The sequence below is a fragment of the Sminthopsis crassicaudata genome, chromosome 2, assembly GCF_048593235.1.
Source record: "Sminthopsis crassicaudata isolate SCR6 chromosome 2, ASM4859323v1, whole genome shotgun sequence".
Classification (NCBI taxonomy): Eukaryota; Metazoa; Chordata; class Mammalia; order Dasyuromorphia; family Dasyuridae; genus Sminthopsis; species Sminthopsis crassicaudata.
In genome coordinates, this window is record NC_133618.1 from 230,693,744 (window position 1) to 230,763,036 (window position 69,293).

Below are 69,293 nucleotides of genomic sequence, written 5' to 3' on the forward strand. Positions count from 1 at the left end.
CAACATGTAACCTAGGGTCCCGAGCAAAGTAGGAACTTAATACAGTTTAATTGAGTTTAATTGGGAAGGCGTAAGACCTGACTGGGAGACATGATGGATTGAACCCAGAAAAGTGTAAGATGGAAGCTATAAGAATACAAATAGACAGGCAGTAGTGGTGCTTCCTCATAAATATAACCTCACACAATTCTGGTCTCCTTTCCACACCATTTCACCCCCTCCTCATTCTACAGAGAAAACAAGATCTGTGAACACTCATTCCTTGAAGGATCCTTTGGCCTGGAAGCTGATTCTCAATGAGACAGAGTCCTAGGAGAGGCCAGACGCCAACAGGAATGCTAGCAAATGTTCAGTGTCCCCTCTGAGGTAAGAGAGAGCATTCCTCTCATTTCATCTGGGCCATTTTCCATCTATCTCTTTTCTATGACCCTAGTTAGGCCCTATTATTTGAGAGGCATACAGAAGGGGGAGGGAGGGAGAGAGAGGGAGACAGAAGAGGAGAGAGAGGGGGAGGAGGGAGAGAGGGAGGGAAAGAGGAGGAAGAGGGGGAGGGGGGAAAGGGAGGGAGGGAGACAGGGAGAGAGAGAGGCAGGGAGGAAGAAAGGAGGGAGGGAGGGAGGGAGAGAGGCAGGGAGGAAGAGGGAAGGAAGGAGGGAGAGAGAGAGGCAGGGAGGAAGAGGGAAGGAAGGAGGGGAGAGTGAGGGGGGAGGAAGGGAAGGAGGAGGAAGAGGGAGAGGGAGAAAAAGAGAGAGAAAGAAAAGAGGGAGAGGGAGGGAGGGAAAGAGAGAGAAAGAAAGGGAGGGAGAGAGAGGCAGGGAGGAAGAGGGAAGGAAGGAGAGAGAGAGAGAGAGAGAGAGAGAGAGAGAGAGAGAGAGAGAGAGAGAGAGAGAGAGAGAGAGAGAGAGAACTTAGATGTAGATAAAGCAGTGAAGAGGAAAGCCAATGACCAGAACTAGGCCCTCAGGGCTTGGAATGGACAAGCAAAGTTAACTTGCAGTTAAGTCTTAGGTGGAAAAAGCTCTGAAGTTAAAATCAGAAGACTTTGCTTGATTCACAATCCAGTTGTTGCCACTTATTTGATAAAATAAGTTATTTCTCCTCTTTGTGTTCAGTTTCCTTATTTGTAAAAATAGGGGTTTGGAATAGATCGTATTCCTGGTATCCTATTATTCTGTTCTGGGTTTCAAGAACAACTTTCCAGAGTCCAAATCCTCAGAAACATTTTTGATCTCAGAGAGAAGAAAGGGAAAACAGAATGACATAGTGCATCTGAGGGCTGGAGGAGGGAAAGGGCTCGGAAAGGAGGAAAGATCGTAGTTGTTCTCTCTTTACTGCTGAGGTCCAAAGCCGAATCCGAGGCTCCATCGGGGACTGCCCTTAAAAGGAGACTTTCTCCAAGCTATAGATTGGAGGGGAGGCAAGAGGAGACATGACTTCCAGGACTGAAGGTATTTGGAAGGAAAGTGCCCACTCCCTTGTTGAGTTCTAATGAAAGTCTTCCACCTCCCACTACCCACTTCATCCAAGTCAACTTCCCCAAGTGACTGTGTCTTCATCTTGGACTAAATTGGGCTTCCCTGTTTTCCATAACAATAAAGTTACAAAGATGCCCAGCCTTAGTCCAGTAAAAGGAAAGAAGCTAGGAGAAAAAGAAGAAAGCATATTGAAAAAGTGTAAGGGGTCTGGAAACTCCCCCCCTCAAACACACACACACACACACACACACACACACACACACCACCAACCCACTCATACAGAAGCCATGGTATTTGACCCTTATAGGAAACTTGGTGTTCACTTAGTGTAGTCCCTTCATTTTAAGGAGATTTTAGATTCAGACTGGAAATGACTGCTAAGTGATAGAGATGGCATTCAAACCCCGTTTTCAGACTCTGCGTTAAACCAGTGTGCACAGTTTGACACTCGGTCAACGCCCCCCTCCCCCCGCACTCCTGCTCCGGCGGTTTTCGCCGGGCTCCTGAGGGTGGGGAGAGGGACCAGGCCTCCCAGCAGGGACTGCGGGGCCGCGCTCACCGATGGTGGTAATGACTGTGATGGCGAAGTAGAAGGACCCGGCGAACTTCCACTGGCGGCCGGCCCGGTGCGGCTCCGCCTGCAGCACCAGGCGCTCCAGCTCGCGGTAGTCCTCGGCTGAGAAGCGATATTTCCTGCGAAACTCGCTTCGCTTCTGCTCCAGGAGCCGCTTCCGGGCGCTCTCCGTCTCCGACTCGAGCGCGTCGAACACCGCGGCGCCCACCAGCAGGTAGGAGAAGGTGCAGAGGATGAGCGACGCGGTGCGCACGTTCTGCCGCTTCATGGCGAGCTAAGCCTGGGCCCCAGACCACAAGGAAGGACCCTCTCACTGGGACAGTCTCATGGCCGGGGGGCGGGGTCTCTGCGCCCCTCACAATCACACTGCCGCCCCTAGCCACCCCTCCGCTTTGTTGGAATAGTCAGGCTACGGGGATGGGTCCCCGCTTCTAGCCTGCCGCCCAGTGAGCGGTCCGTAGCTCTCTGCTCCCGCCGGCCGAGCCTCTGCTCGGCGGCCGTCCACAGTCCGAACCCCGACGGCAGCGCCGAAGCGCAGAAGCTAGCACCGCGTCCTCCCGGAGCCGAATCCGCAGGAGCGTCTCCCGCGACCGCCGCAGCTATCTCCGAGGCGGGGCTGTTCCCGGGTCTGCGTTCTACTGGCTATTCCCCCAGCTGCTCGCTCCTCCCCTCTCCAGCTGCTCCCAGACCCAGTTAGCTGGAGATTGTATGAAGTAGAAAAACTGGAAGGGACTTCAGAGCCCAATCCCCTATTTCTACAGAGAAGGAGAGAGCCCCAGAAGAGGAGTGGGTGGGAAGGGACTTGTCCAATGTCACCTGAAAGGTTAGGTCTGGGCTAGAACTCAGGTCTCCTGACCCCCTTGCAGGCACGGGGGCGGGGACAGTTAAACGGAGAGTCCGGAGATGGGAACGAAGTCCGGCGGCTCAGCACCTTTCACGGCTCACCAGACTGAGCTGTAGGCGAGGGCGGCTCTAGGTGGGAAGGCTGAGCTGATACCTTCCCGGCTGGCAGAATGGGGGAGAGAGGTAGTTTCTTTTGATTCAGTCATCATTGTCATCTCCTCACAAGTCAGTTTTCAGCTCCTTAAGGTCATCACCTCGGAACTAATTCTTCCTCAAACTGAGACATCTGGCAAGTTCGTATTCATTCTCCCATCTGCTAAGTCCCTCCAACTTTCTCCTGGGCTGGACCATATGGTCCCTATGCCAGCTTCAGCGGGTGGGGAAGGAAAAAGAGCAATTCAAGGCAACCGTTCTACTTCTGCGATTTATCCCATTCTCTCTCCTTCCTCTCGTAACTTACCCAGCTCCTCCGCCCCCACCCCATCCCCTTCCCAATAATTTTCAATCTCTCCTTATCTACGGGTTCCTTCTGCTGCCTACAAACATGGCCAAATCGCCAACGTCCTCAAAAAACTTCGTCTGATCTTTAAGTCACTATTTAAGTTATTGCTTATTATTTATTCCATTATCTGGCACAACCAAAATTATAGAAAAAAGGCTAGCTACATTCCTTGCCTCCTCTTTCTCTCCTTTCTCTTATTAGAACCCTTTGCAATCTGGCACCACATTTCACCAGTCATCGGAAGTTTTTCTCTCTAAAGTTACCAGTGATCTTTTGGTTGCCAAATTCAAATAGCAGTCTTCTCAGTCTTCAGCCTTCTTAACTTCTCTGCGCAATATGACACTGCTGACCACCCCTACAGGATTACCTTTTCTCTGGGTCTTCCTGACACACTGCTCTCTCTTGTTTCTCCAGCCTTCCTGGCCATTCTAGTCTTCTTTGTTGATTCATCACCCATATTCCACCCCCCTTTGTATAGATCTACTTCAGGACTTTGTCCTAGGTCTTATTTTGGCTGTGGAGCCTTTCTCTCACAAGCAGACATGTCTTTTAAGCCCTTTTCCCTGCTATCCTATATGGGTTGTCTTCCTCATTAAAATGTAAGTTTCATGAGATTCTTGTTTTGATTTTGCATCCCCAATATTAGCGCAATGCCTGACACATAATAAATGACTGATCTTTCTAGCTATAGCTATCTATCTCTTAGTGATTACAAAAGCTTCCAAAAACCCAGGTATCATCTCTAAGCATGATAATTCCCAGAAAAAAATGAGATAATGAATGTAAAAACATGTGCAAGCCTTAAAAAATTATATACATACTAGCGATTGTTTTATGTAGTTACATATGTAAATAAATTTATATTCATATAAATGTATACATATATGTATCGATCGATAAATATCCAGCCCTAGTTTCCCTCCTAACCTCGAATTCAAATCACCTATTAGATTTTTCTAACAGGTTATCAGTCAGCAAAAAAAAAAATAAAAAAAAAATTTAAGTGCTTACTAGATATTGTTCTTTAAACATCATATCCAAAACAGTATTTATTATTTTCCCTCAAAAACTTTCCCCTGTTCCTAACTTTTCTATTTTTGTTGAGAGCACCACCATTCTCCCATTCATCCAACCTTCATTTTCCCTCAATCAGTTGTCTTAACAACTCTACTAATACCATATGTCTTTTTATACTATTATTTTCAATGAAGATCTGCCTTCTCTTCCTTTCACTATACCCAAACTGAGAAAGAAAGAAAAGTAAAACCTTTATTGCAAACATTGATAGTCAAACAAAACAAATTTCTATGTTGGCCTTGTACAATTGTGTTTGTGTGTGTGTGTGTGTGTGTGTATGTGTGTGTGTGCACGTGCATACATGTGCACCTCAATCTGTACTTTATCAGGAGATGGGTAGCATGCTTCTGGCATCATGATTGACCAGTGTGTTGATCAGAATTCCTAAATTGTCGATAATATTTTAGTTGTATAAGTATCCTTCTAGTTCTGCTCACTTTTCTCTACATCTCTTCATTCTAGTTTTCCTATGTTTCTCCGAAACCATTATCTTCATCTTTTCTTACAGTACAATAATGTTCCATTACATTCTAATACCATACTTTGTTCAGTCAATTCTCCATCAGTTGGGAAATGGCCAAACAAATTCTGGTTTCCAATTCTTTTCTACCAGAAAAAGAGCTGCTATTAAATATGTAATACACATTTGATCTCTTCTGGGGGCACAAAACCAGTAGTGGTATTGCCAGGTCAAAGGGCATGCCCAGTTTAATTGATTTTTTGGACACAATTCCAAGTTGCTTTCCAAATTGGCTGGACCAATTCACAGCTCTAGAAATTATGCATCAATATACTTGGTTCTGTCTTTCATCCATCTCTTCTCTGTTTTCACACCACAGTGATCCTTGTTTATGTTCTTATTTCTTCTTACTTAAATGACTGGTCTCCCTGCTTTAAGATCCTCCTGTTTCCAAACTATCAAACTTCTAAAATGATATTGCCATAGCAGAGGTCTAATAATGTCAGTCCCCTGCTCAAGAAGTTCCAGTGACTCCCAATTATCCTTTTAAAAAATGTTTTTCATTTTTTTCCAATTATACATCAAAACAATTTTTAACATTAAAAAAAAAATTTTGAGTTCCAAATTCCATCCCTCCCTCCTTCTCTTCCCTCTCCCCTCCCTGAAACTGAATGCAGCAATTATCTTTTGAATAAAATACAAACCCCTTTATCTGACATTCAAAACTCTTATGATCTGCCTTCGACCTACTTTGTGTTATTCTAGATTCCAGTCAGGTTGGCCTACCTGCCCTTCCTCAGATGGGCCACTCTATCTCTCATTCCTGTGCTTTTTTGCGCAGGCTGTCTCCTGATCCCTGTAATGCCTTTCCTTAAATTGCTTACCTTCTCAAGGAGGGGGGAGAGGAAAGAGGGAAAAAGAGAATTTAGAATTCAAAATTTGAAAAAAAAAGTTAAATTTTTGGTTTATCATAATAGAGAAAAAAATAAATGTAAAAAAAGAAAGGAAGGAAAAAAGATACTTCCTTGACACCTCTGCTTAGTGAAATGCTTAAGCCCTTTCAAAGCTTAGTTCAAGTGCCAGAAGAGGCCTATTGTGATCCCTACATTTGTTGTTGGTTCTTCCTTCCTTTCTTCTTTCTTTCCTTCCCTCCTTCCTTCCTTTCCTCCCTCCATCCCTTCTTTTTTCTTTCTTTTTTCCTTTCTTTCTTTCAGACAGAGTTTAATGACTTGCCCAATCACAAGCTAATAAAGTATCTGACGCTGAATTTGAACTCACATCCTCTCTATGCACTGTGCCACCTAGCTGTCCTTCCCTCCCCTATTCCTATGAATTTATTTTCTATATATTTTATATTTATCTATGTGTGTTCATGCTACTTCCCCTTTCCCAATAACATGTAAGCTCCTTAAGAGCAGACACTGTCTATTTATATCCCTAGTGCCTAGCACAGTGGCTAAGACAATGTACATTTAATAATTACTTCCTAAATGAATGATGCCAAAATCATTAGATCTCTTCTGGTTTAAGTCTGGAAAGTGTCTTAGAAATTAAGTCATTCCATCTTCTCCTTTACAAATGAGCAACTGAGTCTCAAAGAGGGTAATTGACTTGTCCAAAGAGCCATGTTTAGAACCCAGGACTTCGGCATCCCAGAATGCCTAGACCTCTCTGATCCTGAACATAAACTCTATTTACAACATCTTAATAAGTGGCCATCTGCCCTTTCTTTGAAGGCCTCTAGGAACTCTCTGCCTCCCTTAGAGCTTCCTTAAGGGAAATGTAATTGTTCTGTAGCTGTAAAGTGTATTACCCAGTCCTCCCTTCAGAGAATCCCAGCCAGATTCACAGTGTATCCTTTGCCAGGCTGGAAAAGTGGCTGAGCCCTGGCTCAGATCCTGAAGCCCTGGTTAGGAAACATTCAGAGCTTAAAAAATTAGGGGGATCCCCACTGATATTTACTGATGGAAATGAGAAAAGGAAGCTCCCATTTAAGAAGAAGGGGTATTTGGTCAGGATGTACACCTTACCAATGTAAAATAGATGTCATATGGTATAGGGGAAAGAAGGGTCTCTAATAGAGCCAAAGGGTTCAGTGTGACTATGAATTAAATTCAACTGTAAGAGCAAGTTATATGTTCAGGGATTCTGCTGTTCAGTCGTTTTCAGTCATATGCAACTTTTTGTGAACCCTGTTTGGGGTTTTCTCAGTAAAGATACTAAAGCAGTTTGCCATTTCCTTCTCTAGCTCATTTTACAGATCAGAAAACTGAGGCAAATAGAGTTAAGTGATTTGCCCAAGATCATACAGCTAGTCTGACTCCAGGCCCAGAGTTCTGCCCACTATGGTACCAACTAGCTGCTCTCTGGGATTATAATCAGGACTAAATAGATGTACCCATGATTTAGAAGGGGGATATGGAAGAACAGGAATTAAATGAAGGAACATGGCCTCCCTGGCTACTAAAAACAAAACAAAACAAAATAAAAAACAAACAACAAAAAACAAACAACAACAACAACAACAAAAACAAAACAAAACAAAAACAAAACAAAAAAAAACAGGATTAGATTTTTAAGTCAAAGAACTGGGTCTGTATCACTTTCTGCCACATACTTTTAGTTGTCACATAAACGCTTTGGGCCTCAGTTTCCCTATCTGTAAAATGAAGAAGTCAGACTTAAATAGCTTCTAAGGTCTCTGCCAACTATAAAACTCAAGATGTTTTACTTTCCAATATCTTCTGCAAAAACTCCTTCCTTCCCTACATTTCTTTTCTTTTCCCTGTGCCTCTACCAACAGCCACTTATGGGGATGAGTTATTGGACCCCATCTCCTGGCCCTGTGCACAGCCTGGAGCTAAAAGGGATTTAGCATGGAGGCAGTCAGGTCGGGTCAGGCTGCTTGCTGACTTTGCTTTACATTTGGCATTTTCTGCTCAGCAACTCTATTTTAAGCCTGAGAAGTGTGGGGTGTTTTTTTTTTTTCTCAGCTTGGAAAAATTTCAGCTGAGCAGCCGCCAGGCCCCAAGCTCCTAGCAGTACTCAGAGTCCCCCCTCCTCTTCCCTCCTCCAACTTCCTCAGTCTTCTCCCACTACTTCTTCCCTCTCACAGGGACTCTGAGACAAAACCAGAGAGACAGGGAGAATGGAAAGCTCCACCATCCCTCGGACCCTGGATCCTCAGTCCTGTGAGGTAGACTGGGAACTCAAATCTACCTTTTCCTGAGCCACAAATCTATATTGCTCATGTATATAACCATCCCTCACCCACATGCAGTAAGTGCCTTCTCCTTTCCAAAGCTGCTTCAACTCCATTATCTCATCTGAGAAGCAGCTTGGGATAGTGGATAAAGCATTGGACTAGAATGAGGTCCTAAATTTGGATCTCACCTAAGACACTTAATAACTGTGTGACTCTGAAAAAAGTTACTTAACTTCTCTGAATCTGTTATCTCATCCTTAAAATGAAGGTCCTATAAGATCCCTTCCAGGGGGAATCTATTATCCAATGATCATGTGATTCTCATGGCCACCTTAGGAGGGAAAGAGTGGGGCAAGTTGTGTAATCTCCATTTTGCAGATGGGGAAAATAAAGTCCAGAGAAGTAGTGATGTGTCTAAAGTAATTTAGTGGTATAAGGGCCTCATTTCAATTAGATGTTGATGATGGTGATGATTTCTCATAGGTCCTGACTTCTTGCTCCTTGGGCATTAAGACAGCTAGGTGGTATAGTGACTAGGACTAGTGTAGTGATATCAGAAGGACAAATTTTAAACCTGCCGCAGACATTTACCAGATATATAATTTTGGGCAACTTTTAATATCTGAACCTCAGTGTCTTTATTCCATAAAAATGGGGATAACCACAGAACCTACCAGGCCAGATTGTGAGGATAGAATGAGATGATATATGTAAATTGTTTAGAAACAAAAAAAAAAAAAACAACATAATATAAATATAAATTACAGGCGATTATTATCTCATTTGCCTAGAGACCTCTAAACTGGAGAGCTATAAGACTTGAATTCAAGTTTGAGCTTCAAATTCTTTAAGTTGGCATCCTTTCTTTCTTTCTTTCTTTCTTTTCTTTTTTCTTTTTTCTTTTTTTTTTTTTTGCCTCAGCAATTGGGATTAAGTGACTTGCCCTGGGTCACATAGCTAGGAAATGTTAACTGTCTGAGGCCAGATTTGAACTCAGATCCTCCTGACTTTAGGAGTACTCTATCCATTGTGCCACCTATTTTTTTCTTTTTAAAAAAATAATCATAACTTTTTATTTTTCAAAATACATGCAAAGATAGTTTTCAATACTCACTTTTGCAAAATCTTGGTTTCCAAATTTTTCTCCTTCCCCTTTCACCTATAGCAAATCCCCTTTTCCCCAGACAGCAAATAACCCAATATAGGTTAAATGTGTGCAATTCTTCTAAACTTATTTCCACATTTGTTATTGAGCTTCAAGTTGTACTAAGCTATGTGACCTTGGATATATCATTTCACTTCTCTACCTAAATCTTCATCTTAACAATGTCAGTGGTGATATAAGAAGAGCTTACATTAAGAAATGTGAGCCTCTATTATCTTCAAGACTTCAAAAATCAGAGTGTGTATCAATGACTATAGCAGATTGCAGCTCCTCCCTAACTTAACAGATGATTCTGTAAGTTTCTGTGACCATCCATCAGCTCTGGGCTTTCATAGCTTGTTATAGTAAGACTTGTGCTTAGGTGATTGTCCCCTAAAGTTTTATTGTCCCTATGGCAGGAAATTTAAATATGTTCCTGGTTTGGAGAAAGGGGACAGATACTGACAAGCTCCAGGAAAGACTAGAAGCTATTTGAGGGGAAGGAATTAGCCTCTGCTTACTCTGGCATACCCTGGTAAGAGGTCTGACTAAAAGCTTCAACAGCTCAGCTCAGTTCCCATCAGCCCTGAAGCTTATTCAAAATAACTCAAACTGAACTCTCCAGAGAGCTGCCTATCCCAAGTGGATAAGGAGTGATAAGGCGCTAATGAGACACAGAACTAGGGCCACTGTAGGGTTATTTCTCCTTAGTTATGCATTTATTTTGGCTTCAGACTGAAATGTCCCAGTTCAGAGTTTTCCTCCCCAGGCAAATCCTTTGGAGGAAGGGCATGTGACTGGTGCTAAGTAAGACAATTGGGACTGAGGTGATTAGGGTGACTCCTAACGGATCAATCCTAAGAACCGCACTTTAAAACTGGAAGGGACCTCAAAGGTCTAGTCCAAATCCTTCACTTTAGAGGAAATTGAGATAGAAGAAAGCTAGTTAAGTGACTTGGCCAAGGTCATAAAAGTAGCAAAACTGAATTTAAGCTGTTCTTTATAAAGAATAAAAGTAGCTCCCTTAAAGTTTTTCCATTTACTTTGACTCTTCACAATGAAGTGATTCAAGGCAATTCCAAAAAAGCTGTGATGAAAAGAGCCATCTCCATGTAGAGAGAGGACTGTGGAGACTGAATATGGATCAAAGCATAGTATTTTCATCTTTTTTGTTTTTATTGTTTGTTTATTTTTTCCTTTCCTGAGCTTTTCCTTCCCTTTTGATCTGACTTTCCTTGTACAATATGACAAATATGGAAATATGTTTAGAATTGTACATGTTTAATCTATATTGGATTGCTTGCTGTCTTTGGGAAGGGGGAGGAGGAAGGAAGAAAAATTTAGAACACAAGGTTTTACAAAGGGCAACGTTAAAAACTATCTTTGCATGTATTTGGAAAAATAAAATACTATTAAAAATCTTTTAAAAAGAAATGAGATAAAAGCAAAAATAAAACGTATTAATATCATTAAAAAATTTTCTGTTTAATATTGCATATTCTGATAGAAAGTATTGTTATTTTTTGTCTTTCAGTTTTGAAGAGGACCATGACATCAGGGAAATAATGCTATGACATACATGTGAATTGCATAGAGATAGAAAATGAAAATTTTACAATCAGAAGGAACCTCTGAACACAGAATGTCAGAGTTGGAAAGGACTAGAAAGGTCGTCCCATTTTAAAGCTGAGGATCGGAGGGCAGAGAAAAAAAGTGACTTATTTGTTCAAGATCATGCAATGAATCAGCAGTAGAGCTTGGGAAAGGACTTAGGTTTTCAGATTCTAAGACTAGTGCTTATTTGTAAAATGGAGATGATACACACTTGCATTCTCTACCTTCTGGGATCTATTATCTCCTTTTTGAGATTACTTTATATCAATTTATGGGTCACAACCCCATATGGGATGAGTAACCGAATATGGAGGAGATTGAAAAAATTTTGTTAAATTTTGGTAAAAGGTTTCTGAATGCTCTGTGTACTGCGGTATCAAATATTCCACCAAGATTTAATTCTTTATATAAAAATTCATCTCATTACTATGCAATTTTTTTCATTTTTAATAAATTGTAAAATTATGTGTATGTCAAAGAATTGTTTTAAAATAAATTTCTTTGTGATTTATTATCAGTAAATGTTGAGTTTGTATATCTATTTTATATACTTATATATCCGGGGTTGTCTAATAATTTCTCAGGCCAAAAAGGATTTGAGAGTGGAAAAAGTTTAAACCCTTTTTAACTTTATTTATCCATATACAAATTGTAGCTTTTCAATAGAATGTAAGCTTCTTAAGGGACCATTTCATTTTGTCTTTCTTTATCTTTAATTAAGCACAATAGCTCAGCTCAATATCTTAACACGTAGTAGGTACTTAATAAATGTTAAATTATATTGAGTTGAAAGTAATGAAAGAAGGAAAGAAACATTTCATTTTTCTCTGGACCTTGAGCTCAGCACAATAGCTCAGTTCTATTTCATGGCACATAGTAGATGCTTAATCAGTGTTGAATTGCACTGAATCGAATTGAAAATAGGGAAAGAAGGAAAGAAACATTTATTAAGAAAAAAATTTTATTAAGCATTTACTATAGTGCTGGGTCCTAAGTGCTCAACAAATAACTAATTTGGTCCTTGGTTCTAGAAGTTCCATTTTACAGTTGAAGAAACAGAGGCAGAAAAAGATTAAATGCTTTGCCCAGGATCACACAGCTAGCAAGTGTCTTAGTCTGGATTTAAATCCAAGTCTTCCTGACTCCAGGCCACAACTCCATCCATTATGTCACCTAAATGTTATAAAAACCCTAGGGAAATGTCAGCTGCTGTAATGTAACATGAATGTTACAGTTTTCATTAAAACAACAATGATAATGAAGAAAAAAGACTCAAAGCATGTTGAAAAAGCCTGAGAGCATGTGGAACACAGAGAGTCTCACTCTGACTTGGTTGGGTCTTTCTGACTCTGAGGCATCAATATGGGTTTATTCATTCTGTTTATCCTAGAGAATCAATAATGTATTGAAAGGCTGTGTGATGGTGTGGAAAGCTCTCAGGACCCAGAGTTGAGAAATCTAGGTTTGAGTAGCATTTCTACCATCCACCCCAACCTCCATTCTGAAGCTCTAGACTCTATGAACTTATGTTATATTGGGTCTGCAAAGAGCTTAAAAAACTTCAGTTCCTGCTCAGTCTCATTGTTCTCATAAAACCATGCCTATGAAAAAAAAGAGTGACTGAAGATATGTGAAAGAAAATATGGAAATCTTCTTCCAATTAAGAGAAGGGGAATGAAGACTACCAAGATACCTCCTCTTATGTATATAAGCTGTGAGCCCACCATCATTAGGGATCTTTGATCTGAGAGAGATGGCCAAATGACCATCCTTTTATTAATAACCCGCTGGTCTTAATAAAATAACCTACCAAGAGCCATATGTCTAGACAAAAAAAAATGTCTTCCATGATAGCCTTCAAGGCTAATTCTGATATTTTTTACAGTGCTTTAATGTTTCAAGTCTGAAAGAGATAGTTTTCAGAACAAAAGTCAGTCTTATTTCATGTATCACAGAATAGAGCCATGAACCTATCTCTGTGTACTTTCCCTATAAAAAAGGCAAAGACTTGAAATATATAGTTAGTGGTTTCAAGAAGAATTGGATAAACTGTGTAACCTTATAGAAAATATTTCTATTCTTTGACCCTCGCCTCATTTTCTTATTCAAAGCAATGGTAGAAAGAGAAAGTATTTTACACATACTATATCTTATCCTCACCACAACCTCAGGAGGTAGGTGGCATTGTTATTGTAGTTACAAATTATCTTATAGGTATATAGGCAGTATAGTGGATAGAGCACCAACCCTAAAGGCAGGAAGACCTGAGGTCAAATTTGGCCTCAGACACTTCCGAGATGTACAGTTCCAGGCAAATCATTTAACCCCAATTGTACCCAAACCCACATTAATTATCTCATTTGATCCTCAAATACTCTGAAAGAAAATTTAGTCCAAGTATTATACTTCTATCCCCATTTTACAGATGGACATATCTATATAGTTAGAGGGCTGGAAAGTCATCTTGGCCAGCCTCCCTCATTTTGCAGGCAAAGAAACTGAGGCTGAAGGGTAAGAGGTAGGATTTGAACTCCAGGTCTCTTTCTACCATTGCTTTGAATACAGAAATGAGGTGAGGATCAAAGAGTAGAAATGTTTTCTATAAGGTTACACAGTTTATCCAATTCTTCTTGAAACCATTAAATTATATATTTCAAGTCTTTGTCCTTTTTTTGTGGGGGAAGGACACAGAAATCAGTTCATGGGTCTACTCTATGATACATGAAATTGAACTGACTTTTGTTTTGAAAACTATCTCTTTCAGACTTGAAATGTCTCTAACAGTAGCCTCTAAGTGAACAAACCAACTCTCATAGCCCAGTGAATCCAGGGTCTCAAAACTAGATTTCTTGATTTCAAATGCAATATTTTCTACCTCTTCAACTAACCCAGTAAAATAAAAAAAAATCCACAGGATTGTTCTTCCTCTCTGCTCTTTTTGATTATATATCCTTTAATCTTATTACCTCTTGTCCTCTGTGTTTCTAGATTACAGAGGCCTAATTCATCTTCATCAGAAACAATGCTTAATTGACTTTTACAAAGTGGACAATAATCCATCTGACTGCCCCTAGTTGGGGCCTGCTCTGAGTGTATTTGTTATTATGTTATCGTAGAGAGGCTTGGGAGTTTCCTGGGTACCTATCTCTAGCTTTATGTTTACCATCCATAAAATAGACACTGCAAGACACCCCCATATTCCATCCTGGGATCAGTCTGAGGCAGACACAGCATAGAGAGAGGTCCATGCAGGAACCACAAGGCTGCATTATACTTGCATGGATTTGCAGTCTTACCAGGAGGTCAATCTAGATCACAACTTCTCCATGCTTTCTCATCCTCCATGACTCTCCTCCATGTTTTCCCATATATCCACATAAGGAATATATTGCTAGAGGCCTCAAACTATTCCTACATCCCCATGTTATTGATAACATTGTTTTCTTTCATTATATAATGTGCTATGAGAATAATGTCAGACACCTCTGAGGTACCACTTCATATTTCTCAGACTGAGTGAGATGACAGGAAAAATGATGATGAACACTGAAGGGGATGTTGGAAAACTGGGATACTATTGCATTATTGGTGGAGTTCTGAACAGATCCAACCATTATGGAGAGAATTTGGAACTATGCCCCAAAAGCTATCAAACTGTGCATGCCCTTTGATTCAGCAGTTACTACTGGGATTACATCCCAAAGAGATCATAAGAGAAGAAAAAGGACCCACATGTGCAAAAATGTTTGTGGCAGCCCTTTTCTTAGTGGCAAGAAACTGGAAATTGAATGGATGCCCATCAGTTGGGAATGGATGAATAAGTTATGGATATGAATGTAATGGAATATTATTGTTCTATAAGAAATGATGAACAGACTGATTTCAGAAAGACTTGGAAAGGCTTACAGGAACTAATACTGAGTGAAATGAGCAGAACCAAGAAAACTGTTCACAGCAACTTATGTGATGATAAACTTTGGTGTACTTGGCTCTTTTCAATAATGTGGTGATTAAAGGCAATTCTAATAGACTTGGGATGGAAATTGCTATCTGCCTCCAGAGAGAGAACTGAGTATGAATCAAAGCATAATATTTTTACTTTGATATTGTTGTTGTTGTTTGTTTGCTTGTGTTTTTTCTGTCTTGTGTTTTTTCCCTTTTGATCTGATTTTTCTTACCCATGATGATTATGGAAATATGTTTAAAAGAACTGCCCATGTTGAACTTACATTGGATTGCTTGCTGTCTTGAGAATGGGAGGGAAGGAGGGAGAATAATTTGGAACACAAGGTTTTGCAAAGATGAATGTTGAAAACTATCTTTGCATGTATTTTTTTTAAGAGAGAATGGTGTCAGAGCTAGAGGAGGTTTTGGATTGTAGAATATGCCATGTCAAAACTAGGAGAGACCTTTGGATAGAGACTGCTCAAGAATTTCAGGACATTGAATTTGGAGCCAGAGAATCTGGGTGCATATCCTAGTTCTGGTTACTATCTATGAAGCATTAATCAAGTAATTTAGCTACTCAAGGTCCTAATTTCCTCATCTATAAAAATGAGGGGTTCTAAACTAGACTAGGTTCTAAAATACCTTCCAGTTCCAAATCTATGACCTTCTATGATTCTGTGACCTTCAAGTTCCTCTCACTAATCTAAGTTTCCTTTTAGAAGAGGATACTAAGGCTAAGAAAAGGAAAGTGATAGCACATGATTCTTGGCAAATCTGTGACTTAAATCCAAGACTCCTGACTCCTGAGGGCTCTTCCCACAAATAGTATACCTGCTTCTCTTATGAAATTCTCCTCAACCTTAGTCAGACCATGGCTGGTACATGCAATATAATTCATTATGCATACTTTCATGTGTGTATAATGGATTCTGATGGATTTATGATTTCATCTGTGGGATGAACTCCATTGCTGAAATCCAATCCTTCCATTGCTAAAGATCAGAGTGCTGCTATACCTGCTCATCCTGTCTAACCCTGCTCTAATTTCCTGTAAATATGGCAGATAATCTGGTATGCAAGCTTTCAAGCCAGGATAACCTGTGTTCAAATCCTTCCTTTGAAATAGCATTGACTTGGTGACCCTGAATACCTAACCACTTAGTGATTTAGGCAGCTTTCCTAAACTATCAGTGGCCAAGCAGATGTTCTCCCTGTGTCCTCTTACACATCATCTCCTTATTGTTCAGTCATGTCCAGCTCACTTTACAGATGGGAAAACTGAGGCAAATAGAATGGAGGGACTTGCCCAGGGTCACATAGCTTAATAAGTGTCTGAGGCCAATTTGAATTCAGGTCTTCCTGACTACAGGTCCTATAGTTTATCTACAAGAACTCTTCATTGTGTGCAATAGATATACATCTTAAGGTCAGTATTTTAGGAGACAGAAGGAAAAGTCTCAAAATCTATTTGAGAATTCAAAATCTGACATAACTATTCCCAAATATAATGAAATTGTCTACTATGAATATTAGGACGTAATAAGGATGAAGATAGGTCAGAGAATGTTACAAACATTCATTAAGTACTTTCTATGTGCCCAGACACTGTGCTAATCAAGAAAGATAAAAAGAAACAGTTGTTGATCTCAAGTAGTTCAAAGTAAGGAAGCAATATGCAAATAATTTTGTATAAATAAAATGTGTACAGGATAAATTGGAGGTGACCTCCAATTGTTATTTATTATGTCCATAATTATGTTCAAAGGAAAGCAGGCACCAAAATATGGGCCTTGAGCTTCTGTTATATGAGGACTGTCTGAAGGAAGCTAAACCAAAAAAGGGAAAAATCATGGGAAATAAGTTCTTGGAGGGAGCTGTTACATTTTGTTTGTTTTGCTTTACCCCAGAGGGCAGAACCTGAAAAAACGGATAACTGGAAGTTGTTGCAAAGAGACAAATGTGGGTTTGATGTAAGGAAAAACATTCCAACAATTAGAGCTGTTCAAAAATGGTCTGGGTTGTCTTGGGAGGTTAATGAAGCCTTTAAACAGAGGCTAGAAGACAACTTGTTCATAGGAGTCAGCTGGGGCAGAGTTAGGAATTAGGAGTAGAAAAACACTAAGATTCCCTCCAGCTCTAAAATGATTCTGTGCTTCCATCCCAAACCTGGCAGGAGCTTTGAGATTCATCATTCAATCCCCTTCCCAACAGCTGAAGTAGGAAACTCCTCTCCAGCATATGAGACAAATGGTCATCCATGCTTTTGCTCATACTCCCTCCCTCCCACTATCTATCCAGGCTTCTTAGACCTTATACTATATAATGTAATAGGCAGTTCAGTAAACTGGCCTCCTCTCTGTTTCTCACATAAGACTCCATTTCTGAACTCTTAGTGTTTTCTCTGGCTAGGAATTCTCCAGGAATTCTCTCTCTCCTCATCTCCTGACTTCCTTGGCTTCCTTCTAGTCCCATCTACTATTCTGTCTTCTATAGGAAACATTTCCTGACCTTCTCAATGCTACTCTACCTTCCCTCTATTGATTATTTTCCATTTATTCTGCATTTATCTTGTCTGTATGTAACTATTTAAATGTTGTCTCCCCAGTTAGTCCCTATCTCCTTGTCAAGAAGGATTGTCTTTTACCTTTCTTTGTATTCCCCAGTACTTAGCACAATGCTTAGAACATGGTAGGAGTTTAATAAATGTTAAATGACTGACTGACTGATAGGGAAATCGTTACCTATCAAATAATCCCATTCTATTGTTGGACAGCTCTGAAGAACAAGAAGTTTCCTTTTCATTGTGCCCTAATATATTGAGCCTCACACTAGAAATTAGAATAATGACAAATACAGAGTATAGAAGCATCTCTCTCAGGGCCATGTGATAAGTCTGTGACCAGCACCCAGATGAGCCTCCTGCTTAGCTATGACCTCTGGAAGGACAACATGCACGAGTTGCTATAGCAAATCTAGAATCTCCAATGCTCCAAGAGTTCCTTTCATGCCCTGGTCATGGGCAGTTAGCTTTAATGGATGTTTTATTGACTTGCTCCTCAATCACCTGGCAGCTGAGGGAGGAGAAGTAATCACAAGTTCACATAGCTATACCATTTTCTGCACAACAACTGTTGGCAGTATGTTACTCTTAAAAGGGAAGAAACTGAGGCCCTGAGAAGTGATTAAATACTAGGTTCAAGAAACTGAGGTCTCAATTCTAAGCCTGATGCTCTTTTCATTCCAGAATTCTATCTCTTTACTAGCATAATAGATATACAATCATACAGATGGGAGACATCAGTTTTAGTCTAGGTTATTGATATATACTGGTTATATCACTTTGGGTAAAATATTTAATCATATAGGGTTCTTAGGTCCTTCGATTTTAAAATGGGGCATGAACGCCTTACCTGCAAACCCAGGTAGGACAGAGAAAAGACATATATGGATGAGAGGTAGGAATATACAGTGAACACTGATTCCGGAGTCAGATGATTTGAGTTCCAGTTCTTTCTTTGGTATTTACTAGCTGTGTGACCTAAAGTCCTTTCCAGGTCTGACATTCTGGGATTCAGTGAAGTCACTTTAGGCTCTGAGTCTCACATTTCCTCATTTGTCAAGTGGGGATAATAATATCTTATTCTATTTATCTCACAAGGTTGTCACGAGGAACAAATAAAATAAAGCAGGTAATATATTTTGTTAATCCTGAAGGATTATACAAAGTGTTCCAAAAGTCTTGGTACAATTTTAAGCTTTAATAGATTAAAACTGCATCAAGAGTTTTTAAATGCCCTGTATAAATGTTTGTTTTTATTATTTATATCCTTACCTTCTCTTAGTCCTTGAGTGATATGCTAGCTCTGTTCAGGACTGGAAACAAAAAGAGCCAAGTAAATAGGAGGCCCTGAGTGGGAACTATTTAAAAATCGAGGCTTCAAGATCAGGAGTAGGATTGATCAGTTGGGACAAATCAGAGAAGATACCTGGAGGGATACTCCCTATTCCCCAGGATGTTTGCCTTTCTGATCCATGTCTCTTCATTTCAGGGGGATTTATGGGTCTATGTAAAGTCACCAAAGGCAGAGTTCCTTACTTGGTCAGAATTTAAGGTCTTGGACCCTCAGGTGGGGAGTATTGGCATCCCAGGACTTTTCCCTCCTAGAGAGTAGCAGCAAAAAAAAAACAGTCCCTGGAGCTCAGATGTAGGCTGTCCAATTCCTGGCTGCGGGCTCAAGCTAGATGAGGGATCTTCTCTATATCTAATGACGCCTTGACCCTTCCAGCTTCCTCTCTCTCTATCCTGCTGCCTGTCAGGAGAGTGGGGCAATGCCAGTGACTATAACCCCAATTGCAAACCATCTCTCTAGGAAGGCTGGATAGCAAGAGGAAGTGGCCAAGGCCTCCTGAACAGTCATCCGGGCTCAGACAGAAGAGTCAACTACCCCCACCTGGAACCTTCTCCCCCTCCTCGGGAGAGCACTGCCAGGGCCTTAGATTCACTGACAGAGAAGATATGGGAAATTGTACTTTATTCTGGTGTCCATGGGGAGGCAGTAGGGTGTAGCAGGAACAGTCCCAGATTGAGGAGCTCTAGGCTCAAATCCCAGCTCAGTCACTACAAACTCCTTGTGTGATCTTGGGCAAATTATGATCCCAATCTGGACCTCGATTTCCTCATCTGCAAAAGAAGGGGGCTGAATTAGATAATCTTTGAAATTTTTTTTCAGCTCTAAATCCTAAAATCTTTTAGTGCTAATGTTAATTACATACCATAATCTATAATTTCAGCTCTCATTATTGCTAGTTTGGCTTTTCACTGCAAATGCAAAGCAAGACCACTAAGGGGAGGCCTCATTTCATATTTGCTTTTTGATTAAGATGAATTAAATATATATTTTTTTTGGATATCCCCTTTGTAGTATCCATCAGCTAAGCAAAACAGCAAAAGTGGAGGGAAAGGAAAATGTTCGTTTGTTTCCATAAAAGAAAAAAAATGCCAATGGTTGGATAAAGTTGTCCCTTTGGTCCATGAAGGTAATGAAATATTACTGCACCCAAAGAGACAATGACTATGAAGAATTAAGAGGAGCATGGAAAGAATTATGTGAATGATAAATTGAAATAAATAGAACAAGGAAAACAATATAATCAATGCTGATAGCACAATGGCTAGAATATGGGACTTGAAATCAGGAAGTCTCATTTTACTAAGTTCAAATCTGGCCTCAGACACTTGGCTACTGCTGTGTGACTCTGGGCAAGTCACTTAACCTTGCTTGCCCCAGTTTCCTCATCTGTAAAATGATCTGAAGAAGGAAATGACAACCACTCCAGTATCTTTGCCAAGAAAACCACAAATGGGGTCACAAAGAGTAGGACACAACTGAAAACCCATTATACAAGCAATAATATAAATGAGCAATAAAACAATCAAAGCTCAGTACTGTGAAATTATGCAGACTATACTTGATTTCCAAAGAAGAGAGATGAGAAGACACAATCAGATTTTTAAATGTGGGTTAGTTTTGCTTTTTCCTCATCTTTTTTTTTTTTTTATTCTTTGTTATAAAGAATATCTCTGAGAGAGGAAAAAGGACTATATGGGGAATATTAATGGTGTAAGAACAAGACAATAAAAATTAAAATTCATCAGATTAACTGAGAATGATCCAGTAAATTTTGTAGATTGGAAGCAAGGATATGCTTGAACCTGAGCTGATTGTTAAATTTCCAGTATGAGCATTTACACCTCAAAGTTTGATTTGTCTTGTTGTTAATAAAGCTATGAAGAAAATGTTAATAATGCAGGTTTCATTTTAAAGTGTGTTGGGAATATTCCCTTCCCTTCCCCTACCTCAAGTGGTTTGTTAAATATTTTCCAGCATGCCAATGGTGAAAGGGTTCATAATTTAGCAGGTTCTATGTAGGAAGAGCAGGTCCAGGGATATGAAAATTGGGAGGGGAGAGTCCCTGAATATCAGTGGACAGCACTGCACTGAAGATTGGGGTTACAAAGACAATCTAAGGATGCCTACCATTCCAGAAACACATGGAGAAAGAGATGCATTGCAATACTGTTTACAACTATTTCTTGGATTATTTTGTCACTTACTCTCTATAATATTATGGCATTTATGAAGAGGAGTGAAAACTACCTGTAATTTTAATTTCTTATATTTATTTATGTCTTATTTCTCTCCTTGAGAGAATACAAATATAATCAAAAAGACAGTCCCTGCCCTCAGAGAGGATATATTCAAATGAAGGAAACAATATTTGAAAAGAAGCTGGGGTAGAAATGCAGGTATCTAGCAAGGGGGTATGATTTTTAAGTCTAGAAAATCAGAAATAGGGTAGAGGGGGAAAGAATGAAAGCAGGAAAATCTGGCCCCTCCACAAAATATAAGTACTCAGAGAAATTCACCAATGGGAGAAAAGGGAGGATTTTTGCCAAGAAATATTCTGGGATAAGCAGGCCACTAGAATGATAAAATACGTCAGAGGGAGGACATCCCACGTCCTAAGGCAGTTTTGAGGATGAGAATAATAGAAGTATGATTTTGAAGTCCAGATAATCAGGAAAGGAATTAGGAGAATGAATGTAGGACAGCCCGGATTCTTCACAAATGGAGCCTCTAGGAGGAATTTATCCATTGGAGAAAGGGGAGAGGAGATGAAGACCTTTCCTCGAGAAAATGTCTGAATAAGAGTTCATGTTTACTTCTCCATCGATTTGAGTAAAAAGGTGTGATAAAAACATTTCAAGTAGTAAAATCAATAAAGGAGACAGCTATTCCCCTCTTGGACAGCCATCATTTGCCTCCCAGTCCTATTCCTAGTTTTCTGGGTTTCAAAATCACGCTCCCTTCCCCAACTAGTACCTTCATCCTCCCTCTGACATTTTTTCAACCCCCTTTTATTTTTGTTGTTATTCAATCATTTCTGATTATTCATGAACCCATTTGAGATTTTCTTGGCAAACATAATGGAATCATATACCATTTCCTTTTCTACTCATTTTACAGATGGGGAAACTGTAGCCAACAGGGTTAAGTGATTTGTCCAGAGTCATACACATAGCATTGTCTGAGGACAGATTTAAATTTAGGAAGACTCATTTTCCTGACTCCAGGCCCAGGTCTCTATTCACTGAATCACCTGACTGCCATTTTGTATCTTCCCTATTTGAATGTAAACTCCTTGAGGACAAGGACTGCCTTTCTTTTTGCTTGATTTTATATTGTCAGGGCTTAGCACAGGTACTGGCACATAAAAAGAACTTTCTCATCTTCCTTTATTCAATTTTGCTGAAAAAATGCAAAAAGCACATAAAAGTTTTGAAAGGAGAAGGAGATGTTTACCTATAAACAATCAGTAGAATTCCTTTCTCTTTCGTCATGAGTTCTACTCTTCCCCAGGGTCCTAAAGTTCTCTATGCTCATAGCAGACTCTTCTTATAGAGAAATAATTTTGAAGTTGTTATCAAAGTAAACCTTCCATCACTCCCATTCTGATGATTGCCACTTTTATCCAAAGACTCATCCAGTTATCCATACTTATCTTATTAATGAGATTGATGTAGACATTCCAAAGGAAGAGCTTAAGTAGCAATTTACATGTGAAGAATTCACAAAGGCTCTTTTCTTGAGAAAAAGTACATTTATTTATGAGAAGAGGTTATAGACAAAATAAAGAGGTAAAATAGGCACCAGGAGTGATAGATATGAAATAGATTCGGGAGAGCATTTAGTTAGCAAGGAAAGAAGTTTTTAACAATTAACAATGGAAAAGAAAAGTTCCCTAATGGAAATCACAATTAACCCGGCGAAAGGGAATGACACAAGGTAAGACTATGCTATTAATTGGGAGGCTAACTCCACAAACGAGTTTAGCACTTGAAAAGAGTTAGTTAGCAATAATAAGAAGAAAGACACCATGAGGCGTGGAGGAGGGATGAAGTAAAGAGAAAGACACCACTAGGCAGAACACCAAGACTGGATAACCCTAAAGGGATTCAGCAAAGATGGGTTAGGCCATGGGCAGATTTATAGGGAAAATTTAATCTTTAACTTGGTTTTCTATTGAATACAGTAAAATGGGGTTATCTAAGACCTCCACAGGAGTAGAACTGTAAGGCCAAGCTGATCCTCACAGTGCTTTTCCCTGCTTGCCTCAAGGAGTGATCTTAGCAGTATTTCAGGCTTTCTCTGACAACCCACCTAATTAACCAAGGCCACATCATTATTACTCTGGAATTATGTACTCCAGAAAAGAAACAATTTTTAGGTTGTTACAGATAAAACTTCCTTCTAATGGGGCCCATATTAGTCACAAAGCCCAGGTTCAATAGTCTCTCTCATTGCATTGTAATAACCCTCTTGGAACTCATTAACTTCTTCTGATGAGAATGATGTTTCCTGGTACTGACTAGGATCTATTCTCTGATAGGCTACTCTAGAATTTTTGCATTTGAGACATCTAACAAGGCAACTCCTGAGACTATTACTGATCCAGGAAATGTCCCTTTTCCTGTCTAGAAGGCTTGATTCTAGAATTACACTTCATAAGAAATTACCCTTTCTTTCTTTCTTTCTTTCTTTCTTTCTTTCTTTCTTTCTTTCTTTCTTTCTTTCTTTCTTTCTTTCTTTCTTTCTTTCTTTCTTTCTTTCTTTCTTTCTTTCTTTCTCTCTTTCTTTCTCTCTTTCTTTCTCTCTTTCTTTCTCTCTTTCTTTCTTTCTTTCTTTCTTTCTTTCTTTCTTTCTTTCTTTCTTTCTTTCTTTCTTTCTTTCTTTCTTTCTTTCTTTCTTTCTTTCTTTCTTTCTTTCTTTCTTTCTTTCTTTCTTTCATAGTTTTTATTTACCAGGTATATGCATGGGTAATTTTACAACATTGACAATTGCCAAACCTTTTGTTCCAATTTTTCCCCTCCTTCCGCCCCCCCCAGATGGCAGGTCGACCAATACATGTTAAATATGTTAGAGTATAAATTAAATACAATATAAGTATACATAACCAAACAGTTGTTTTACTGTACAAAAAGAATCGGACTTTGAAACAGTGTACAATTAGCCTGTGAAGGAATGCATTTTTGGTGGAGTTGTGAAATGGTCTGTATCCCAAGGAAATCATAAAAGAGGGTAAAGGATCCACATGTGCAAAAATGTTTGTAACAGCTCTTTTTGTGGAAGCACTTTTGTGGTATTTTGTGGAAATGAGTAGATGTCCATCAATTGGAGAATGGCTGAATAAGTTGTGGTATATGAAGATAATGGAATGTTATTATTCTTTTTAAAATGCTGAACAAGCTGATTTCAGAAAGGCCTAGAAATATTTACATGGACTGATGCCAAGTGCAACAAGTAGAACTAAAAATACATCGTATACAGTAACAGCAAGATTGTGTGATGATCAACAATGAAATTCTTGGTTCTTCTCAGTGATTCAATGATCCAAGGCAATCCCAATAAACTTTGGATAGAAAATACCATCTGCATCCAGAAAGAGAATTATGGAGATTGAATATAAATCAATAAATGTTTTATACACTTTTCCCCCTGTTTTTCTTTTCTTTTCAATTGTTTTTCCCTTTTGTTTTGATTTTTCTATCCCAACATTATTCAGAAATGTGTATTTAGGGGCAGCTAGGTGGTACAGTGAATAGAACACCAGCCCTGAATCTGGCCTCAGACACTTAACACTTCCTAGCTGTGTGACCCTAGGCAAGTCATTTAACCCCAATTGCCTCAGGGGAAAATGTGTATTTAAAAAGTTAATATACATGTATAACCAGAAAAATAAAACAATTATAATAAACCTTGCCCCTGGATTTGGAGATGGGTCCAAGCCTGCAAAGTCTTTAGAGACCCTTCATAATACCAGTCTGAAATCCCAACATTTTTGAGGTCTCCTTTGAACTCCATCAGTTAGTGGTCCATATGGGAAGAACCTGGTCTCCTCTGACTTCACTCCCTCCTTATCAAGGTAAGTCCTTTTTCCTTTTCTCCCTCTATCCTATATCTGGGACATCCCAAGCATCTAAGAAGACTTATCTGAGGGGCAACTAGGTGGCATAGTGGATAGAGCACCAGCCTTGAAGTCAGGAGGACCCGAGTTCAAAAATCTGGTCTCAGACACTTAACACTTCCTAGCTGTGTGACCGTGGGCAAGTCACTTAACCCCAGCCTCAGGGGGGGGAAAAAAAAAGACTTATCTGATCATCTGGAGCTTAGCAAACTTTCCTTGATTGGAATGCTTAGTTTTGGGAATTCTTGCTATTTTTTGGCATAGTTCCCTTCTAACTAGGAAATCTTTGCCACCTTTTCATTCTCCTGGGATCCCAGAGGAAATGTGGTATGTTAGGAATAGCAATGTTATGGCTTTCGGCAAAAATGGAACAGTCTTCTTCCATATCATTTTTATTTGTAGCTGTTTCTCCATGAAGAATGTTTGTGTCATGTTTATTGTGAGCTCGATTTTGTTACCTGGAAAGATTTAAAATGCAACCAATAAGAAAAAACTCCTACACTATAGTTTAAATATTGGGAAAGATTTCTTAGCATCCTTGACTTCAGCCTTAAAAAAGGAAAAACATGATTTTTTTTCTTGTGGACCCCAGTTCAGACCAAGATGGGGGCTGCAAAAATAAAGTTGGCTAATTAAAACTGCTAAAATAACATCTTAGCAGATTTTCAAGGCTTTGAGAGTAGTGATCGAGGAGTTTGGTAATTAGTCATTTTAAGATTGCAAGAAAAGAATTCCTGAGACATAGGGGATAATTCAAAGAATTTACCCTATTCTAAAAGAAGAGAATGGAAAAAAAAAAAAACTAGCAACTTTTTGTTAACTCTTCTTTGACTACTATCTTGTCTGGAGTTCCTTTCTGCTCCATTAGGAAAGAAAAATATGGTTCATGTTACATAAAGGCTAAGGAAGATGCTGAAAAGTGAAAACACCCCGGAAGGTATTAAGGGATTCTCTCTACAACCCTGATCACTCAGCATGCTCCACTCCCTGTAGTCCTGAGTGTATCTCAGTTGTAGGAATTGCTAACAAGATCAATATAGCCCATATCTCTTTGTCAAACCCTCTCATCTCAGATCAGATTATGCTGAAGAACTGTAGGGAAACTCAAATTCTGCCTCACCTGTAGAAATGGGAAAGCAGCAACAACTCAACATCTTTCCAACCTAGCTAAGGGGGAAGGTAGAGTGGGGATCAGGTCCCATGGTCAGCATTCCCTGAATCTGGCACCTCAAATTACCATCAAAGGGAGCTTCTGGCACCAGCCACCCTAGCCTTTAGCAGGTTATGTCCAGCAACTGCCTGGGAAGAATCTGGGTGCCCCTGGCAGCACCAAGCATGGCAGTGTGAGATAGGAAAGCCAATCAGTCTCTGCATTTGATAAGCCCACCATTCTCTGTTTCAGTTGCAGATATCTATCTATCTATCTAGATAGATAGATATGCTGTGTAATTTATGGCAAATTATTTTTTATCTCTGCCCAGTTTTCTGATTTGTAAAGAGAAATAATAGTGGTTGTTGGGAAGATCAGATGATTGCAAAAGTGCTTAGCATAAAGCAAATGCTCTATGAATGTTAACTTTTGTTGGATATAATTGCTTCATATTTGATAACTTTATATGGGTTTTTAGATGTGACTAACATATAACACCAATGTTGGGATAAATGGTGTGTGTGTGTGTGTGTGTGTGTGTGTGTGTGTGTGTGTGTGTGTGTAAAGTAATTTGGAAGCAAATTCCACTAAATTAAGGTTACCACACTTGGGTTCTCCAGGACTAGGAAGATAATGAAGGATGTATAGTTTCCAAACAAGGAATGTCTTCACTAAGAAACTATATGTGTGTGTGTGTGTGTGTGTGTGTGTGTGTGTGTGTGTATGTATATATATATGAATTATATAGAAATTATTTCTAATGATTCATCCTTGCATCAAGGTGAGTTTAAACCAAAGAAGAAAAGAAAAACATGTTAAAGATATTAAACAAAATCTCCTACGAATGTGAGTCTTGGTAAACCTTTATTTCTTATTGCAACTTCATGAGAAAAAAAAAATGTATCTAGCCTTAAGCTATGATTAATAGATTTTCTATTAGAGATAAAATCTCTTGGGACGATAACTGATATTCTTTTGAACTCTGAATTTGGGAATGGTCTGATGGATCAAGTCAATAATCCACCATTTGAGAAAAATGCTGTAGGTTAATCAGAGGGATGCCATCCTGACGTCTATCTGTGAAAGATCTGGAAAGACAACTCTGGCTTCTGCTCAAAGTTAGATCTTTCTGACTCAGTTTCCCAGTTCCATTTCTTTTTTTCCTACCTGATTATTCCTGAGTCTGGCTATGAGGTGTAATTTTTACTTCATCATTGGTTGTCACCTGCGACCATTATCTAAAGTCAAACAGAACTAAGGATGCTTTATCCTATCATGTATGTATTCTCAGGCTGAAGCTTAAAGGACCCCTTCTGATGCTATAATCATGTCCCTGCTTTTTCCTATAGGAAATTTCTATAATCAGCAAATCGTTAGTAGAAGCCATACATACAAGTATGTAAGATCTTGCTATTTTCAATCTAAAAATATGTAATCATTATATTCTAGTTAAGTATTGGATAAATAGTATTTGGCCTAGTCATCTGCCTGTTACTAGTTATATGCCTGGAGGAAATTAGATCCCTAAATTGGGAAGGGCTGGAAGGGGAATGGGGGATGGCATGACATTTTGTCTTTTAGTCCTTTTCAATCATGTTCAACTCATCATGACCTCATTTGGAGTTTTCTTGATAAAAGTTCTGGAGTAGTTTTGCCATTCTTTCTCCAGATCATTGTACAGATGATAAAACTGAGGCAAACAGGGTTAAGTGACTTGCCCAGGGTCACACAACTAGTAGATAGCTGAAATCAGATTTAAATATAATAAGAGAATTCCTGACTTCAGGCCCAGCACTCAATATACTTTGACATTTAGTTGCCCCAGGGAATGATGTGAATTAGGCCAAATAACAGAATGGAGGCCTGATAAAGGGAAGGCAAGAGTTCACTTTAGGGAAGGAGTTCAAATTACTGATAGGGAGGACATAAAGACATTGGAATAGAGAAAGCATGGTGTGGAATTAGCTAGAATCAAGAACTCTCAACACTTCCAGAAAGCTAGAGTTCAGGGACACCCAACTCAAACTAAATAGTTTCCCTTTTTATGCATTTCCCTTCCCATACTTTCCAAGGCTGGAGAACCGTCCTAGAAGAGCCAAATGCATTAAATTTCCACCTGCCTTTAAGACAGCCATTAAGAATGCTTAAAGTGGTTCTTAAGGGTTATTGCTTCTCACCTCATCTTTGAATCCAGATCTGAATTTACTTTACTCTCAAGCAAGTTGAAGTAGAGACAGAGCAAAAGGTCTGCAGGTAGATGTCTTCTATCCCAGCACTGAAGGAGTGACTCCTAATATAATCTGTTCCGCCAACAGTGGAAACCTATCAATTCTTTCTCCTGTCATAGTTTCATCCTGAAATTACCTCCCATATGTTCTAAATCAGAATTGATCAGAGAAATGTAAATTAAGATACTCTGAGATACCACTACACACCTGTCAGATTGGCTAAGATGACAGGAAAAGATAATGACAAATGTTGGAAGGGATGTGGGAAAACTGGGGCACTGATACGTTATTGGTGGAGTTGTGAACAGATCCAATTATTCTGGAGAGCAGTTTGTAACTATGCTCAAAAAGTTATCAAACTGCATAACCTTTGACCCAGCAGTGAATGTTATGGAATATTATTGTCCTATAAGAAGCGACCAGCAGGATGAATTCAGAGAGGCCTGGAGAGACTTACATGAACTCATGCAAAATGAAATGAGCAGAACCAGGAGATCATTATACATAGCAACAGCAAGATTATGTGATTATCAATTCTGATGGAGGTGGATCTTTTCAATGAGATGATTCAGACCAGTTCCATTAATCTTGTGGTGAAGAGAGTGATCTGCACCCAAAAAGGACTGAGTGTGGACCACAACATAGTATTTTCATTCTTTTTGTTCTTTGCTTGTATTTTGTTTTCTTTCTCAGTTTTTTCCTTTTTCATCTGATTTTTCCTGTGAAGCATGATAATTGTGGAAATATGTATAGAAGAGTTGCACATGTTTTAACATATTGTGGGTTACTTACCATCTAGAAGAGGGGGTGAAGGGAAGGAAGGAAAAAAATTTTGAACATAAGGTTTTTCAATGGTCAATGTTGAAAATTATCTATCTATCTATCTATCTATATACATATATATATATATATATAAAATAAAAAGTTTTAATAACAAAAAATAATTAAAAATAAGAAATTACTTGCCATAGTAAATGTCATACTCGGGAGAAAGTCTGGGACACATTTACATTCTACATAAAAAGATGCTCTTAGAAGTCCTTAACAAAGATTCAATCAACCTCTTATGCTTGTATCTCTAATGCTTTTTGGAACCTCTGGATTTTTCTCTTACTTTCTGTAGCCTACTACCCACCAGACAACATGCTCTTTTCCCATCCTATTCTGCCAATGGGCAACATGAAGAAAGGCCATTAGCACAAAAAGGTATCCAGGAATTTCTTTCTTTTCCAGCCAATTCATTGCTCTGCTGCTTAATTTCTACCAGACACAGGACAATCCTTACCAGCTGGATGCCCATTCCCATTGTTATGTCTCAGTTTCCCTGCATTAGTTTCCCTGAATTGTTCTACCTCATTTTCCCCAGTGGCAAACCCCACTTCCTGGCCATTAGGACTAAGATAATTAGGGCTGGGAACCCTAACCACTAGCATTCCAAGGAATCATGAACCGCAGATATGGCTTATCTCAGATACTTAGATGGGATTCTCTGAACCAGACTTAGTAGCTCCTAGCTTCTTCCCAACTTATCAGAATGTATGATCCTTCTCCATCCATAACCTGTCAGAACTGAATTTATGGTCTGTTCCTGGAAGTTCCCACTCACCAGTGCTCTACTCCCCTCTGCCTTTGTTTCCCTGATCGTTGGAGCTCTATAAGAATCCCTGGAATCCCTCACTCCTTGCTGGATACTTTGAAATAAGAGTCAGATCCAGCTGACTAGTCTCCATTAATAAAGGTCTTCATTAATAAAATATTAAAAACCTCTAATTTCTATCTTGCCTCAGTTTCTCTGGCATTACACCACTTCCCTAGTTCTGTTAGAGATATCTCAGAGGTTGCTGTTTATCCTTCATTCTCACAGAGGACTATGACATCAGAAAGGTGATGCCATGGCATGCAAGTGAATTGGATTTAAGTGAGGGAGGCCAGTGCAAGGTCATTTACCTCACTTTCCCCTCCAGAGCCATCTGGGTCCAGTGGCCAGATAAAGATTAGAACGACTGAAGATGACCCTGGATGCAATGGGAGATCTTGGCCTTTTTAAGCTTCAGCAGGTCTCAACTCGATTGATTCAGTGATTAAGGCTAGGCAGCAATTGAGGCAAAGAACTTCCTTTTCACCCTGCCAAAAAACATCTAAATAAATAAATTTAGGAGGGGAAGACCCTCAAGGTTTCTGGCCAAAGCAGAAATGATTGCTATTTACATTCAATTCGAGTCAATCAGAACCCAAACAATGACCAAAAGGGGCTCAGCCTGGGACCCATTGGTGCCCCATCAATGATAATCAGAGTGGTTTTGGTGTACGGTGTGATCTTTAAGAAAGGGAGAGAGGGAAGAAAGAAAAAAAATGGAGGGAGAAAATAAGGGAAAAAAGAAGAGAAAAAGGGAAAGAGGAAGGAAAGGAGGTAAGAAGGAAGGGAGGGAGAGAGAAAGAAAGGAAGGGAGTGAAGGAGGAAGGAAGGGAGGAAAGAAGGGAGAAAGGAAGGAAAGGAAGGAGGAAGGAAGCAAAAGAGGGAGTGAAGGAGGAAGGAAGGGAGGAAAGAAGGGAGAGAAGGAGGAAGGAAGGGAGGGAGGGAAGAAAGGAGAGAGGAAGGGAAGAAAAGAGGGAGGGAGGGAAGAAAGGAAAAAGGAAAGGAGAGAGGGAGGAATGGAAGGAGGGAGGAAGGACTTTCTTGCACAACATGACAAATATGGAAATATGCTTAAAAGAATTGCACATATTTAACTTATATCAGATTGTTTTCTATTTTGAGGAAGGAGAAGGCAAGGGAGAAAGAAAAAATTTGGAACACAACGTCTTACAAAAATGAATGTTGTATTTAACATGTATTGGACTACCTGCCATCTAGGGGAGGAGTGGGGGGAAGGAGGGGAAAAGTTGGAACAGAAGATTTTGCAAGGGTCAGTGTTGAAAAATTACCCATAAATAGGTTTTTTTAATAAAAAGCTATAATAATTTTTAAAATGAATGTTGAAAGCTGTCTTTACATGTATTTTAAAAAATAAAATACTATTGGGGGGAAAAACAAGTGTCTCTATTTTATAGAAGAGACTAAAATTCTAACAGGTTTAGTGACTTATTCAATGGACTTGGAATCAGAGATCCAGACTCCAAACCCAATATCACCTCAAAGGGCAGAGCTAGGAGGGACATTACAAGAAAAGCAGACTTAAACTTGATATTAGATTTATTTTTTTTAATTGCCAGCAATTACAACTATCCCAAGGTGGAATGAGCTCCTTTTGATGGTAATGGGCTCCTTTCTGCTTGAGGTCTTCGAGCCAAGGCTGGGTAACTGGTGTGTTGTAAATAGTATTCCTTTACAGGTACCACTTGGATCATATATCCTCCGAGTTCCCTTCTAACTCTGAAATCCCATCTACCATCTATGTGATCTTGGGCAAGTATCCTCACTGGCCTGAAACTTAAATCCTTCTCTAGAAAATGATATTTTCTGACCTGATTTTAGTTCTGTAGTCTCTTTCCACTTGGGACCCTCTAATCCTCTGGCTGAGCCAAGGTCATTGGGCAAGCTGTAACTGTGCCATGCCTTAAATCCAAGTTTCCTGATTTGCAAGCCAGCAATCTTACTAATTACAGGGGACTGCCTCTTGGTAAGGATTACCATCCTTGATTTTGTAATCCTTAACTCTTATTTCAACTGGATGCTCTCCTTCTGAAGCCATATGGACACTGGGGTAACTAGTCCACTTCAAGAGTAAGGATTGGCTTTTTTCACTGAGATGTAATCTAGTAATAAGAAGCCAGCCCAGAAATACTTTTTCTTTCTTCAATACTTCCCTCCAAAAGAGGATACTATTCAGCTAGTCTTCTACTGAATTACCATTTGATTCAATGACCTTTTTTTGTATATCTCTAAGGTATGTGTTACATTCTCTTCTGTATTTAAATGCTGTAATAAAGCAGCATAGCAGAGTGGCTGGAGGGTTGATCTTGAAGCCAAGAATATGTGGGTTCAAGTCCTGCCTCTAAAATATACTGGCTGCATAGTCCAAGCCACTATCTCATAATGCTCTAGTCTTCATCTATGACTATAAATTTTAGAGAAGGTATTGACCTGTCTTAGTAGAGGGAGTTTCCTCTTCTGGGATGTACCAGTAAAATCACTGTGCAGTCATATCTTTGTGTTTCTGTTAGATTGCAAGTTTGTTGAGGTAAGGGACTGGACCTTATTTATCTTTGAATTTCCTTTATTGCTTAACAAAGGCCATTGATGAAACTCTATGATATAGTGAGTGCAATCACAGAATCTGGAATCTAGAGACTTGGATTGAAAAATCAGATACTGAGCTAGGAGAGACCTTAGAAGTCATTGAGTCTAACCACTTAATTTTTTCTCAGTTCAGTCATTTTCCAGTTTTGTCTGACTTTTTTGTAACCCCATGTGGGGTTTTCTTGGCAAAGATATTAGGATGGTTTGCCATTTCCTTCTCCAGCCCATTTTAGATGAGGAAAATGAGGTAAACAGGGAAAAGTGACTTGCCCAAGGTTATACAGCTAGTGTCTTCAGGCCAGATTTGAATTCAGGAAGATGAATCTTTCTGATTCCAGTCCTGGAACTCTATCCAATGTGCACCTCACTGTCCAGCCTCCTCATTTTACAGCTGAGGAAACTGAAGTCCAGGGAACTTAAGTGACTGGGATAAGATAGTAAGTGGCAGAGCCACATTCAAACCCAGGTTGCCTGTCTCCAAAACTTGCATTCTTTCTACCATGCCATACTACCTCTACATTCAATCCTGGCTCTGTCAGTTACTGACTGTGGGACCTTCTCCTTTCAAAAGTCCATTTCCTGTTCCATAAAATGAAGATAATAATTCCCATAAAACCTTTCACCAAGTGTTGTTACAAGAAAAGTGCTTTGAAAATCTTGAAATATCAGAGCAGCAATTCTCAAAGTGGGATCCCCAAAACTTTTTCAGGAAATTCTCAAGATCAAAATAATTTTCATCTTCATCATAATATGAAGATATTTTAATTTCTACTGTGGTAAATATTGATAAATATAAACCACATAAACAAGAGCTCTTTAAAAGAGCTTTGAGAGCAAAAAATTTGAGAAATAAAAGCTATTCAAATCCAATAAACTTGGGATGGAAAATGCTATCCACATCCAGAGAGAGAACTATAGAGAATGAATACAGATTAAAGAGTAGTGTTTTCAGCTTTTGTTTGTTTGTTTGTTTCTTTCTCATGGTCTGTTTTTTTTTTTTTGTTTTTTTTTTTTTTTTTTTTTTTGTACAACATGACAAATATGGAAATACACTTAAAAGCATTGCACATGTTTAACCTATATCAGATTGCTTGCTGTCTAGGGGAGGGGGAGACAAGGGAAAGAGGGAGAAAAATTTGGAACACGTCTTACAAAAAAATGAAAGTTGAAAGCTATCCTTGCATATATTTGGAAAAATAAAATGCTACTGAAATTAAAAAAAAAAAAAGAAAGAAAGAAAGAAAAGAGGAGAGAAACAGAAGCCATCATTATGTGAGTTCTTTTAGCTCAGGGCAAGTGATCAAAGAACTTGGAAGAGGACATCTTGGAATCATGGGCCTTTAAACTGTTAGACTTAGGCACAAAGAATGGCATGTGATAGACTTGGTATAAGAAAGACCTGAGATTTTCAGTATTTCCCCTTAAAAAAATTCCACAGTTTTCACCAAAATTTAATCAGAAATATCTTTATTCAAATTCTCTAAGGCCTTATTTGTGACTTTCTTCATGCATAGTCCAATTTCTGAGAATGTGGAGTCTTCTATATTAGCTTTAAGCATATCCCCACCCTTGTGTCCTCTTCCTTCTGGGGATTCAAAGGCAAGGGTTGCCATAGGACCTCAGGAGTTTCCACAAAAATGCTTTAATAGACTCAGAAGTACATTGAACAAACATATCTTTAGGGGATAAAAAGCCAGGAACACTACTGGCACTGCTTTCCACATGCATTGTACTTGACTCCCAGTGGAGCTATGGATCCCAGAGGTCACTTCCATGGCAGCCTTGGGAGCCCAGCATAATGTATGGGCTTTTCGCACTGAACCCTGGACCTCTGAAGGGCCTTCTCTTGAGGCTGCCAACCATGTCTCCACCTACATTAAAAATAGATTACTGGAGATAGAAAGGGACTTAAAGATAGATTATTGATCTTGATTCCTCATTTTACATAGGGAAAAACTAAGGCCCCATAAGCAAAGGAGCTGTTCCAAAAACATAAAGAGCCAAAAATCCTTAGAAATGGATACTTGGTTCAATTCCACAGTGTTCTTGTCCTATTTAAAGTGCTAGCCCTCTCAGAGAACCTTGAGATTCATTCTTGTTCTGCATTGTCTTCTAGAGAATGTTCAGTAGAGAATATATGAAGATTCTTCTATTGTGGGGATTCTGTGACTTTGTTCACATGTTCAGTCTTGGGTAAATAGGAAAGTTAAGTTCTTGTGGGGTTTTTTTCCTTAAGAACAGTCTGTTCAGTTCCAAAAGACTCATGATGAAAAATGCGATTCACGGTCAGAGAAAGAACTGATAGATTCTGAATGCAGATCAAAGCATACTGTTTTTCACTTTTCCCCCCATGTTCTTAGTCTGTGTCTTCTTTCACAATATGACTAATGCAGAAATATGTTTTGCATGGTTGCACATATATAACCTATATTAAATGGTTTATAGTCTTGAGGAGAGGGGAGAAGTGAGAGAAAGAAAAGACTTTGACCCTCAAAAAAATTAATGAATGTTAAAATTTTTCTTTATGAGTAATTAGGAAATGTAAAATGTTATTTTAAAAAATAAAAAAGAAACATAAAAAATAAAGTGAAATATAAATGTAAAAGAAAAGAGAACGGTCTTATCAATTAAATAGTTCTTTGCTAGGTCTCGGTTTCTTCTGAAGAATGAAGGGTTGCACTAGATTGGAAGTTCTTAATTTTTTGTGTCACAGACACCTTTGGCAGTCTGATAAAGCTTGTAAACCATTTCTCTGAATAATGTTCTTTTAAATACCTACTAGAGGCAAATTTTAAAGGTTAGTGAAATTAAATAAGTAATTTTCCCATTTACATTCACAGACCCTTTGATGTCTATCCCATGGATCCTAGATGATCTTGAAGGTTTTTTTCCCCCATATTCTGTGCTGCTAAGATGACTTAAGTCTATATATGCTCATTGAGTCTTGGCTGGTTAGAGTGTCTTGGAAAAGCTCAACATTTAATCATGAGTTCTAGAGGCTGGAAGGTAGATAGGAGCCTTATCGGTACCTCCATTTGAGAGGATGAGTTTCTTTCAAAGGAAGGTATTGAAGCAAAAGGTCAGAGCAGCCTGAAGGAAGCCTCAGAGGGAGATGAGGTTGGCAGGCAGTCTCCAAGTTTGACAAGTTGGAGGCTTTCTTGTCCCAGAAGCTTCTATCCACAAGCATGGACAGGAACACCTCCCCTTAAGGGGTATTGGAGACACTGCGGTAGGGAGCTCTTAAAGGAGGACAGTCCCTCAGGAGGCACAGACGATGCTGGATCTCCAGCCGGCAGTATGGATTCTGATTGGTCACCCGGGTGGCCACACCCAGCCCACAGGTAGCTGAACAAGGGCCCCACAATGTGCTCCAGTCCTGGCAGACAAATTGAGGGGACAATGGTACTGGAGGTCCCAGGAACCGGGCTACTGACCAGGAAGGAAGCATGAGACATTGCATCAGCAATTTCTTAGAAACTCAACTTTTGACAGCAAGAGCCAGAATGAGATATAGGCAGCCAGCTAGGAGTAGGTGTCCCCCACAGCACAATGAGGGATGCATTAATATCTCTCTACAACACCACAAAAATCTCCATTTCCATGGGCTTGTAGGGACTGATTTTGGAACAAGTCAAATTACTTGTGTTGTCCCATGCTATGTCAAAAGCTCAAAGCCTCCAGTGACCAGTATCACACATGGGAACATTTTTATATGTGATCAAGCTCTATGACCAGACTTTCCCTGTCCCTCTCTGTTCAGGGATGTAGCAGGGATTTTAGAAGAGTTTAAGATTGCAGGAGTTAATGAACATAGAGAGTTACACTAGTTCATCCAGGCTCTGCTTTCTTGCCTCTTGCCTCTCCTTTATCTCCATGGAATTGTCCTTTGCTTGAACTGTTAAAATGGTTTCAGACTAAGATTCTCTACCTCTAGTCATCCCCCCTCCAATCTTTCATATAGGGCTAAATATCTTCCTTATGCATAGCTATTCTGTCTATTGCTCCTCTGCTCAGAAACTTTTACTGGCTTCCTATTGCCCACTAAATAAAATTTAAGCTTCTTGTTGTTGTTTGTCCTTCCTCCTCAAAGAGAGCCATGATATCAGGAAGGTGATGCTGTAACATATTAGTAAATTGGATTTAGGTGAGAGAGGCTGTGCAAGGATATCAGCCTCATTTTGTTCTCCAGAGTCATCTGGGTTTAGTGGCAAGATATAGATCAGGATAATGGGAGATAGTCCTGGATGCAGTGGGAGACCTTGACCTTTTTAAGTTAAGATCTTTCTCAGGTCTCAGTTTGACTTAATCCAACATTCAAGGTCTTTCCCAATCAGCCTCCATCCTGCCTTTTTAATCTTATATTTTACATCCTTCTATGGAATCTGTGCTCCAGTCATATTAGATTATTTGCTATCTCCTCCATACATAACTCACTCTTTCCCAATTCTACACTCATATAGTGGATAGACTTGTAGTCTGGTCAACTTTGAATTCAAATCTCACTTCAGATATTTATTAATTATGTGAACCTGTACAAGACACATAGCCTTTCTTGCCTTACTTTTCTCATCTGTAAAATGAGGGATTTGAACTTGACCTCTAAAGTTTCTTCCAATATAAATCTATGGTCTTTACTTATCTTCCCTGTGCCTGAAGTGTCCACCTTGCCCTTCTATTTATTGAAATATTGAAGATCCAACCTAAATGCCACCTCCTCCTGAAAACTTTCTCTGAACCTTCTCTTTTTCTTTCTTTTCCTTTCCCTTACTCCTCCATCCTATAGGTAACAGGTTTTTTTTTTTTTTTTAAACTTTTCAATATCTACCTAGCACATTAACTGGCACATACTAGGCAATGTAATAATGTTTAGGGCTGGATTGAATGGAATAGAACTGAATGATTTCTAATTCCTTTTCTAAATCCTACAATTATATAAATCACTTAACCATTCTTGGTCTTGGTATCATGGAGGCAATTGGTAAACTGGAGGAAATTACACTTATATTCTCAACTTCATATCACAGACTGCTGTGAGGGAAGTACTTTGTAAACCCTGCTGTGCTGAGAATTCTTACTATTGTTATTAGCATCATCATCATCATCATCATTTAAACTTTTTATCTTACCCAGCAACTAAACTTTATACACTCTACGTCAGGGGTTCTCAAACTATGGCCAGCGGTCCAGATGCAGCCCTCTAAGGACCTTTATGCGGCCCGCTGGGTTATGGCAAATGGGCTGAGGGGTGGAGATAGAGTGTGAGGTTTTGTTTTTACTATAGTCTGGAACTGCAATAGTCTGAGGGACAGTGAACTGGCCCCCTATTTAAAAAGTTTGTGGACCATTGCTCTAGGTGTTTAACAAAATCACAGTGGAAGCTCTAATAAAACAAAAGAAAGGAAGCATTGCAGTTACTGCTCCACACCTTCCTGTATGAGCTAAGACAATGGGAAAGTTTGGGGACAGCAGAGAGTGGAGGGGAAGGAATGTGGACTAGGAGGTACTGAGTCAGACTTGACTGACCCTGGGTTTGGTACATTACCTGCTGCTGGGATGGGTTGGACTCCCTGGTCACATATCCATTCTTGGCAGCATTTTCCAGGGACATCAACTCTTTTAGGGTAGGGACAGTCCCAGCTGGGCAGCCGCACATCCTCATTACAGAGGGGGATGCAGGTGAAGCCCCCATCTGAGCAGTGGCATTGGAATTTGCAACTCGGCTGAAAGGTCTCCCCATCTTGGTAGACCCTCCCATTCACCTCACAGCTGCCATCATCCTCTGGAACTGTGAAGGGAAAAATCAAGACCCCAACACCCAGCCAGGTATAGCAACAGTCACTCACATATATTTAAAGAAACAAAGTATCAAATCTATTCAGCATAATCAGCAGTTGTTACCCTGTGTATTAGACAATAGAGCAGTTAATATGGAACCCTATTAATAATTTTGTTGCTATTTTGTTGTTCAGTTGCGTTTGACGATTTGGATTATGTATTTGTTTGTTTTGGCAAAGATACTGGACTGGTTTGCCATTTCCTTCTCCAGATCTTTTTACAGGTAAGGAACTAAGGTAGACAAGTTAAGTGACTTGACTCAATATTACACAGCTAGTAAGTGTCTGAAGTCAAATTTGAATTCAAGAAATTGTCTTCTTGATACCAAGTGCTCTTTGCACTATGGAGCCACATAACTGATAGTAAGTATCAGAGCCAGGATTCCAACCCATGTCCCCAGATTAGAATGCAATATACCACAACATCCTGTCTCTCATAATTTAGGACTTCTTGGGACTTCTTCTGGACTTGTTTCAGATGTGTATGATTTGTCTTCCCAACTAGTCTATGACCTCCTTGAGGAAAGAGATTTTGTCTTTTTGTATCTTTATATCTTATGAACCAGAGCTAAGAGAGATGTTAGAGATCTCCTCTCATGTTACAGATGAATGTAAGTAAGTGACAAATTCCGGATTACCCCCTCCTCACAAGTCACTTGGGACTGAATGTTATTGGTAAAAGGAGAATTCCCCAACACAGGAAAAACCGAGACAGTTTCAGATCTAGCTTTCAGGGAATCTGCCATAAAAAATGTAGAGTTAAAAAGTAAGAAGGGGGACTATGGGGACTTGAAATGAGCAAATTCAGGATCTGTCTTCAATTTCAGAGGTCTTTCTACTCTTCTACCTTGCTTATTTACCTCCCATTGTGGAGAACAGGTTGCCAGTGTTAAATAAAGACTTGTTAGAAGTGCAAATTGGAGCAGTTTTGAATGAGAGTCTGGCTCCCAGTCTTTTCCTCAAAGAGCTAGAGGGTAGGTGGGAGCACACATTGTCCCCCTACTACCATGTTCACATGTGGCCTCCCAAAAGTAAGAGGTCAGTTCAGACTGTAAACCCTATACAACTTTGGGCTAATGCCATGTGGACACCCGTTTCCTAGAAACCAAGGAGTAGCTGGCTGCCACCTTAATCTCCTGCTGCAGACAGGCTGGGGTATGAGTCCCTGGAGACCTCCTGTCTCCTAGTCGATAAGATTGTCTTGTAAACAGTGGCATCTGTTTAGGAAAATCAGTTGTGGAGGAAACAGTGGGGGTGGGGGAGAGCTTTAATCTTAGTTTTTTTTCTGGTACCTTTCATGACAGCTGTCAGGAGGCTCACTCCTCTCATGCCTGAGTTGGGCAGGGACCAGACCTGAAAACTCAAGGACTTCCTTTCTTTCTGATACTCAATATACTCCCAGGCAAACCAGAGAATAAATGTGCTTATGTGTGGCTTTGAGCACATATGAGTGTGGCATGTGAGCAAATGACAGAGAATACCCCTCCTTCAGGCTCCTGGCTTCCTTAGAAAGAGAACTGTACTAAAAGAAGACCAGGATTTGATCCCACGTGTGCCATTAATTTGCTGTGTGGCTTTGGATGTCACTTCATTTAGGCTTCAGGTTTCAAGTCCATAAAATCTATATTATGGGAAATACCATCAATTAGCATAGTGCCATGAAGAGTACAGAGAGCTAACCCCCTAAACTTCTCCAAATAGGTCTAGGAAATGTTGTTTCAGACCAAATTCTGTTAATGAAATCTAAGAAAGAGTCACAATTTTTTCCAGCCCAGTTTGTGGTTAGAGAGGACAGAGTCTGACTAGGAGCGCCATGCAGAGAACACAGGGAAAAGGATCAAGGAAAGTACCAGGCAAGAGAAAGTTCAGACTCATATCAGAGCATTCCCAGAACTATACTAGGGCACCTCAACAGGAACAGAAACCATTTATTACCCACTATACAGGCTGTATGACAAACCCAGGGTGGTATTCCCAAGTAAGGAGATATTGCAGGTGCTTGGAAGTGTAAGGAAAGGAGAAATTTCAGAAGCAAGTAGCAGTGATATGGCCAGACCTTGGGGAAGAACAGGGCCTCAGTTCCAACTTCTAGCCTCAGATGAAGTCTACAGAGTAATAACAAGGGTGGGAATCCCAGACCACTGTAGGGCCTGAAGTTCCATGATGCTGAATGAGCAAAGTTTCCAAGCAAGAATTGCTGGAATTGCAGGTTAAACTAGAGATTGAAATAGAGAAAGAAGAAAAAGCTAGGTTACTACAGATAGAACAGGAAGAGTTCAAACCAGTGGCTGAAGCTAAGGAGGGAAATAAATGAACCACATGGACTTCAGTTGGAGAAATTCTTAGCATTTTGTTGGTTTACCTTGTGCATTATTGTTTTAAGGAATCTATTGATTACTCTTCCTTTAAGAAGAGGTGTAGTTCTTTTTATGTGCAAAGCTCGGTTTGGATTTTAAATCAGCCTTTGGGGAATTTTCCAATTCCTCTTCCCTCAGCCTCACCTTCATGGGCCAAGGGAGAAGGAGGAGAAGGGGGAGGAGGAAAAGGAAGGGCAATAATATCATCTGCACTGCCCATTAATCCATTTAAAACTCCTGTGTCTTCATTTCAAAAGACAGAAGTAGGCTTTATGGCCCCAGGCAAAAAGGAATTGTGGGGTATTGACTATAATCAGAAAAAATTTTTAAATACAGTTCAGTTAATTTCTAAGAAACCTTACAGGGATAAGACCTTGCAGTTAGAGAGAGTGGAGTTTTATACTTGTAAAACTGCTAGGATCGTCTTTGGAGAGTTGTTTAGAATGGTTTGGAAATTTGCTGTTTTAATCACTAGAATAAATAGACAGTGTGTGATCTTTGACCCAGGAGGGAAAGTAATATCAGATTTATTGATTCACACTCCTGAAGTATAATTCGGTATCAGAAACTCAAACTTTGATTTTTAGGCAAAAGAATTCAGGGACATAGCCGAGTATTCTTTTTTCATTAACTGTATGAGTGGCAGGCCACTGAAAAGGTATTAGCTCTTTTAAGAACTTTGAGAGCGAGTGAGAAAGCACTCAGATAAATATACCCTACATGTCCATTTTCAGAGTGGACCTTCAAATCATTTATAATCAGGCTGCTAGAATCTTATATTTGCAAATTGTGATAACTAAAGAGGAAGCTAAGAGCATGGCAGAAGGCTACACAGCTTATCTTTCTTTCACTCTCCTATACTCCCTATAGGACAAAAACCCTTATGGTTTGAAATTTAATGTTTTAAGACCAATGGACATTATGGCTTCATTCCAATCTGGAGAAGCAGCTAGACATGTGATCAACCATTTTTCCATTGTAGAAATTTCACATGCATTTAAGACAGTTTATGGATTGGCTTACAAATATTTTGCCTTTAGGCATTGAATTTGACTTTGCCCATTCCATTGGCATTTCTTATAATCCTACTAGTAAAGTCATCACTGCACAGACTATATCCCCAAGATCTTCTCTTCTAAACAAGAGAAGAGAATTTTGGGATATGCATAAGATGTGGCAACACTTTTAATCTATTAAATCTATTTAAATTATTTTGGCTTTACATTTTTAAATTCTTTGCCTTTTACCTTAGCAATGCACTTCGGGTATACACAGAAAGTGCAGCTAAGTGACAGAATGACTAACTTTTGTCTGTCTTTTGTTCATCTTTTTGACAACTTTGTTTTTTTTTTTTGAGACTGGGGTTAAGTGACTTGCCCAGGGTCACACAGCTAGGAAGTGTTAAGTGTCTGAGACCAGATTTGAACTCCGGTCCTCCTGAATTCAAGGCTGGTGCTCTATCCACTGCGCCACCTAGCTGCCCCCTCTAAGTTATTCTTGATGATAAGTCCATATCCTTTTCCTTATGAAATATTGTATTCTGAGCTCTCAGCTACTCTATGGTATGATCCTGAGAGTGGTTCCTCTGTATCTGAATTCTTTCTTTGTGACTATATATTATATTATATTATATTATATTATATTATATTATATTATATTATATTATATTATATTATATTATATTATATTATATTATATTATATTATATTATATTATATTATATTATATTATATTATATTATATTATATCATATTATATTTCAAGGAAACTGAAGAGAGGTTACATGATTTGTTTATAAAATAAAATTAGATTAGATGGCCTCTGAGGTCCTTTCACTTAAAACTATATTTTTATTCCCTTCCATCTCTAAAATTCTGTCACTTGATAACTCTTCTAAGCCAAAAAAAATTACTTAGATTCTTAATTTAAGTTACTCCAAAGGATCCTCAGCAGACTTCGGTTCCTGAAGTAGGTAGGTACTAGTGGAACTGGCTAGTTGTAGGGTTCTTCATAGTCTACCTCAAGCTCTATCTTCTCCAGAAACCCTTTCTTGACCACTCTCAACCAGTAGTAATGTCTCCTTAAGAAGTCCATTGGAAGCCTGGGAGAATCATACACCCTAGAGTTCAAGAATGCTATATTTAAATCTTGGCTCTGATACTTTTTAGCTGGGTGAACATGGACAAATTAGTTCCTTTCAATTTCTTTTTCTATAAGATGATAGTGTTGAACTGGATGACCGCTAATGTTTCGTTCAGATCTATCATTCTATATGTTTTTAGGTCCTTTCTGTATCTCACATTATGAGACTTTTTGGCCTGAAATCTTTCTGTTCCTTGTGATTTCAGTGAAGACAACCTTACCCCAGACACTGTCCTACCCAGGAAATGACTCCAAAGGCCAAGTCCAAGGCAGCTTGTGCTCAAAGGGAGTCTGGACAACTTCCAGATGTCCCTGGTGCCTCTGCTCTCAGAAAAAGGAAGTTCATTTGTTGAAGACTAGCCCTGGAGGAAATTCCAATCCTTTATACCCAGTCTGCTTCCCATCCTTACCCCTTCTAAGGTCACAAACATGCTTACAGTTACAGGTGCCTCTCCTGTCTCCCAGGGTGGTACTGTAGTTGCATACCAGCCCCTGGCTCTGGTCACAGATATTTAGTTGGTCACAGGGCTCCCCCAGCCTTCGAGCACACACCCTGCAGCAGCCACAACCGTCCAGGACCACAGGTGCCCCAGGAGGGCAACGTGGGGGTAACCAGGGACAGGTACATGGCATCCGGCAAAGCTGGGCACACACCTGTAAAGACAAAAACCTTGGTCACTTGGTTTCAGGACAGGAATGTCAGGAAGACTGATCAATGATCAATGATAGCAACTCCCATTTCTACAGAGTTCTGAGGCAGCTTTAATATAAAAAGCCCTGGATTAGAAATCAGATGAATCAGATTTAAGTCCTAGTTCTGCCATTCTGTGAGACTCTAACCAATCCTATCTCTCTGTCTCTGTCTCTGTCTTTCTGTCTCTCTTTGTGTGAGAGAAAGAGAAAGAGAGAGAGAGAGAGAGAGAGAGAGAGAGAGAGAGAGAGAGAGAGAGAGAGAGAGAGAGAGAAGAGAGGGAGAGAGTGGAGAGACTAATTTGCCCTACCTTTATCCCCAATGTCATAAGAACAAAATAATGAAATGAGAACTGTGAAAATATATGGGAAGCCGAGCAACAGAGAGGTGATAAAGGGACATGATTCCTAATTGGCTGAAATAATGCTGAGTTACAATACTTTTAAGCTATGAGAAGGTAGAAGGGATGTCAAAGTTACAGATCCTAGAGAGTAGTTGAGAGAGACAAATTAAGACTTTTGAGTGATAGTTAGACTTCCATTAGAAAAGCCAACATATGGGGAGCTGGCCCCCAACATCAACTTTGACTTCCAGAACTTGCAACACTAGAGACTCTTAAAAGCAAATTCCCCTTGATGAGAGTATTTTCTCTTCTTGACAGCTAAAATCTTTTCTCACTCCCAGATGAAGAGTTCTTTTATTTTTATGCCTTCTTTGGTCTATTTTAATCTGAATAACTTCTCTAATTTCTCTTTACTGCTTATTTAGTAAAGAGGTATACTGGCTATTTATAATGATCTTTTGTGGAGCCAACATTTGGTGGAAGGGAGAAAAACTAGCAGTGGCAAACTAAGCATTACTATCCCTTTGAGAGGACTCAGGGAAAGTAGCATTTGTCTTGAACCCCACAAAATATTCTAACCCTAGACTATTATTGTTTGAGGTGGGTAGATGTTATTCTAGCCCAAAACCCTTCTTGGAGAGAGGTAAGGGAAAGAGCAAGAGCCTAACTCTAATTCTTGTCTTACTGTTCAAAAAGACAAAAATTAAAGTCCCCTTTGGAGAAAGCTAGATTTCAGATGAGATAACTATGCTACATGCAAGCTGAGAGTCTACATATTTAGAAAGCAACCTACAGCTGTCTTATGAGGATACTGAATTGAATTTAGAGATGGAATAAATCTTTGAGACCATGTAGTCTTACCCAATAATTTTATCTAGGAAGAAATTCAGGGGAAGTAACTTATTCAAGGTCACATAAAGCTATTTAGTGGTAGAACAAGGATTCAATTCAAGTCAATTTAACATATGACTATCGAATAGTAGTCCAAACCTTGTGAACATGTCCAGCATGATCTGCCTGATGAAATCCTTCACATGGACTTTGGAGCATGCAGAGGTACTCTACAACTGTTTTTGACCACTTGCTGTGTGCCAAAGAAAAGCCTTTTAACTGGTTACTGACTCAGAAGTGGGTGTGCAAACAAAAATGTTAACCAGTTAAACTGAACTCTCTTTCCTGGCAGAGATTGTGGTAAGCCTCCTGGTGGAGAGAGAGAGAAATCGTCAAAGCAATGACTTCCCAAGAATGACTTCTGTCTCTCCACCTGGGCAAATATGTGGGTATGAACATAGTACCTCTGTCTCTTTGTCTTTTTGTAAATGTTCTTTTTGGCTCTTAGATAATGAGCGTTGGAGGTGCAACAGATCACGCAAAAGTAAATCATGTGAGATTCGGTCAAGGAACTGGCAGCCCACTGAACCCAGTAAATGATGACCATAGGCATGTAGCCCAGTAGTTACTTGGTTCTGATAGCAGAAATGCCAGTTTCCATAAGTAGAGGAATGACTTTCATCTATTTTCTTGCTGTATTCAGAAATAAGCTCAATGGGGCAAATGCTTTGTAGTAAATACTTTAAATTTGAGGCTATTCTGCCTAGAGACTAAGATTGAACCCCTTCAGCAAGGACAAATCAGTAACATACATTCATGCCATGAGTCACTGGCTACAGACAGCTGCTGTTAGGATGTGTTAAGCCACTCAGGATACAGCAGCTCACTAATTGATGGGCAGCTACTGTCTTGGACAAGGTGCTACTGCCTTCTCTTCAGCTGAAGTGCTATGGGGCTCCTTCTAAGGCAACAATCTCAATAAAAGTTTTACTCTCAGAGCCTCTTCTTCAACACTGAAACTGTCATCACCAGGCAGGAGATAAGAAAAGTGTGACACTTTCTATCCTTCTTTGCTCCAAAGCTCTTTCCCTTGGGAAGTCATTACATGTAGCATTCATATGATGATGCTTCTATGCAGTCATTTCCAACCCCCCTCCCAAAGTCCTTTGGGAAATTAGATAGATAATAGATAGAGAAAGAGATAGAAAACTGAAATATAGATAGATAGATAGATAGAGATAGTGAAATATAGATATAGCTTGGGACAAAGGTAGTACTATAATCTGCTCTATAGGCAAATTCATAGTTTTACCAGCCTCTTTAAAAGCAATTGAATATTGAAGCCTATATCAAAATCTTTCTATGGATGGGAATGCCTATTGTGTACCTGAAATTTTTATCTTTTATTTTTAAAAATCTCTTGTCTTTTCATATATTTATCTCTTTCCACTGTCTCACCATGGCACCCATTTTATAATAATAAAGTCCCAGAGACCCACTCCAAACCTAGTTCTCATGCTGAGTTAGTTTCCTCAAGAGACTAATGATTGGGAATGGCTACAATTCCTTCTGGAACAATCCTAGCATAGTGGAAGATGTGCTGAATTTGGAGCCATTGGATCTAGGTTCAAATCCCTCCCAGTGTGATTTTGAACAAGCTACATATTTAGCTCTCCAAGCATGGACTAACTGATCTCTAATCTATGATTCTATGATTTTCTTTAAGGTAACCTGTGGAAGGATACATTACATTTAGAGTCTAAAAACCTAGGTCTGAACCCCTATTCTATATGTAACCTCATAAGGAGTGATCTTGGACAAGTCTCTGTGTATTCCTCTATTTGATTTCTTTTAATGAGCCACTTGAGCCAAATGATCTCAGAAGTTCCCTGTACATATAAGCCTTATGAGCCTATAAAGTGAGTAATTTCCCCAGGATCACACAGGTAGCTTAGTGGCAAAACTGGAACTCAAATTTAAATCTCTTGGCTTCCAGAATGGACAGAATTTGGAAAAAGAAGGAAAAAAAAGGAAGAGAAGAAAAGAAACAAAAATGATTTTAGGGGTAGAGTAACATATACATGTAGACATATTAAGCATTAAATAGCTGTGTGATTTTGAACATGTTATTTTCCCTCTCTGGGCCTCACTTTATTTATCTGTAGAGTTAGAAAATCTATTTTAAAAAACCCAATTTCCAGCTGTGTCACTTAATCTCTCTGTGCCTCAGATTCCTATGTATAAAAAAAGAACGTTGGACTCAATAGCCCTTCCAGATTGAAATCTTTGATTCTGTGATCAAAGCGTACCAAGAGTTTATGACCTTCTTCCTCCCTAGATTCAGTGCTACTGGCCCAGACCTATCACTTACCCACTCTTTCCTTTACCCTTCTCCCCTGCCTCTAATTTAGAAATCCACAACCTGTCTGAAAGAATCTAATTTTTCTCCCAAAAAACTGTTTTGGTTTTAAGTGTTCATGATGACTAAATCCTTTGCTCATAGCATAGGCTTCTAGCCAGATTCTTGGGAGAGGAAGAAGCAATGGGGGAAGAGGGGAGGGGAGAGTGTATCTAAGAGAGGTTTTTTTTTTTGTTTTTTGGGGGGGTTGTTGTTGTCGGTGTTAATCTTCTTAAGTTCTTTTTTATTCTAGGTACCTTGTTTCCATAGTGGCTCCCAGTCCTTCCCCACTACCTCCCCTCCCCTTCCCAAGTAGCCTTCCCTGGCCATCAGCTCTTCTTCCTGCTTCCAATATTTTTTGGAAGTCATATGTCCCTTTCTGTACAGGATTCTTTAATTGCTTCTTTCTAGAGGCATGTGAAAGGAACAAGATAAAGAGATACTAGGGAAAGGGGGTTCTTAGATCTCCTGCCTTTAGTCTCCCTGTCTTTTCCTTGCATGGTATAGATAAATAGAATAATGGCAGAAAAGAGGGAAAGAAGAGAGAGAGTAGAAAAAGAAATGAGAAAAGAGAAAAGGAGGAAAAGGGGGAGGTAGAGAGAAGAAAGAAAAAGGAAGAGAATGGAAAAGAAAGGAAAAAAGAGAAGAGAAAGGGATGGAACAAAGGAAGGAAAGGGATGGGAAAAAGGAAGGGAAGGAGGAGAAGGGAAGGGAACAAAAGAATGGAGAGAAAAAGAAGGGAATAGAAAAGGAGGGGAGGGAGAAAAAGAGTGAAGGAAAGAAAGGAGGGAGGAAGGAAGGGAGGGAGGAAGAGAAACAAGGAGAAAGGGAGGAAGGGAGGAAGGAAGGAAGGAAGGAAGGAAGGAAGGAAGGAAGGAAGGAAGGAAGGAAGGAAGGAAGGAAGGAAGGAAGGAAGGAAGGAAGGAAGGAAGGAAGGAAGGAAGGAAGGAAGGAAGGAAGGAAGGAAGGAAAAGAGGAAGGGAAGTAGAAAAGTAGGAGAGGGAGAAAAGGAGTGAAGGAAAGGAGGGAGGAAGGAAGGAAGAGAGGGAGGGATGGAGGGAGGGATGGAGGGAGGAAGAAAGGAAGGAAGGAAGGAAGGAAGGAAGGAAGGAAGGAAGGAAGGAAGGAAGGAAGGAAGGAAGGAAGGAAGGAAGGAAGGAAGGAGGGAGGGAGGGAAACAGGGAGGGAGAGAGAGAGAGAGGAGGGAGATGTTCAATCACTGAAGTCTGAAGCAATGCACTCACGTCTGAGATGGGCCCCTGGGCACCATTGAGAAGTACATGGCACTCGAGCAGTTTTTGCCCCAGATACCTACAGCCCGGAAAGTAAAGTGATTGGGTCAGCTTGCCAACGAGCACGAAATTGCAGTGATATCATGCCTTGTGGTATTTCCAACTCGGGAGATGCCTGGAACAAGGATCCGAGGAATTCCGGAGGGATAGACCGATGGCAACTGCAAAGAGCCGGCAGCCCTAAGTCAGCGCCCACGCAGTGCTGTCCAGCCCAGCCTGGTGCACATCTGCTGCCGTTGCCTTAATCAATGTTCCACGATTTCCAGGAGCAGCACTGGAAATGACTGCCTGCTTGCAGCCACCTCGCTTGCCCTAGAAGGCAGCGGACCGACGGAGTCCTGAGCGCAACCTTGCCACTGATGTACTACTACTAAAGTCACTCATTGGCTCTCTCCTCTCCGAGATGTTGGGAGAGAAGGCATCAATCCTTTTCCCGGATCTCGGGGTGAAAGGGCTGACCCAGAGCTCAGGGATGGGGACAGAACGGAGGGCATGCAGGGGGAGGCAGCTTGGTGGGGCTCAGGGTCATGGGGAGATGTGGAGAGAAGCGCATGTGGTAAATCTTTGCTCTCCCCCCTCCCTTTTTTTTTTTTTTTTTTTTTTTTTAAGTCTCAAACGAGAGAACTTGAATACAGTAAGGTGTAGCAATTCCCTTACCTCAGACAGGAGGCAGAGGATAGAGAGCGCGAGGAGAGGCCTCTCCCGTGGAGTTCTCATGGTGCTCCCGGCTCTCTGGCTTCACCATATCATTCCCTCGCAGCTGGAAGGCAGCAGTGTGTGTGTGAGTGTGTGTGTGTGTGTGTGTGTGTGTGTGTGTGTGTGTAGCCGATGGCTCCAGTCCAGTCCTGTGGGTCTTATACTCCAAGGATTCTGATGTCACTCAGAGAATGAAACACAAACAAGAGTAGGTTTGGACGCAGCTCAGCATTCTTTCCTCCCCACATTCCGGATGACATTTTCATTCACCTCAAGGTGAGGTCCCATAACCCATTGAGAAGGCAGAGGGGAGTCTTGAGCTAGGATGGCTGGAGCCCTGAGAGGAAAAGCTGCCCAGCTAGCAGCTGTCCCAGCTCCTCTCCACCCTTCACGCCAGCAACCCCTCCCTGGGGGAGTCTGCTTTTCATATCTGGGCATTTGAGAGCCTGCAGGATCACCTCCTCACCTCGCTAGGCTGTCAGAAACAGCTAGGGCAAGGGCATCTCACTTTACTTCAGAGAGAAATTATATCTCAATATGCAAAATGATTTTTAAAAATCATTTTTAATGATTTTTCATTTGATTTAATCCATGGAGGATCATGAGAAAAGACACTCACTGCACCTTAGTTTCTCTATCTATAAAATGTGGGACAGGATTAGAAGATCTCCAAGGTATCTGTTAGCTATGCCATTTACTTTATTCATCCAACCAACATTTATTAGGTATAGCAAAGCAAAGTCATTCCAGGATCTTTGCCAAGAAAACCCCAAAGCGGGGGGGAGGAGGGGTCAGAGACATGCCTGAAAATGACTGAACAACAGAGCAACTGCCAAGCACTGTTTTAGATTAACAGGTATACAGAAAAGAAAATACAAAATGTATACTGAATAAATACAATGTGATATGGTAAGGGAGTGGGAAAAGTCAGCAGATCAACAACTGGGCCAGAGGAATCGAGATGAAAGAACTTCCTGTAGATGATGGCATTGAACTAACCTTTGAAGGAAATTAAGGGGTTTCCAAAGGTAGAAGTGAAAAGTGAAAGCATTCCAGATGTGGGGGAGAACCTGCAACCAAGCACCAGACTCCTTCCAGATCACTGATTCTATATCCTAAACTCCTTTCCAGTTCTGGCCTTCCATGTCTAATGTTCTAAGGTTCCCTGTAGCTCTAACATATGTTACTAGGTCCCTCCCAGCTTTAACATGCTATTATCCTGTAAGTCTGTGGTGAATTTTCTTTCTCCTAGCCTAGGTCAACATTCTCAGCATCAGCCAGTACTCCCTGGTGGAGAGTTTTGAAACAGCCCAGAGTCATGGGATCAGAGAAAAACATCCCCTGGATTTGACTCATTCCCCTTAGCTACCAGCCAGAGTGCTGAAGTCTCTTTTTTTGGACCTGTTTCAAAGTACTTTGTGAATACAACATAGTTATCTAGACCATGTTAGCCCAGGTGTGAAGGGGGAACATTTCCATCCGGGTAGCCATTTGTCCTTTTCCCTTCTTTCTTGCTACTTTATAGCTTCTTAGTTTGGCTACCAGAGAAGGAGCAGGGCAAGTGAAAAACTCTCATCAGCCTCTTGGGAGTTCTGTTGAGAAACTGTCCTGGAAGGCTTAATGTTGTCCCAAACATGACTGGAATTCAGTTGTGAGCAACTTGAGACTACGGCCTGGGCTTTTGCCTTGTTATATTCTTCTTGGAGCCTAACTGGCGACAAAGATTCTCTAAAGATTGTTTATCAAGCTTATTACCCATATGATCTTGAATGAGTCCTTTTATCCTTCTGGACTCAGTTTTTTCATCTGTAATATGAGGGTATTGGATTGGATAATTTCTAAGGCCTTATCATTCTATGATCTCATTCAGGAAAAAAGCCTGAAGCTGATGCTATCAATTCAAGATATAGGCCTTTGCTTTACATGCTACTGGGGAAATTGAAACACAGAGAGATCAGAAGTTGTCCAAAGCATTTAGAAAAAAAAAGGAAAAAAAAAAAAAAAAAAGAAATCCTGCATTTTTAGATCCCTCTCCCCCTCTCCCAATAGCACACAGATCTTTTTATATGGAAGAAAAATAATTTGTGAAGTAGCAAGGAATATTTCTTAAGGAAGAATTAGCCAACTCCATTTAAACCTTAAAAGATTTTAGATCTGGAAGGATAATAAGATTATAGAATTAGAGCTGGAAGGAAACTTAGAAGCAATAAGGTTCATAGAGGTTAGGAATTTGTCTAAAGTCCCATGGGTAATAAGTGGCACTCAAACCCAAATCCTTTGACAGTTTTTCCAACATAAAGGGCAACTGGGAGTAGGGATGGGGGAGAGAGATACAAAGAGACTGAGACAGAGAGAAAAACAGACAGAAATATAGAGAGGGACAGAGAGATAAAGACAGGAGACACAAAGACAGAGACACACAGAGAGACAAAAAGAGACAGAAATACAGAGAAACAGAAACACAGAGACAGAGACAGAGAGAAAGACAGGGACAGAAAGATATACAGGGATAGGCAGAAGGAGAAGACTAGGGAAAGGAAGAAAGGGAGGGAGAGGGAGAGAGACTTTCAAGAGCACATGATAGTAGTGGATAGAGCACTGGCCCTGGAATCAGGAAGATCTGAGTTCAAATCTAGTTTTAGACACTTACTAGTCATATAGTACATATAGTCATATGTACTTACTAGTACATAGCCCATATTGCTCTGGGCAAGTCACTTACCTCAATTATGACTGAATGAATGAATAGATAGTTAGATAGAAGGTCATGCAGTGGAGCATCTGGCAATCAAATCCAATTTACCTAAATGGGCTGAGGCAAAATGCTTAAAATTATTGCCAACTATAATCTGTTCAGTAATTGGTTTTAATCAAAATCAAGCCCAAACCACTATTTTCTAAGAAGAAGGATATTACTCTACATTTCTTCTTCCTTTTCATCATATAATTGCATATTTCAGTTCTGTTTTAAAATAGCTTCCTGCACCCACATGTTCTACTTTTTATTCTGACATAATACAATTCCCAAGGTTATCTTCAATCTACCTGGCACTGATGAAATTTTTCTCTCTTCTTGCCTTTTGATCAATCCAATAATAGAAGGATCTGGGAAGTTTAGCTAGGAAAAGGGAAAACCTAGAAATCTCTGAATGACCAATCATGAGGAAGAGCCTCAGAGGGCAAATAAGAACTGGCCAATAATGGAATGAGTTATCTTGGGAAATAGTGAGTGACTCCCTTAATGGAAGTCAGTCACCAAGAAGCATTTATTAAGCATTTACTATGTGGTATTGTACTTAGTGTTAAGAATGCAAATACAAATAGAAAGACAGTGCCTGAATTCAAGGACCTTACATTCTAATGAGGGAAGAAAACATTTTTTTAAAAAGAGCTAAAAAAGAGGGTGGAGGTGGATAGAAGATGTCTGGAGAGTCAGGAATACAGTCTGAAGAGAAATAAAGATTGACCTGAACTTTCTCCTTAAAATAGATGTGGGGGCAGAAACCAGTCACTAAGAGGAAAGGGTCACAGGGATAGAGATGAATGATGTCTTGAAAACCCTGAGTGCTTCTCATTTGTTCTGCTGTACAACCAACACTATCTTTAACCATTGCATGAATAGTCCCACATATCTTCATGGCCTGGGAGCAGAAATGTTTAGACTGGTCTTAGAAGTTACTAAAAGGTTTATAAGGGAAGCACTAGAAACTCTTCGACAAGAAGAATCCTTTGATGGCTTTGATAGGGCTGTAGGGGAAGCCTAAAATCCACAAACAGTGTGACCTTAGCCACTCTGCTCAGAGAAGGAGAGGAGGAAACTGTGTGGATAGAAGTCTCCTTCTCCTCCCCTTTCTACCCTCCACAAGCTTGATTGGTGGTGCAATCAAGTGTGAGGGGTTATCAAGTGAATTCCCTTGAAGCTTTCACCTTGTTGGTTGATTCAGCCATATTGGGTCTCACTATTTGCTGTTTGTCACACATGATGTATATAGAATAGGATCATAGATTTAGAGCTCAGAGGTACCTTAGAGATCATTAAGTCAAACATTCTCATTTTACAGATGAGGAAACTGAGGCCCATACTAGTTAATTGATTAACCAAAGATCATGCAGCCAATAAGCATAAGCAGCAGGATTTTAAATCATATCTTCCTGATTCCAAGTCCATTATTTCATTCTGTGGATTGTTTGACTCAATGTTTCCTCTTTATGCCTTTGTATTGACTGTCCCTACTACTTGGATTGATATTCCTTTTCACTTTTATCTCTTGTAATTTCTGTCTTCCTTCAAGCCAGAATTCAAGCTCCACCTTTTTTAGAAGGACTTTTTCTTTTTCTTTTTATTTACAAGATATATGCATGGGTAATTTTTCAGTATTGACAATTGCAAAACTTTTCATTCCAACTTTTCCACTCCTTCCCCCCACCCCCTCCTCCAGGTGGCAGGTTAACCAACACACATTAAATATGCTAAAGTTTAAGTTAAATACAATATATGTATACATGTCCATACAGTTATTTTGCCATACAAAAAGAATCGGACTTCGAAATAGTGTCCAATTAGCCTGTGAAGGAAATAAAAAATGCAGGCGGATAAAAATAGAGGTATCAGGAATTCTATGTAGTGGCTCATATTCATCTCCCAGAGTTCTTTCTCATGAATATGAACCACTACATAGAATCATATAGTATTGTTGTTGAAGTATGAACCACTACATAGAATCATATAGTATTGTTGTTGAAGTATATAATGATCTCCTGGTCCTGCTCATTTCACTCAGCATCAGTTCATGTAAGTCTCTCCAGGCCTTTCTGAAATCATCCTGTTGGTCATTTCTTACAGAACAATAATATTCCATAATATTCACATATCACAATTTATTCAGCTAATATCCAATTGATAGTCATCCACTTGGTTTCCAGTTTCTGGCTGCCACAAACATTCTTGCACATACTTTAAGATCTTTTTTGATCTCTTTGGGATATAAGCTCAGTAGTAACACTGCTGGATCAAAGAGTATGCACAGTTTGATAACTTTTTGAGCATAGTTCCAAATCGTGCTCCAGAATGGCTGGATATATTCACAATTCCATCAACAATGTATCAGTGTCCCAGTTTTCCCACATCCTCTCCAACATTCTGCATTATCTTTCCCTGTCATTCTAGCCACTCTGACAGGTGTGTAGTGGTATCTCAGAGTTGTCTTAATTTGCATTTGTCTGATTAATAATGACTTGGAGCATCTTTTCATATGGCTAGAAATAGTTTCAATTTCTTTATCTGAGAATTGTCTGTTCATATCCTTTGACCATTTATCAATTGGAGAATGGCTTGATTTCTTATAAATTAGAGTCATTTCTCTATATATTTTGGAAATGAGGTCTTTATCAGAACCCTTCACTGTAAAAATGTTTTCCCAGTTTATTTGCTTCCCTTCTAATCTTATCTGCATTAGTTTTGTTTGTACAAAAACTTTTCAATTTGATATAATCAAAATTTTCTATTTTGTGATCAATAATGATCTCTAGTTCTTCTTTGGTCATAAATTCCTTCCTCTTCCACAGGTCTGAGAGGTAAACTATACTATGTTCTTCTAATTTATTTATAATTTCATTCTTTATGCCTAGATCATGAACCCATTTTGACCTTGGTGTATGGTGTTAAGTGTGGGTCAATGCCTAGTTTCTGCCTACTAATTTCCAATTTTCCCAGCAGTTTTTGTCAAACAGTGAGTTCTTATCCCAAAAGCTGGGGTCTTTGGGTTTGTCAAACATTAGATTATTAAAGTTATTGACTATTTTGTCCTAGAAGGACTTTTTAGAAACTCATCAGCTACTAGAACCTTCTCTTCTAAGATTGTCTTTTATTTGTATTGCATGCATTTTGTATATACTTATATAAGCACACATTGTCTCCTTTAGTATAGTGTAAATTCCTTGAAGGCAAGAAATTTTGTCTTTGTATTTACCCCCAGTGGTATGTGCACAGCGTCTAGAACAAAGTCAATGCTTAACAAATGCCTATTGATTGATTTATAGGGTTACAGGTCAGTAAATATTTGATAAATGCCTCCTAATATGTACATATCCACTGACATGTTACTAAAAGAACAAAAGAAAACTATTGATTAAATATGAGTGACTTGAGGCCACCCCCAAGATGATCTGATCGCCTAGGATTCACTATAGAATGGAAGTCTTATAATAAAGAGCCAGCAAGATTCTCTTGCCACTTGTTTGCTTGAATCTTTTTTGCTTAAATCTTTCTTTTGAAAAGGAAAGAATTCTCCTTCCTCTATGTCTGAATTACTAATCTTGGGACAAAATACAGGAGAAAAGCATATGGAAACTGCAAATGCTTGTCCACAAATTCCAAGAAGAGTTCCCAAGAACACATTTTCTCAACAAGAGAAATGCAGCTGCTGGTAGAATGATGAAGAATTCTGGAGAAACACACAGTAATTAGGTATGGTTGCTTGTAGTTTTCTTGCCATGTAGTCCAAGGAAAGCTCTTCAGAGTAGATTATCATCAGAGAGGAAGTAGGAACTTCTAAAGGAACATATAGAAGCTATGTGTGTTTGTACACATGGCCCACGAGGGAGTCCAAGGACAATGTCAACCCTGAATCCTTGCCTCTTACTTAGAGGAAGAACATTTCCCAGTAATATGAACTCATAATATATAGCCTTCTTAGTAGAGAGATAACTTGATCAGCACAAACTTTGAGAGTCTTGAGAGTAACCTCAAGTCCAAGAATTCAAAGATCTGATCTTCTTGAGAGATAAGAGGAATTCCTATGTCTCTTGGAGACAAAAAAAGATTCTGTTTTCAACAGCTGGGAAGTAATAAGGAATGTAAAGCTATGACAGATGAGCAAAAGATAGGCACATTGTGCTTCCACATCACCATGAGTTACTTAGACAAAGTACATGGCATCCCAGAGTTTATTTACCACTTAGGGGTAAATCAAATCACAGGAGATGCTCTAAGTCTTGGGGGAGGAGGAGGGGAAAGTTGTTCAACTCAATGAAGGATCCTGGAAGAGAAAGGGATTTTACTGGAGAGTCATGGTTTTGCCTCATTGGATATCCCAAATGTAATTTCTTTTTAAAACAGGGCATAGGGATGGTTTGTGTGCTGTGGTTTTTAGGTTTGTCTTTTTACCTTCTACATTTTCTGTGAGGGTGAAATTTTTAAAAGTTCTCTCTATCTAATATGTATGTTACCTTAAGAGTTTATATGAGCACTGGAGATTCACATTTGTAAAAATCTAGATATGAACTATTCGTAATTGGTACTAATAAATTTTCTCAAGTACATGGCAGATGGTGCTAATAGTGAGCCAAAGATTCTTTTGAGGAGAACCTCAACATCTGATCTAGTAGAGTAGATGGGAGAGGGGCAGGGGATTGAGATTTACCATTAAGTAATCATTACTTAATTACTTAGTTAATATTAATATTATTAACAAAATATTAAATAAGCTATTAAGATTTCAGGAAAATGTATTTATTGGCTATTTCCTAAGTTATAAAAACATCGATTTTTGGGGGAGGCAATTAGGTGGCTTGCTCATATTATTATACCTAATAAACAATCTGAAACTGGATTTGAATCTGTCTTTAGGGTCAGTGCTCTAGTCCCTGTGGCTTCTATTTGCCCCCTAGAAACAGATTTAAGGTTAGAAAAGACCATAAATATCAAGAAATCTCAAGTTCAACTTCCTTGTTTTCAGATGAGGAAACTAAGGCCCATAAAGGTGTGTTGATGGACTCATGACTAGTATCTGTCTAAGGAAGGATTAAAATGCAGCTTTCCCTGACTGAATCAGAAGCATGATTCATGCTTTAGGGAAAACAGAGATCTAAGAAAATTCAGATTGCTCCCAAAGGCAGTAGAAAAACTCATGGTCAGAGGTAAATAAATTTAGCATAGTAACAAAGTAGCAAATGTCCAAGAATTTTTAACACAAAGCAGCAAACAAAGGGAGCTGGACTTGGACCCCACTCTCTTCTACATCTATGATTCCATGACACATTTAGCGCTAAAAAGAAACTGGGTTGCTCACATAGCAAGTATGAGAAATAACAGATGGATGGGCACCCCGAGTGCTAACTTTAACAGACCCAAATTAAGGATTTGAGTTATTAGATAGATCTCCTATGAGGATTTCTGGAAAGAATCAGACAAGAATCCCATAGGGAGGGGTTGGGATCTATAACAGCAGGAGTACACACTCAGAAGATATTATGAATTCATCAGTGCATAGGTATTTTAGGTGACAGCTGACTAAGACATCTCTAAAGTAAGATCCAGAGATTTGGTTTTTTGAACTACAACAAATGGAGAGAAAAGATCACATGAATTCCAGAGCCAAGTCATTGGCCTAGAAAGGTAACTCCATGAAGAAATGATTCTCTCTGTATTGTGAAGTAGAAATTATATTTGAGCATGATTGTTGTAGGAGGGGAACTATTAGCTCAAAAGAAATGTTTGTGGTTGGTAAGGAGAGCTATGAGAATCACCTGGATGGAGCTTTGTTAATATGGGATAGACTAATGGTTGAGCAAGCACTCACTAAGGAAGATGGTAGAATTCTGGAGGTGTTTTCAAGGGGGAGTTTTATCATTCTAGCTAGGGTGTTCCCCAATCACTGATATTGCCAAAACCCAGTTGGTTGACATTTCAGGGCTTCTGCTGGGCTTTCACATCTTTTGTAACAATCTCAGGCTCACAAAGCTGCAGTTATATATCACCTTGGCTAGTATTTCTTTGTTTTACTGTTACCTCTCTGATGATTTCCTACCCCATGACAAGGGCTATGAGCTAGACTTTGAAAGAATTGTTATTATTATTTATATTAATAAAAGTAACAGTGGATTTATGTAAGTTCTTGGTGGTTTTCTGGAGGTCTCTGGGGAAGCCTTCTTTTCAGTAATCACCACAAAATAGCCAGGTGTTAAAGTACAAATCCTTTATTATCTCCTTCACAATCTAGTTTTCTTGCCTGGGGCTGGTCAGCTTTCTGAAGAGCCTTTCAGATGGCCTTGGTCTCAGTGGGGGAACTGCAGGAGGCAGCCACCAGGAACTTGACAGAAGATGGAATGAATCTCTCTCCTTGGCTCCAAGAGTTTGAGCTCCCACCTCCAGGCCTCTGTCTTCTCTGACTCTCAGTGAATCTGGCTCTGCTTCCCAGCTTATATGCTCTCTTATAATTACATTATAATAGGTGTAAATCTTATAGAACTATATTAAGTACTAAGTACATGTATTGAACCAGAGAACTATTAAGTACCATGCTAAACTAGATAACCTTTTTGTCTTTATCAATTCCACTGACTTAACACCTTGTATGAATCCTAGTTTCAGAGTTCTGGCTTATAATAGATTCAGTACTAGACTTAGAGACAAGAGACTTCAAATCCAGTCTCAGATACTTATTAGCTGTGTGATCTTAAACTGGTCTTTGAAATTCAACTATAAAGTAGAAATAATAATAGCGCCTACTATCTAGTGTTGTAGTGAAAATCAAATGAGGTAACATTTGGGTTTTTTAAAGCTTTTTATTTTCAAAACATATGTATAGATAATTTTCAAAATTCAACCTTGCAAAACCATGTGTTCCAAATTTTCCCTCCCTTCCCCCACCTCTTTCCTAGATAGCAAGTAATCTAATATATATTAATCGTGAGCAATTCTTCTATAAATATTTCCACAATTATCATGCTGCAGAAGAAAAATCTGATTAAAAAGGGAAAAAATGAGAAAGAAAACAAAATGCAAGTAAACAACAAAAAAGTGAAAATACTATGTTATGATCCATACTCAATCCCCACAGTCCTCTCTCTAAATGCAGATGACTCTCTTCATCACAATACCATTTGAACTGGTCTAAATCACCTCATTATTGAAAAAACAAACACGTGTATCAAAATTGATCATCATATAATCTTGCTGTTGTCATGTACAATGATCTCCTGGTTCTACTTCCTTCACTCAGCATCAGTTCATATACTCTCCAGGTCTCTCTGAAATCATCCTGTGGATCATTTCTTATAGAACAATAATATTCTATAGCACTCATATACCATAATTTATTCAGCCATTAGCCAACTGATGGGCATCCATTCTGTTTCCAGTTCCTTGCCACTACAAAAAAAAGCCACCACAAACATTTTTGTACATTTGGGTCTCTTTCCCTCCTTTATGATCTTTTTGGGATACAGGCCAAGTAGAGACACTGCTGGATCAAAGGGTATGCACAGTTTATAAGTCTTTGGGTATAGTTACAGATTGTTCTCCAGAATGGTTGAAACAGTTCACAACTTCACCAACAATGTATTAGTGTCCCAGTTTTCCCACATCCCCTCCAACATTCATCACTTTCTTTTTCTGTCATCTTAGCCAATCTGAAAGGTATGTAGTGTGTAGTGAGTGTTCTCTCAGAGTTGTCTTAATTTACATTTCTCTGATCAGTAGTGATTTAGAGCATTTTTTCATATTACTAGAAGTGGTTTTAATTTCTTCATCTGATGAATGGATGTCCATCAGTTGGAGAATGGTTGGGTAAATTGTGGTATATGAATGTTATGGAATATTATTGCTCGGTAAGAAATGACCAGCAGGAGGAATATAGAGAGGCCTGGAGAGACTTAAATCAACTGATGCTGAGTGAAATGAGCAGAACCAGAAGATCACTGTACACTTCAACAACAATACTGTATGAGGATGTATTCTGATGGAAGTGGAAATCTTCAACATAAAGAAGATCCAACTCACTTCCAGTTGATCAATGATGGACAGAGGTAGCTACACCCAGAGAAGAAACACTGGGAGGGGAATGTAAATTGTTAGCACTAATATCTGTCTGCCCAGGTTGCATGTACCTTCGGATTCTAATGTTTATTGTGCAACAAGAAAATGATATTCACACACATGTATTGTACCTAGACTATATTGTAACACATGTAAAATGTATGGTATTGCCTGTCGTCGGGGGGAGGGAATAGAGGGAGGGGGGGTAATTTGGAAAAATGAATACAAGGGATAATATTATAAAATATATATATATATAATAAAAAAAAATTTCTTCATCTGAAAATTGTCTGTCATATGCTTTAATCATTTATCAATTGGAGGATGGTTTATATTCTTATAAATTTGAATCAATTTTCTATGTATTTTAAAAATGAAACCTTTATCAGAATCCTTGGATGTAAAAATTTTCCACCAATTTGTTGCTTCTCTTCTAATCTTGTCTGTATTAGGTCTGTTTGTACAAAAACTTTTAAACTTAATATAATCAAAATTATCTATTTTGCATTCCATAACGTACTCTAGTTTTTCTTTGGCCACAAATTCCTTCCTTGAGATAACATTTGTAAAGTACTTAGCACAATGCTGGCAAAATAGTTGATACTTTATAAAAGCTTGTTTCCTTCCTTCCTTATCATTTTTTTTCCATCTTAAGACAGAAATAGTTCTAGGACAGGTCATTCTCCTGCTATTTTTCTTTTATGAAAACTTTAAAGAGCTATTGCAAATGTGGATAACATAATCACTATTTGTAATTGAATTAAAGTTTTGAGATATAAATTCATCTCCTATGGGCTTATAACAACCCTCTTTGGCAAATTTCAGTAGTTAACAGGTTAATAGGGATGATGTGTTCTTTATCCTGACTTCATATGGTTTTGATTTTTTCAACATTTAAAAATCTCTTATTCTTGATAGACTGAAAATTTGAATATTTAGTACAGTACCACCTATTACAAATAAAGTTCTTACTTTCAGGGGAAGGAATCAATTCTATGTTTGGGTAATTGTGGACAACAGTTTAGTCTGTGATTGTATTTTGGTTCCAGTAGTTTACTGGTTCAATTCCCAAGGATCTAAAAGAGAGTTTATACTTTGGTTTGGGAATTTGTTATCTGACAATTTGTCTATAAATATATACTTTGTCTACAAAGTCTCTGTGACATAGATAGTACAGATGTTATTATCCTCATATAAGAATTTTAGGCAACAGAGGGCTACAGAAAAGATGTGATTTACTTATATTTACACAGATAAAACAAAGACAGGACTCTAATCAAGAACTTTTGATTCCATGTATAATATACCTTCTATCATACTATGGTAACTAATCTTCCTAACATTTAATTAAATTCAATAAATTGCATTAAGTATTTACTATTAGTGTTTGATACTGGTGTAACCCACAACTTAAAATCCATTTATTCATCCTCTTCATTAGTAGAAACTACTTGTTTACTGCTTTTTTATTGGTAGAACTGATGTTCCATCCTACATGAAGAGAGGAGAGAGATCCTGGTCCTCTGGCTTTCAGTTTCAAAAGAATATATGCCAGATTCTCTTTAGATTTCTTAAAGGAGAGAAAGACACTAGGAAAAAAGTAATATATAAAGTGAATGAATGTTTTGATCATGTCCCTATCCCTAGCTTGTTATACTGGAGAGTTTGAAGAGTTTCTTTCTTGGGTAAGATCAGGAAATCAGTCTTAGTTAAGCTGACTTATCTTTCTCCCTCTGAGAGAACTAATTTACTTAGCATTTTCTGGTATGTTTTACTCTGTATACCTTCTTTTAAAAAACTGTTTTAGTTACATTTAGTTTGAGTTCAGATCTGTTCTCCTTCCTTTCCAATCTCATTAGAGAAATCCACATATTTCCTTTTAGTTCTTTCTCTGTAGGTAGATAGCATCTTCCTTAATAGGTCCTTTATAGTTGATATAAATATTCACATTACTCAGAATAGTTTAGTCATTCACAGTTATTCTTCAAACAACATTGCTATTACTATATACAGGAGAAGGTTACAGATAGAACTAATTCTACTCAATTTCTTTGCTTGCCTCATGAAATGTCTCCATGGAATTTTGAGTAGCAAGTGGGAGCAGAAAGGACCACTGAGTACCTGTGGGAAGTAAAAAACACAGGGAGAAAGTACAAAATATGAGGCATTAGAGAAAATCCTAACAATTTTGCTAAAGGCTAGCCCCATTAAGGAAGAGACAAGAAAAGAAACTTCTAATTACTTAGTAAATACCTTTTCTTTCTCACCCGGCTGAATCCCTTTAGCAACTATTGCCCTCCCTCCTGAAATTAATTTTCATATTTTTATATTAATTTTCTAAGTATATCCCCACCCCCAATAGAATATAAAATCCTTAAGGACAGCTATTGTTTCAGTTTTGTCTTTGTATTTCCAAGACCTAACACACGGCCTACTATATGGTAGATATTTAATAAATGCTTATTGAATGAATGAATGTTTTCTCCTATTTTCTTTTTTTTTTCTCTGATCTCTCATCTCTTCAAATAAGTCATGAGAATTACATAATAGTTACCTCTCTCATTCTAGAGCTAGACATCCTCTCTCCTCTCCCCAGGGTGCAGTAACATAAAGATGTCTAGCCAAAGACCCAAGAGACATGAGTTTGAGTCCCAATTCTACTAATAACTAGTTTATGACTTTAAACAAGACATTACCCCTTCACAGCCTATAAAATAGGGATGATGGGCTGGTGATGTCTTAAAATTCTACTTCAGATCTAAAATTCTATATGTTGCATTCCCAGGGACATTCTAGAGCTAACATCTGATGATCTCTAAATTGGAATGTATTCATCCCCTGGCTCTGGAGGATCAGCAGAGGTTCAGGAGCCATTGGAGTTCCCACTGAGTCCTGGCCTCTTCTGCAGTCTTTCCTTGACCTTTCCCTTCCTTCTCATGTCTAAATTGCCTGCATTGTAGATGCCAGAGCCCAGGAAACAATCCCCTGGCACCTAGATCTAGCGGATCTTTGCAATGGCCTCCCCAGAGAAAGATTCATTGCTTGAAATATTTAAAAAGTGCCCTTGGGCTAAGATTGAGAGAACATACCAAAGGAAACAGGATAGTCCTGGCCAAAGGGCCTGGCTGAGGAGGGTCCTTAACTACATCCCCTGTGTGGGATGCTGCCCTCTGCATATGCAGACCAGCAGCCATGCATGCGTGTGACTCTTCATGCCAGGGAGACTTGGTGTTCCCAGCTGTGCTGCATTCTCTCTGCCTCTGGCCAGCTAGGCTTTGCACGAGTAGTACATTAATGCAAGGGCTGTGCCAAAGATGTGGCCATTGTAGCTGTGGCCATAGGCCAAAAGTGTGTGAAGTGAGGAGAGAGGTGGCAGAAAGAGTGAGCCCTTTAGAAAACCACTCTAGAGCTGGAAGCTTTGAAAATCATTTCATGGATCCATTTAGGAACCTCAGTTACTCTCATGTTGTGACGTAAAGGGTCTAGAATAACAGTCAAGACTGCTTTGCTGTGTGACCATGGGCAGACCACTTTCCTCTGAGATTCCTTTTCCTTTCTGTAAAATGAGAAGGATTCAAATGAAAGAATTCTGTAATCCCTCTGAATTCAGACATATTAAGATTCTGTGATTAGTCAGCAGCTCAGATCAAAGTCTATATAATATATTAGGAAGCATAGAACTCAGTAACATTAGGGAGTATTGGGGCTGGGCATAAGATAAGATTATACAGTCTCTGTTCTCCTCTGGGCTCCTATCTCTCTATGAAGCTTAGTCTCACAAATTCTTTGGACTTCAAGATCAAGGTCCAGGAAGATGCCCTTTGTGGGATAGACCAAATGTCCACAGCTAGACAGAGCAGGAATGATATCTCCCCCTTGGGATGTGAAAAGACTCAAGGTAGAGACCTTGACTACAGGATATATGGAACGGTTAATGATCCTGTGAAGAAATGATTGTTTCTTTACAATTGGTGAGAATCTTAAGTATGTGTAATATATATATATATATATATATATATGGAGCCATAACTACAATGGGTACTGTGGGTCTGGGTCCCTGTAGCTTCCTTCACAAATGAAGCTTCCTTCACAACCCTAGCATCTAATGATCCTCCACTGATTGGCAGTGAATCAACCAGTCTTTCTTGTCTTGATCTATCCTACTGTCTGCTCAGCATCCTCCATCTGCTATCTTCTCTTCATGCTTGGGGTTGAAAGGATTAGGAACCATTAACCATGTCACTGAAGAAATAGACTTGATTTTCTGTAGGCAGAAAAGGGGGCACCCCTCTTCTTTATATGGCTGAACTGTGTTCTAGGAAACTATTCTACCTCAAATAAATTCATCTAGCTTCAAGAATTATTAATTATGGCTCTGAATGCAAATGAGCATTTCCTTTTTTTCTTTTTTAAAAACATATTTTTATTTATTTCATTATTTCTCAACTACATTTAAAATATTTTAACAAACATTTTTTAAAAATGTGTCCCCTTTACCCCCTCCTTGAGAAGTCAAGCAAGTCAAAATCAATTATCATATGAAGTCATAAAACACATTTTTCCATGTTAACCATATCATAAGAGAAAAAGCAATATCAATTATGCATATTAAATCATAAAACACATTTTCCATCTTAGCTAAATCATAAAAGTAAAACAATTAAAATAAAGAAGTAAAGTGTACTTGACTCTGCATTCAGAGTTCATCAATTATCTCTCTAGAGGTAGATGGTATCTTTCATCATGGGTCCTTTGGTATGGCTTTGTTTTATTGTCTTCACAAATGACTATTTCTTTAGCTAGTGGTTGTGAGTTCTGGTTTGGTCAATTGAACCTGAGGAAATGGGTGAAGTCTTGCAAATATGATGAACTTGAGATAGGGTGATGCAGTTGAAAAGTCTTGGTTTTTGAGTAAGAAACCCTAAGTCCTGGTTCTGCTCTTCTAATCTTCATATGTAGCAAAGGAAGTGATCAGGAAATCAAAATAGATGGATAAGCCCAAGCACAATCACAAACTCTTTCTATGGACCTAAGCAAAGGTTCAGCAAGAGATAATCAGAGAGATAAAGGGAATATACATGTCTAGGAGTTCAAAATTAGGATGTTCAAGAGGGAGACTAACTAGAACAGGCAGGTCTAGGATGACAACAAGTAAAACAAGTGATTAGAAGGAGCACTTCAGCTCAACAAACATTAATAAAGCTTCTACTGTAAATAAGGTAATAGTTGCTCTGAAGACGATGTGTTTTTTTCTTTTGCTTCTCTGCCAACGGTACCATCTTGGATGTCAAGAGAATAGGAAGAGATTGTTTTAGAATTTGTATTTGTTTCTAGCACCTAGCACATTGTCTGCACATACTAGGCATTTAATAAATTCTCATTCATTGATGGACTCTTCCATACATGTCTTAGTTATCTCCAAAAGCCATGTTGCTTGTATTCCAACTTCATCCTACTAGAATTCTGATCCTGGAATCTTGGTTTCTAACTAGTGAGCTTTCACCTTAAATTACACAATTCTGGGTCTACCATGCTATTTTCCAAACATCTCTAAGCCATATCACTACATATCCTCTCTATGTACAGTTCCTTCCCCTCCACTTTTTCAAGTCTTGCCTTTCAATAAGTGCTATCTCCCTCTATGAGGACATAAGCACTTTGAGGGCATTTGTTCTTTCTTGATTGCATATTTGTTTCCTGTGTTTAGAACAGTACCTGGCATATGATAAGTGCTTAAGAGCTACTTTCTCTTTCATTCATTCTGACAGGTAATTCCTTCTGATTCATGTTGCTGCAACTGTGGGCTTGAGGAGGCTGACACCAACTTCTCAATCTAGAAATCTGAGGAAGGATAGTGTCCATACCAAGTCCAATAGAGACAAGAAACTGAACTACTACAGAGAAAGATAGAGACAGAGACAGATAGAGGTAGAAAGATGAGGGGGGAAGGAGAACCCTTCTCAAGTGAACAGCAGTGATGATGTTAAAGAAAACCCAGAGAAAGACTGTATCTGACTGGTGTCATTTCCTGGCATCCTCCTGTTCATGAAGAAGAAGAATTAGATTTAGTCTGCTAGTTTGTAGCTACAGGAGGTATAGAAAGGCTGATTTCCTCTTAGGCTAATAAACACTCTCATAATTATTAGCATTGTCCATGAATTCTATGGGCTATCTTTAATGGTGGTGAGCTTGTTATTTCTGGAAGTCTTCAAGTGGAGGCTGGTGGTCCATTCATTGAAGAAGATATAGAAGAGATGTAAGTCTCAGGCAGAATTGGATCTTATCACCTCTGAGGATTCTTCCAACTCTAAGATACTATGGTTCCCTCAGAGTCCCTCAACCCATCAGGCTAACTGTTCACCTAGGACATATAAGGGACCAAAAGAATTTCTCCACCATCTGAGCAAGGAGGTTTAATGGCTCAGCACTGAGTTTGGCGTTAATGAACCTGGATTTAGTCTCATTCTATAACTAACTTAAATGTGGCCCTTTGATAAGGAATTTAAGTGCTCTGAGCTTCGGAGCGATCTGTAAAAATAAAGAGGTTGAACCAGATTATCTTTTTTTGAGACAGAGACAGAGAGAAAAGGAGAGAAAGAAAGAGAGAGACAAAGAGCAGAGAGAGGTTTATTAGGGAATCATTTCATCTCGATATTGAGTCATACAAAAACAAGACCAGAAACATTCAACTTTTCTGAAAACTTGAGCTAAGGTCAATAGTCTGTATGCTTGCTAAAAACTCTTTTCTTTTCTTCGGTTCCTCACACACCAAAATGCTGCTTGGTGAAGTTTCCTGCTGTGTTTTGAACTCAAAACACTTTAGAAATGGTTTTACAAACTTAAAAAAAAAATTATTATTGTGACCATAGATTAGGAAAAGTGATTTCCTTTATCATGCAATTAAAAAATACAAAAACCAAAGAGGAAAAAAAAAAGTGTCTACATACCTATATGTTCACTTTAGCCAAATATGGTTGACTGATTTCCCAGGAATACCTCTTCAAGAGACATATAAAGCCAAGAATACTATGAATGGGTGACAGAGTAATGACAGTTTCTAAATAAGAGCCCCCTTCTACTCCACCCCAATCCCTACTCCAACTGGACAGTTTGCAAAGACAGTCTATAGTTCCTGATCTCAGCTTTTCCAAATGAAGAAGACATTCTTTTGCAAAAGAATGAGAACAGTAGGCCTAATCATATCAGGCCTAAAATTATATTATAAAGTGGTGACCACCATTTGGTACTGGCTAAGAAATAGAGTAGTAGATCAGTGGAATATGTTAGGTTTGAAATACATAATAGTCAATGATTATAGTAACCTACTGTTTGATAAACCCAAAGATGCCAGCTTCTGTAATAAAAACTCACTATATAACAAAAATTTCTGAGAAAATTGGAAAATAGTATGGTAGAAACTAGATATTGAGCAACACCTAATACCCTATACCAAGACAAGATAGAAATGGGTTTGTGATTTAGAAAAAATAGCAATGCTATAAGCAAATCAGTAGAGCAAGGGATGGATTACCTATAAGATGTAGAGAAAGGAGAAATTTATGGCCAAAGAACTACACAAAAGCAGACTATTGAACAGCAGTGATTATCACTGAGAAGCAAATAGTTTTCGTTTCTCTGCATCTAACAATGCATCCCCCCACGAAGCCTCTTCACACATTTTTAGACAATTTTCATGCAAAATCCTATTGAAACTAGAGCAATGAAGGAATGTCTTCAGTCCCTTGGAATATTCTCTCACACAGGAACTTTAGCTAAAAAAGCCATAGTACAGCTTGATTGCAGAACACATTCCTCCCTGCAAAAGCCAACTTCAAGCAGAATCAAGGGATAGCATTTATGGAAATATGTTTAAAAGAATTGTATTTGTTTAACATATATCAGATTTTTTTTTCTGTCCTGAGAGGGGGAAAGTACACAAAATTTTACAAAAATGAATGTTGGAAACCATTTTTATGTGTATTTAAAAAATAAAATGCCATTGAGGGGAGAGAATGAAGATTGGGGAACTCTTTGGCAAAAATTTTAAATGATCCTTCCTCTAGTATAATTCCATTCATTTACTGGTTTAGGTTCCCAAGTTATTGTTTTTTCCAAAGCCAAGAAACTTTTTCTGCCACTCTGAAAGAGTAAATTGAATTATGAATAGTGAAATGACAAATTTTAGGAAACACTAAGTTTATAGATTGGTAAGGGGAAAAGTATGCATAGACCTATTTTAATTCTGTATTCCATAAAGATTTAAAAAATTTCTTTCACAAAGATCGGAGAAGCTTCTGAGAATGTCTAACATCACACCAAGGTGTTTAGGAGACACACAATTACTTAATGGTAGAGAAAATGTTCAATATTCTTACTAGATTTAAGATACCATCCTGCCCCAAAAAACAAAACAAAATAAAAACCTTATCTGTTTTGAAAACTTGACCCTCTATACCTTAGTCAAATCCCACCCAATATAGGCCAGGCCATATCATATTTCTGTCTGCTCCAAGTCAGGTTATGAAGAATAAAATCCTAATTTTTAAGCTTGTTTCCTGAAACCAGGGGAAGGTTCTCAGCATGTGAGTAGTAAGAACTCTGGAAACATAAACAAGACACATCCCAGCTTCTGTTTAGCCTGACCTGTCATTGAATACATTCATACAAGTAACTTAAAAGGCAATTTGGAAAGTATCCAATACCCCATAGAGCAAGTTGGAAAAAATGTGACTGCAAAATACAGATTTGGTCTGAATGACAAATGTGCAAGTTGGGGTAGGAAGTTACAGAACACCCCCCCCCAACTTCTCAGCTTACAATCAAGCCAATATTTAGTGGCCTGGGTCCAAACACAATGAGGCACACTCTAATTCCTTAAGTCATGTTGCACAGATATCTAACACTAACTAATAGCCAGACGTCTCCTCTAGGTCCCTGCCTTCCAAAGTCACAAAGAAGGGGTGAGGGCAGAGAAGGCAGAACTGAAGCCTAGCAGGTGACTGAGATCAGGCCTGTTGCCATTGACTATGAAAAGTCAACAAGTGTTATTATGCTTCTCTCCCAAAGCAGCTGAGGCAATAGTAGTTGACATTGTCTCCAATCATGAGCCTGTGACATCCCTAAACAAGTATTCCCTCCTCATATACATACAGGTGGCAGAGATAGCCTGAGGTTCCTGTTCTCAGCTTTACCAAATGAAGAAGGGTCTTCCTTTAAAGCCTGTCTCCCAGTAGATGTGGGTAAAGGGCAGTCCCCACCAAATGAAAACTGAGACCTTTGGAGACCTCTTGCCTTATTACTGTGATTTAGTGCATGGCTCAGGAAAACAATGAAGAGCTAAGTTCCCAAAACAATCAGAGCTGTCTTGTCAGAGAAGTTTCTACAGACTCAAGAGCTAAGATCATAAG

The 69,293-nt window shown here is 39.1% G+C and overlaps 2 protein-coding genes and 1 long non-coding RNA gene across 4 annotated transcripts in view; 1 reads left to right on the top strand and 2 right to left on the bottom strand.

Annotated features, from left to right (window-relative positions):
• KCNK15 (potassium two pore domain channel subfamily K member 15) overlaps positions 1–2,613 on the bottom strand; it is a 4,089-nt gene extending 1,476 nt beyond the window's left edge. Inside the window, exon 1 of the mRNA XM_074285059.1 lies at positions 2,035–2,613. Within this exon, the coding sequence (XP_074141160.1) occupies positions 2,035–2,317 (283 nt within the window). The 5' untranslated portion in view covers positions 2,318–2,613. The remainder of the gene's footprint in view (positions 1–2,034) is intronic.
• Positions 2,614–2,955: 342 nt separating this feature from the next.
• Positions 2,956–11,405, top strand: LOC141555550 (uncharacterized). Its single transcript, XR_012486252.1, has 2 exons — positions 2,956–3,181; positions 10,815–11,405. It is a non-coding gene; the product is annotated as an uncharacterized LOC141555550 (long non-coding RNA).
• Positions 11,406–33,936: 22,531 nt separating this feature from the next.
• Positions 33,937–49,421, bottom strand: CCN5 (cellular communication network factor 5). Of its 2 annotated transcripts, none has more exons than XM_074288512.1 (4): positions 49,032–49,421; positions 43,257–43,473; positions 38,029–38,271; positions 33,937–35,915 (listed from the first exon to the last, which is right to left on the bottom strand). In XM_074288512.1, the coding sequence occupies exons 1-4, from the start codon at positions 49,089–49,091 to the stop codon at positions 35,692–35,694; spliced, it is 744 nt and encodes a 247-aa protein (XP_074144613.1). In that variant the 5' UTR covers positions 49,092–49,421; the 3' UTR covers positions 33,937–35,691. The 2 variants fall into 2 exon arrangements, with proteins under 2 accessions (XP_074144613.1, XP_074144614.1); XM_074288513.1 differs by having other exon boundaries at positions 33,937–35,912; positions 49,032–49,415.
• Positions 49,422–69,293: the final 19,872 nt, after the last annotated feature.

Excerpts from the sequence above, each read along its gene's own strand:
- CCN5 (XM_074288512.1), bottom strand. The coding sequence starts at position 49,091 with ATGAGAACTCCACGGGAGAGGCCTCTCCTCGCGCTCTCTATCCTCTGC. Across the intron at positions 38,272-43,256 it reads CAGGAGAGGCACCTGTAACT|TTCCAGAGGATGATGGCAGC; the intron begins GTAAGCATGTTT and ends TTCCCTTCACAG. Across the intron at positions 35,916-38,028 it reads CCAACCCATCCCAGCAGCAG|TAGCCCGGTTCCTGGGACCT; the intron begins GTAATGTACCAA and ends CTTCCTGGTCAG.